Genomic DNA, 60948 nt, shown 5'->3' on the forward strand with positions numbered 1-60948 from the left:
AGGCAAATGAAAAAAAAAATATCTTTTAAGTAATGTTGTCAGGTAAAAAAATGTTTATAGAAATTGTCTGTAGAATAGAAGCTTACATGACTTCGATTGTCTAATTTAGTGCAAGTTAAGAATTTCATAAAAAAGATAATGTTAGTTATAATTACAAGGAAAACATAGTTCTTTATGAATGTTTTAAATTATAGTATTTCTTTATGAATGGATCCATGTGTGAGCAATCTTGATTTTCATATCTATGTATGGGATGAGAAGACAATGAATTTTCAATTTATTGTTGGATATAATAATATAGAACTCTAGCATATTTATATCTATTCGTTATTCACACAGTGACCTACTACGAATGTATAATGTACACGAGTCAACTTTATGCCTATTCCATATTGTATATTTGGGTTTGGAAATGTGTAAAAGCCACGACCTCTTCTGAATTCATTTAGTGTTTAGTTAACAAAGTTATTATATAATTTCTTTCTGAGTTTGATCACTTTTCTTTTAATCCTTACAATCTCACTTTATTAAATGTAATTTATTTTGAGGCATGTTAAAAATAAAAATTAATGTTATCAACAATTATTTTTAATCTTTTTAAAAGTTGAGTCCGAAATTAGTTTAGGATAAAGAAAATATCGTATTAATTTTTATTGGTTTGAAAAGAATATATATGTTATAAATAAAAAACTGAAATAAAGAAAATTAAAATTAAAAAATATAGCAAAAGGCATAAATGTATTTTGGTTTTTTAAATATTGTTACATTCTATGTTTTGGTTTTAAAATCTATTTGCTTAAATTTGGTCTCATTGTCTAGTTGTTTTAGTTTAAAAAATGTTTCATTTTTTTCAAATTTCTTATTTTGAAAATATGTGATATAGATTATAAAACAAATTATATAGATTATAAAAGAAAAAAAATACATATATATATATATATATATATATATATATATATATATATATATATTTCCAAAATTATTTTGACATATATAATAAATTTAAATACAATTATATTTTTAAATAAGGTAAGGTTAAACATTACCATTAACTTTCACATTTCAGTTATGTTGTTATTTCAAAGTTTATCAATCCTATATCATTCATGAAAAGTTATTAAAAAAATATGCACAATCATAAAAGATTTGAAACAAAATTAAATCTAAATTTTTGTTTAATGTTTCCTTAAAATTTATTTTTTATTATACATTTTCCCTCTATGATATTTTTAATTGTTATTTGTAACATCCCAAAAATATAACATAAAACTATATAAAGGAGTTATCATATAATAATATAGTAAAACAATTACTGGAAATAAAATTAACCTTGCAGTTATTACAAAATAACCATAAAATTTAAAACTTTAAAAAGTTTCTATACTACTACAAAACTATGGATATAACCAAACGGTTATTACAAAACTAAACACAAGACCGAGTGGTCTTTTACTAAGCCGAGGGGTCCTCTCCTTTCAAGGACTGCTCCACCGAGAACTCCTCTCCAACTGCTCACACCCACAGGGTAATCATTGCAACAGAAGAACTAAACAGGAAACATGGACAAAACAGGAAATAAGGGTAAGCTAATGTAATTTAATTGTATACACATACATACATTTCACACAAGTCCAAACAATGTAAGACCGGACACTACCACATACCAAAACCAAATACAAGCAAGCATCTACAAACCGAACACTCAAGTAGTTATAACCAAACATTATACTCATGCATAGACCGAACACCATAATTCATGCATAGACCGAACACCTGACTTGACCATCCAAATTGTATGAATATGTAGCTTGAGGTCGTTTGTGCACCCGGATGGTGTAGTAACTGGAAAACCATCAACTTTCACTCGAGGTTAGTCCATTATAACTCACCCAATAACCTATGGGCTAGGACCTCCTGTCATTCTCACACAATGCATTACCCATCTCTACTTGACAATTGGTAATCATCAGAATATCAGGATGAACTCCGTGGATTTCACTATCCATATTCATACCACTTCAATACACATTTCACTGAGACATTCCTCCTTGGAATTCTCTTCCACATTACTTGAACATATGCCTTATTTGAATATCAATATAATTTCTCATACATAATAGATGAATGTAGTTATAACAACTAATCAGAGTCAAACAGTGAAATCAACATTTAAATACCAAATAACCTTTCGTAGAAGAGGACCGAACGAGCAACAACACAACCCCTGAGTAAGACTGAACAGAAACTCACTAACTATAACGAAACCGAACACCATTACAAGATTGGTACACGTGACCGAATGCTAGTATTAAACAAAATAATAATACGAGACCGAGTGCTATAACCTAAGACGAACACCAATAGTTTAATCCGACCACTTAAGATTGAACTTGAAAATTATTCATAAAACCTAACACTCTTAAGAGATCGAGTGTTAACACTAGCATACTACTAGTATAAGACCGAACACTAACACTAACATAAATGCTAGTATAAGACCGAGCGCTAACACTAGCATATTATTAGTATAAGACCGAGCGCTAACACTAACATAAATGCTAGTATAAGACCGAGTGCTAACACTATCATACTGCTAGTATAAGACCGAGCGCTATCAAGAACGAGTGCTAGTACAAAATCGAGCACTACCCAAAACAAGCGCTAGTACAAAACTTAGCACTACCACCTAAGATCGAACGGTCATGAACGAGTAAGACTAAAGAGACCGAACCCAATTCATGACCAAATACCTGAACATGACCGAGCGGTCAACAACGAACGCTCAATTTTCTGCATAATTTTGCAGAGCTTCTACAGAATTATGAACAAGCTAGATTTTACCAAAATTAAACCATTTCCCTAACTTTTAACCCTCCAAACATGAATCATATACACCTTTACACCTATCCCAGGTTACCTAAATCGTTCTAACATCATCCCAAAGAAATTCGTATCAGATTAAACTCCAAATTATGCATAATCAACACTCGATGACCAAACATCCATTTTTTTTCACTTTGACACATTTTAGAGAGGCTTAACGGTTCTAACAGGTTTAAAGAAACCTGCCTAGACTTTCCCCATTGACCAAATTCTCTCCCGATCCCAAATTCTCATTTTCACCTCTCCACTTCCTTAAAACCAGAACCGAACAATGACAGAATACACATTAGAAGACTCCCAACCAGTTCACAGATTTCAGCAAGCATAAAATCAAATGCAGAACAATCAATCATGCAATTTCCCACACATGTAACCATCTCAAACAATAATCTCATATACAGAAATTCATAATTAAATTAACTAGCTTCCCTTACCTCTTAGCCGAACCAAACAGCTTAATAACTTCAGAAATTTTGCTCTTAACACCAGAAAATCCTAAAATACCTATAGTTCACCGATTGGTGATAAGAGACCACCCAAAGGACCAAAATGAAGTTAGAAAGGGGAAGAGAATACTGTTAAACTCATGCCAATAACAAAACTTTCTTGCATGTACCAGAAATCCCAGAAATTCACTAGAATTTAAGGAACAACACTTACCCGCTCTAAACACGAAATTGATCGGGGGAATAGAACGCTTGTGATGCCATAATCATTCAGGTGCCCCCTGATTGCTGAATAGATGAACTATGGGTGAAGAAATCTAGAGAGAAGGGAGAGGAAAATTAGGAAATAGTGGTTCTAGAGAGATAAACAGTTTTAAGATAATGAACTGAGTGTTTAAAAATTTCTATTTATACTGTTGATGTATTTTAACATGAAAAGCTCAATTCAGTTATTTTAATACCTCTATCTAGTCTATTATTCTATTTTGTAGGTGTTTACATTATTTATATTTAAGTGTCTATTTGATAAATTTCTTCGCATACATTTTCATGAAAGGAAAAAGTAATAATATATCTCTACATGAAATACATTTAGGAAGTTTCAAACTTTCCGAAATATATGAAATATGTTTTACAAAGGATTTTTAGAAAGAGTTTTTTTTTTCGGTCTTTTTCTTCTTCTGCGGAGTTTTTTATTTATTTATCTTTGTTACTGATGGTTAGTGTTGTCAAAATGAGTTGTAACTCGCGAGCCAACCCGACTCACCAGGGCTTTGAAAAAAATGTAATTTTTTTTATGTGGGTTAGTTTTCAACCCGGCTCACTTAGAACCCGGCTCACTTAGAACCCGGCTCACCAGGTTGAACCCGTGGTGAGCCGAGATGACTCACCAATCACCTAATTTAATTTAATTATTTATTATTTTGTGTTTCAATATTATTAGTTAACATTTTTTTTATTATATTGTAGATGAGATCAAAAAAATGTTTCAAGAGAGAAAACTATTATAGATGTATCTATTCAAGACTATAATATTACAAATGGACAAGTGATACAAAAATTATCAATATTAAAGACTTATTTGTTTGACTTTTGTGCTTGTTTTTGGATTACACTTGGATTATATCATATATTTTTTTTAATTTTGAATTGTCTTTGGATTTTAACATCATTTTAGAGCGAATTTTATTTAGATTTAAATTAAAAGAAATTATAATTTTTTTTTATTTAAAAAGAACTTATAACTAAATGAGTTAGTGAGTCAACCCGTTTAACCCATCAACCCATGGTGGGTTAAGCCGGGTTCAAATTTTTTCAGCTTGCTAATAAGTGAGCTGGGTTGTGTTAGCTCACTAAATGACAAACCTATGATGGATCGGATCCGATCGAACTGGGTCACCAGTTTTAACAGCTCTACTGGTGGTGATAAAAGTGGCGGCAAGATGATGGTGACGGTAGTGATAATAGTAAGGAGTTTTTAAGTCTTTTTATTTTATTGTTGGAGTGAAGTTAATAATTGTGGAATTGTAAGAAGCAATAACCAGCATAGTGTATAACGAAATAGGTTTGGATTTCAGGACGATTAGGCCTGAATATTGTCTTTCATCTTTAGTCCTTTGAATTTTAATCAAATTTAACTTCTCTTTTTCTTTCTTATGTAAACACAAAGTATGGTATAATCAATTAATGATTTAGATAAAAGTTTTAGAAAAATATTTAAATTATTATATATAATATAAATTATATAATACTAATAATATATGATATAAGGAATTAAAGTATAAATGAATTAAAAATGTATAACTCTATCTAGTACAGCCACTACAAGATTAATATTTTCATTGGACTTTTTTCTCTCACTTAAGGAACCATTTTGAAGTCTCCGAATATTTTTTTTGTGGAACTAACTTTTTCTTGTTGCGCACACCGGACTTTTTCTCTCGCTTGAGGAACCATATCCAAGTCTCGAATGTTTCTTGACATATGATTATTATAAAAACAGTTGTAATTAAAATTTATTTTAATATTTTAAATTGACAAACAAATAAATTTTCTTCTAAAATTATTAAATTCCCCGTTATATAAAAAAGAGGAAGAGACGATGAATAAATAAATATTTAAAATTTTAAAAGTAAAATTAAAAAACAATATAATTTATTTATATTTTTAAAAGGAAAAAAAAGATTTTTTTTCAATATTTTGATATTTTAAAAGCCAGCATTTACCTTCATTTATCTTTTGCAACGGTTTCTACTTAGGAAGCTTGATAAATATGATATAAATAATCTTGGAACAACTAAGCGAAGTTAACATAACACAATTAATTTGGCAATTATTTGCTTCCTTGGGAAGTTGTATTTCACGATGGTGTTTGGCTGAGTCCCTTGAGCTGCGTCAAACCGATAATAAATATGATATAAATTTATTTATAATAGGTATAGTTTATTTATGTTGGGTGAAATATAAATTTTATCTTATGTCTTATGTTTTATATTTTTTTATTTTATTTTATTTTTAATAAACTTTCATATGATGGTAAATAATTGATAAATTTTGAAATGGTATATAACTCAAATATCAAAATTTGGAGTGATGATAATATGAACTTGTTGGAAATATAATATCCATTTTTGTCTTTTACCAAAATAATATTTGGCTATACTTTATTAATCTTTTAATTGACCCATTGGTATGAGACAAATCCTTTAACCTTAGTGAAAAAGAAAATAATCATTCAAATATTAACGAGGCTTGAAGTGATATATTGAACGTGCAAATTTCACACAATTTAAATAACAATGATCATAAAATTCTTTGATTTCTGGCCTTTAATTTTTCGTACAGTTTCTTTTCGTTAGAACTCTAATTTATATATTTCAAAAAAAAATTGTTAAAAATAATAAATTAGTCAATAGATATTTTAAATTTATTCTTATTGCATTTAAAATTAAAGCTTGAGTGATATTTTGATATCATAAATACTTATATTCTCAAATTACACAAAAATAAAATTTTTATATTATTTATTTCAAATATTCATTAATTCGAAGTGCACTTAGAGTGTTTAAATATTAAACTAAGAGCTTTATGTGACTATCTTCTTCGAGCTTTCTGTGATTACTTTCTTCTCGTCCAATATCTACAACACTACCAACACGCAACACAACCACTACACTCTATAACTTCTTAACTCTCAACCCAAAAAAAATCAAACATTTCATGCAAGTGAAAAAACTGCAAGAGAGAAAGGAGGTGCATGCATATTAGGGTTTATACAATCACTGCATAAGTTGGTAGTTAAGAGGATGGTTGGTTGTTAGGACATCATTAAATTATTATTAATTTTATTTTGACTTTAATAAATAAAGGACATATACGTAAATTTGGGAGTGCACGGTGATATAGGTGAGGTACAGAGCATCACTCTCTTTTGGAACGATTTCTTCTTTTTGGAAACTTCAAGCGACGGATAGTAAATCTGATATAAATAATATCTTGGAACTAAGCAAAGATAATATGATGCATTTAAGCTAGAATTTATTTCCCTCCTCAGGCGGTTGTATTTCACGATGGTGTTTGGTTAAGTCCCTTGAGCTTCCTGCATCAAACTCGATGCATGAGATTGTTCTAGTGTGTTACAAAGGTGAACCCATTCTGTATCTCTATATATAGCCCTTACCTTTGTTTTGTGAATGAAGCCAGGATAGTCTTTAGCTAATAACACTCCGTTCCAACTTGTTTCGATGGATTCCGCGAATGAAATTGTTGTGAATGGAAATCGGATTACAACTTATGTATTAAGGAGTAAAGAGGGTATAAATGGTGCTCTAGACTTTGTTTTTCGTGACTGTTTATTTAAGGTTGTCGGTTTGGATATAGGCAAAAGTAACACATTATACCTTTGTGATGAATTTACATGTATTATTGTTCCTTTGCTTGATCTGAATTCGATTCCCGAATCACTGATGAATTTTCTTTGTTGGCCGCACCATACTTTTGTTGGCGTTGGCATTAAGGGAAAGATGGAAATGTTGGAGACGCAGTTTGGAATTAGATGCACAAATTCCGTGGAATTAGGGCCATTGGCTGCTGATGTATTGGGCATGCCTCATTTGAGAACTTGTGGTGTTGATAAACTCGCTCTTGAAGTTCTTGGGTTTGATCTTGGAAGGAGACTAGTGAGTGGGTTGTATGAGGATTCTGGTGCTAATTCACTTAGCATACAACAAGCTGAATTTGCAGCTGTCAATGTTTGTTCTTTCTACCAGATTGGGATGAGATTGTTCGAGAAAAGAGCTTTTAATTGTGCAAATAGAGGACGTGTGATTCGTAGCAAGAATTGGCTTTTGCGTTTTGGAATTTCTAAGTCAAGATTTGCAGTGTTTGTAATGATTTTTTTAGTGTTCGTCAGAGTTATGAACTCTGATGAGTTTAGAAAATCAAAATTTTGAAAGAAGAAAAGTTTATTATGTAAGAAGGACTGTGGAATCGATAGGTCTTGGTAAGAGAATTGTTTTTCCTTGTTTTGTTTGAGGTTTTGTGTAATCTGTCCTTCTTAGTTTTTATCCAATCTTATTTATCTGAATTTAATGTTTAATGTTTTCTATCTCAAGTTTTAGGAATAATTATGATAATTATGTTAATGCTGAAAATTTTTTACTAATATAATTTTTGCTGAAAATATTTTATCGTCCTATTGAATTTATTTCATATTTTCATCTAGAATATAAAATAAGTTATTTTCTTATTTTGTGTCCCAATTGAGTTCTTATTTTGTAAAAATTATAATGGTTAAATTATTATTGTAATATTGGACCCAATGACGTTAGTCTATGATTGACATAATAGAATGAAATATGTTTTAACTGAGGTGGACTCTATTACTTGATGTTTCTGATATGAATATTTTATTTTCTTTTTTGTAATAGAAATTGGAAAGAATGAATGAAATATTCGGAATGAATTAGAGATTTAAATTGTTCGAATTAAGAATTGGGATTGGAAAAACTTCATTATAAAATTGTAGGAGTTAATGAGAATCGCGAAACGTTAATACAATCACGAAGTATACATATCACGATTTCTATAAGTTGTGTTATGTGATTTCATTTTAAAGATGAGTATTTAATAGAGGTATGACTATATTTTATGATCGCTCGGTCACATGCTTGACAGAGGGGGGAGATATCTGCAAAAGATACTCCGACGCTCAAGTTAGACGTGTGATTTGAAGAGTCTCAACTCTTGGTTGAGTATTTAGTGAATGGTTATCACTGTTTCAATATTTGAGAATATGAGTTGAGTGTAAGTAGACCCTGAATGGAACATAAGTGGAACGTACCTGGCTTTTGGCTCTGTTATTGTATTTATAAGTGCTTCATAGACGAAATAATAACAAACTTACCTGAAGATATCTGCAAAAGATACTCCGACGCTCAAGTTAGACGTGTGATTTGAAGAGTCTCAACTCTTGGTTGAGTATTTAGTGAATGGTTATCACTGTTTCAATATTTGAGAATATGAGTTGAGTGTAAGTAGACCCTGAATGGAACATAAGTGGAACGTACCTGGCTTTTGGCTCTGTTATTGTATTTATAAGTGCTTCATAGACGAAATAATAACAAACTTACCTGAAGATTCGGTTGGTTGCTCATAAACAGCTTTATGAATATCTTTAATCAGATATCCTTGATTATTTTATCCTCTGCTGGATTATTAGTCCAATAACTTAAATGCTAGCCCAATTGTGGTCCAACACCTTTTAACCTGGTTTGACCTGGTTGACGAGCGCTGTGGCCCAACATCATTCAACTTGGTTTGTTGACGAGCACTGCTACAGTAGAGTTGACGAGCGCTACTACAGTAGATAGACCGATCGGTAATAAGTGGATGCACCGAACAACGGATAGATCGATCCGCCTTATTCCATGACCGCTCGGTCCACATTATATACGATACATTATGCCCCCCAAGTCCGAGTGTAATCGTTCGGCTTTAGCCTTGATTAACTATAGGACTTATGAGTTTGAGGGAGACAATATTTGTTGTACTGGAAAGCATGGCTTCAGTTGTTGTTCCTTCTTTAGGTCGGACGATTTAAGTAGTGGATGTCAAATGAACTTAGTACCCGAGGCCATGGAAGGTCGAGAAGTGTAGGCCAAGTGGCCGAATGGCCGAATACCTGAAGCCGAGTGGCCAAACACCTGTGGACGAGAGTGAGCGTTCATTGAGAACGTTCCCCACTGCTCGGTTTAGGACGAGCGTGAGCGTTCACTTAGAGCGTTCCCCACCGCTCGATTTAGGACGAGAGTGAGCGTTCACTTAGAACGTTCCCCACATCTCGGTTTAGGACGAGAGTAAGCGTTCACTTAGAACGTTCCCCACCGCTCGATATAGGACGAGAGTGAGCGTTCACTTATAACGTTCCCCACCGCTCGGTTTAGGACGAGAGTGACAGTTTGTTGAGAACTTCTATCACCGCTCGATTTGGACCAGATGTTTTTCAGATAACGTCCCTGGGTTTTCTTTACGAGTGTGATAGTTCGTTGAGAACTCTTATCACCGCTCGGTTTGGACTAGGTGTTTTTCAGATAACGTCCCTGGGTTTGTTTACAAGAGTGAATGTTCGTTGAGAACTTCTATCACTGCTCGGTTTGGACCAGGTGTTTTTCAGATAACATCCCTGGGTTTTGTTTACGAGAGTGACAGTTCGTTGAGAACTTTTATCACCGTTCGGTTTCGACCAGGTGTTTTTCGGATAACGTCCTTGGGTTTGTTTACAAGAGTGACAATTCGTTGAGAACTTCTATCACCGCTCGGTTTGGACCAGGTGTTTTTCAGATAACGTCCCTGGGTTTTGTTTACGAGAGTGACAGTTCGTTGAGAACTTTTATCACCGTTCGGTTTCGACCAGGTGTTTTTCGGATAACGTCCCTGGGTTTGTTTACAAGAGTGACAATTCGTTGAGAACTTCTATCACCGCTCGGTTTGGACCAGGTGTTTTTCAGATAACATCCCTGGGTTTTGTTTACGAGAGTAAAAGTTCGTTGAGAACTTTTATCACCGTTCGGTTTGGACCAGGTGTTTTTCAGATAACGTCCCTAGGTTTTGTTTACGAGAGTGAAAATTCGTTGACAACTTCTATCACCGCTCGATTTGGACCAAGTGTTTTTCAGATAACGTCCCTAGGTTTTGTTTACGAGAGTGATAGTTCGTTGATAACTTCTATCACTGCTCAGTTTGGACCAGGTGTTTTTCAGATAACGTCCCTGGGTTTTGTTTACGAGAGTGACAGTTCGTTGAGAACTTCTATCACCGGTCGGTTTGGACCAGGTGTTTTTCAGATAACGTCCCTGGGTTTTGTTTACGAGAGTGACAGTTCGTTGAGAACTTCTATCACCTCTCGGTTTGGACCATGTGTTTTTCAGATAACGTCTCTGGGTTTTGTTTATGAGAGTGCAGTTCGTTGAGAACATTTATCACCACTCGGTTTGGACCAGGTGTTTTTCAGATAACGTCCCTATGTTTTGTTTACGACAGTTGTTGAGACTTTGGCAAGTGTACCAAATCGTTCAAGTAATAAAACCGGTAAGACCGGATATCGTTTCCCAAGAGACTCGTGTCCTAGACAATCGTATAATATCTAACTAATTTAGACTAAAGAATGATTCCATGTTTTTGGGGTTTTCATGCATTTAAATTAAAGATAAAACATAAAGGGTAAAAGTGATCTTTGATAATGCAAACACTTGGAAATGGAAAGATTAGAAATGATATGAATGATATTGTTGGGGGTATGATTTCACCTACTTCACTCTTATGCATAGAAAAACACTTCCTCTTTATTAATATGCCAATGTCAATCTACTAAATTACTCAAACCCAATCCCTTGGTAGAGAGAGCCTAGACTTACTTCTTAAACTCCAATCCCTTGGAAAACCTAACAAGTTCATCCGCTTTAAGAATTGAGATTCAAGACAACCAAAGGTCCTAGTTCTATCCCTAGATACAATTTCCTTTAGGTGTTTAATCCAGTTCTAGATTCACCCAATATTTCCCAATATCAAGCAAACCCTAAAATCATGATATGGTTGAATCAATCATACAAGCTTTAAGCAAAGGAATTAAACACTAACAATCAATCAAAGAGGCATATAATCATTCAAAACAACTGTAATTTACATAAGAGATCTGTGGTTACATCAATCCCCCAACAAGAATGAAACTAGCTCTCCATGAATGGAGGGAGAGCTTGATCTTACAACAATGGTGGAAATGGATGAAGGAGGAAGACCCAAGGATGAAGAAGGGCTGTTCCCACAACTCCTAGATCGCCTCTGGACGCTCCAATTGAGAGATTTCGTGTCTGGGATGCCAAAGATGCCAACTCCTTCGCGTTCCAGAACTAAATAAGCCATTTCTGCCACATCAGCAAAAGTCGCACCCGGTGCCGCCTAGGTCAGTAGGCGCCCGGCGTGACTCTCTGCAGCAGCCTTGGTTCTTCATCTTTTCAGCTCCTCTTCTCTCTTTTCTTGGGTTTTGGAAATGTTCTTTGGTGAGTAGCTTCTTCCAGCTTCTTTGGTTGGGGATTAGCCATCAAATGGGCTAATTACAACTTATAATGTAATCACTTATAAATAACAAGAAATCGAGTCAAACAAGACCAAAAGTAAAGGAAGAGTTGACAATTTCCATCAATTTGATGTTGGATATTGCAGTAAAATTGGTCATTATCAACTCCCCCAAACTTAGAACCTTGCTTGTCCTCAAGCAAAAGGTAAACTATCCTAAAATACAATCATTCAAGTGTATTGGTTTCAAATTTGAGATATCCTTTAAGCTCATGAAGTAAAAATCCTGTGTTTGCATCTAATGGAAAGAACATAATGGATATATACAGCTTTCATCAATCAAGCACAACAGTGTTGTTCACCTATCAACAATTATGATCACAATGCAGAGGGTGTAAAAGAAGTCAACAAACATGACAGAGTGTTTCACATGATGTATGGAATCAATCCTCACCTGGAAAGTGTTTCACTCTAAAGCACTGGTGTATAAGGGTGTATAAAGCTCACTCTGCAATCATATTATCACACAATTTAACTTTGCCTTTCGTTTCAATCAATTCAAAACATATTACAAGCAAGTTGATATCACAAGGACTTTGATTGGCTTGTATTGTGGTTGGGCTAAGAAAGAATCATGGTTTTTCTGGAAATCAAAGGTTCTTGAGCTGAGAGATTACATAATTCACTTCATGCATATAAGCTTCTCCTTTGCTCCTCATGTATCATTACCAATTTCAAACTTACACCCAACTGTTTTTCATTCAGTAATTTTCTTTTTCTCTTTTTCTTACTTTTCCATCTTTGTCTTTTTCTCAATACACCATAGTTCCCCCCCCCCCCCCCAAACTTGGATTATTCTCCTGTAATGCAGATGCATGTTCTATTCAGCTCAAGGTACAAGGTTCAGGGAATTTTCAATAAGCTTAAGGTACAAAGAGGAAAGATCTTTTTACATTTATGGTTGAATGGCTAATGTGTATGTAAGGTGAGAAAAGAATGCCTTGATCAAATTCAATAAGCAAGTAGATAGTTCAAATCATAGAAACTCAGGCAAAGTCAATGGTGATCTAGCATGATAGCATTCGCACACAAAAAAAAAAAAAATCTGAGGCACAAATTCTCACCCTGTTAATCAAGATTCCATACTTTGCTAAACACAATGTCATGAATATTGACTGCAATTGACTCCCTAAGCATTAGCATAACTCAGTGAAAACATCCACAATAAATGCTCAATTAACTCAACTATTTCCACACATTCAATCACATAAAGAAAGCAAAACAACCAGATTTTCACACATCATTAACTCATACTGTCAAACCAAATGCATAGAAGATGTTTATGAAAAAGTTGTAAACAAAAAAAACTTCAAAAATTAAAAGGTCCTAAAAGTTAAATAAAGACTGAAAATGAAAGGAAAAAATAAAGAAAGTCGACTACTGCTGTGATGGCCATCAATCAGTCTGAGTCCTCCTCCTCATCTGCCTCATCATCGTCGTCCTCCTCATCCTCATCATCGTCCTCCTGCTCATCCTCATCCATAGCAGCAGCGCCATCCTGAGGTCTACCCCCCCAGAATGAAAGGACTGGTCACCAGGCCAAGCAACGAAGGTGCTGTACTGGTCAGACGTCATGAAACCTGGATGGGATGCTGCATAAACATGTCTCATCATCTCTGCATGGGCCTGGCCAATCCGGTTCACCGCCTCCAACTTGGATTCAATCAGTGCAAGTCTCCTGTCCATCATCTGGGAAGTATCGGATGGAGGTGCTGGTGGTGGTGGCTGAGGACGTCTGGGGATAGGGCGCTGTCTAGCATGTATCCTCGGCGATCTGGGTGGTGGACTGGCAACTCCATCATCTGCATCCAAACAAAATTGGGTATAATACCCCATATCAATCGGTTTCCTGGGATGCTCGAATGGTGGAATAGTAGTGTCCACTCCTTCTTGCTTGCAGAGATGTGTGATCAGAGATGGATGTCCAAGGGGAGCTTTTGTTGAATTCGCACAGTTGCGTATCTCATTAGCGATTAACTTCCCCAGGTTTACAGAGCGTCCAGTTAGAATGGCATATAAAATTATAGCTCTGTTAACTGTGACATCAGAGACATGCGTGCACGGTGAAATGTTGGAATGCACAAGAGGCATCCATAGACGGCTGAGAGAACTGAGATGTACCCTCTTTATATGAAGAGGTTGTTGCTGCCTATTTCTTTGAAATGTGCCTCCTGTAATACATAAGGCCTGCTCAATCTCCTCATAGTCTAGCTCCGTCACCATCAGCTCGGCGTAGCCACATAGCTCATCATCATCTTCCCACTCCGTGTTGAGGAACTCATTTATAGTGTCAGCATTGAATGAAATTCGCTGACCACGCACATAGCTCCAGAAGGGTTCTGTGTCCGGAGAGAAGGATTTGGCATTTGCATAGAACTCCTGGACAATGGCTATGTTGGCTGGTTCTGGGTATGTGGTCAAATGGCTCCATTGCCTCTCCATAATCTCATTGGAGAAGTCTGGCACATCTTGAGGTAAAAGGGTGACTTTCCTCTCCATCAAGAGTTTTCTGTTCTGGACATTGGAGAAGTGCTTCTTATGGTCCTTGGTTAAGAAGATATCAGAGTATATCTTCTCTTTCCTTCTGTTTTCCCTGAGACCGGTCTTAATCCTCTTGGGCCAAGATGAAGAAGCAATATCTGCAAAATAAGGTAGGATCAAAGAGGTGACATGTTATTAGATTCATGAATGAACTCATCAATAACTTTCATCTTTATGCACCCAAAACATGCAATGATATTCACACTAATTATACATTCAAAATTGAGCAAAGAAGGGCCCTGATTAGTGCAAATTTGAAGCCAAACCAGAAAAACAGCAAGGATCAATGAATCTGTTAGGACCAGTCACGCCAGGCGCCGCCTCAGTTAGTAGGCGCCGGGCGTGACAGCAGGTTATGCAGATTTTTGGTTAAAGCATCTCAGCTGCTAGCTCAGTTTCCAGACATTGAAATAAGCTTAAGCACTTTGAACATGCAGCCTTTAATAAACTAATCATCACAAGTCAAGGTACAAGCACAAATTCTCATGAATCAACACATGTTTTCAAACTTTAAATAGCTCAAACTCAGATTTAATCACAGTTCAGTCAAGAATTCATAACAATTAACATGGAAACAATACACACAAGCTGCAGGACACACCAAAACAAACATCAAAACTGGGCATGGACAGTCGCGCCGGGCGCCGCCTCAGTCAGTAGGCGCCGGGCGCGATTTGCAGTCTTGGGGTAAACCCAGATTCTGCATTCTAGCCACTGTGAATGTGTGTGTGTGTGTTCAAGCAGGTCAATGAAAGCACGAAATTAAAACAACATAGTAGCTATAACAAACAACACTCTAATTGAATTGAAATAAACTACCCTAGGCCAAAATCAAACCATGTAAATGATGAACAACCAAGGCTAAGCATTGTGAAAAGAGTGAAAAGCCTACTTGATGCGTAGAGAAAGTGATTAGCTTGGTGTGGAGATTTTTGAATTGGGAGAGTGCTTGGGTGGAGAAGGGCCGAGAGTGAGCAAAGAGAGAATGAAGAGGTCCAACAGTGGTGGCAGCAGCAATGAGGTGTGTGGGCTGAGAATTAGTGAGAAGGAAGTTGATTGTGGTGATTTGGAGTGGAGAAGAGTGGAAAACGTGAAATGGAGGTGCGTGAGGGTGTGTGTGAGAGGTTGTGAGGGTGTGCGTGAGAGGTTGGGTAGGTTTAGGTTTGGGTTATTTGAATTGGGCCTCTCCACTGTGCACTCAGAACCCAATTGCAGTTGAAGTAGCGCCCGACACCTAATGAATCATGCGGCGCCAGGCGTGGGATTGTGACCCAACCAGATGCAGAATCAGAGAAGGGGTGGTCAGACTGGACGAGCTGGCGCCGGGTGCCGTCTACTGCTTGAGGCGCCGGGCGAGAGTTTCTGCAGAATTATGCAGAAACTGGTTTTCTAGCTACCTAACTCGGGTTTTTGTGAAATTGAACTTCAAAACACTTGAGATGCTCCAGAATCTCATATTATCATTAAACAAACTTGTTCAAAACCCAAGGAATTGAATTGGAGCACTCAAGTTGCAAATTGAAGTCATTCTTTCAAAGTTTTAAAATTTCACAAGTTAGGCAACATTTTTGGCTATTGGCTTAAGTAAGGCACTTTGAAATCATGTTAAAACAGCCTAGAAAATAGCCAAAACAGTTTCACATCTCTAATTCACATCAATGCACTATATCCTTCAACAATCTAACAATCAACTCAAAAAATCACCTTGGTTGTTCTTCACACAAACATGCTTCAAAACAATGAAATCACACTACACATTACAACATACAATCCAACAATCAAACAACACTCAAAAATTAAAATCACACAAGAGAAAAGGTTAGAAAGTTGGGTTGCCTCCCAGTAAACGCTTGTTTAACGTCATTAGCTTGACACCATTAAGCTCAAGTTTGATTCTTGATGTTGGAGTGCTTCTTCTTGTCATGACACCAACATCCTCTCAACAATTTCCTAGTCACCAACTTGACTCTCCTAGAATATGGAGCCTCGATCTCAAGTACTCCATTTATCTTGATGTTCTTGATGACCCATAACCTATTCTTGAATTTCACTGGTTTGCCAGGTTTGGGCTCATCGCTTGCTATCACAGAATTTTGGTGAACTAGTTCTTCTTCTTTTTCTTCTTCCTCTCCCTTTACTCTTGGGGATAAACAATTGAGGCTCCTCTTGACCAACTTGGCAGCTTGCTCTGTTAGACTAGTAATTGATAAAATTTCATCAGTGGCTTCAATACTAGTCTCTTTTTCATGATTTTGCTGCTCAACTCCAAAGACGTTGAAAGTTACTTCCTCATCTTGGTCCTTTAATTTCACTGTTCCTTCTTCCACATGAATGACAACCTTTGCTGTCTTCATGAAAGGTCTTCCAAGTATGAGTGGTATCTCTGCATCTTCTTCCATGTCCATAACTACAAAATCCACCGGGAATTGGAGTTTATCTATTTTGACCACCACATCTTCCACGACACCATACGGATACTTGATGGATCTATCCGCCAGCTGCAGCATCATTTTTGTAAGCTTGATTTCAAGACCACCAATCTTCTTAATCATAGATAGGGGTATCAAATTGATACTAGCCCCCAAGTCAACGAGAGCCTTCCCTATATCATGGTCTCCAATGGTGCACGGGATGGTGAAACTCCCCGGATCTTTAAATTTTGGAGGGAGAGTCTTCTGCATGATGGCACTACAATTTCCCTGCACTTCAATTGTTTCCTCATCTAAATACCTCTTTTTCTTGTTGAGGAATTGCTTCATGTACTTTGCATAGGCGGGAATTTGTTGTAATGCTTCAGTAAAGGGTATGGTGATCTCAAGTTGGTTGAAGATATCCATAAACCGCCCAAATTGCTTCTCTTTCTCCTTTCTTGAGTAGATTTGTGGATAGGGAAGAGGCTTCTCAACTTCCTTTCCTTTTCTTCTCTCATCTCCCTCTTTTTTCTTTTTCTCTTCTCTAACATTCTCCTTTTCTTCTGACTCATCTTCTTTCAAATTATTATTCTCTCCACTAACTTGTTCCATCTCATAATCTTTCTTTGCTTTTTTCTCCATCTCTCTCTGAGCTAATACCTTTCCACTTCTAGTACTGATTACATTGCATTCTTCCTTCGGATTAGTTTCAGTATTGGCTCCAAAACTCTTATTAGACTTTTCCTCTAGCTTCTTGGCCAGTTGGCCAACTTGTATCTCCAAATTCCTGATGGAAGCTTTCGTGCTTTTATGGTTGGAGATGGACACTTGCATAAACTGCTGAAGAGTATCCTCCAACTTTGAGGTCCTGTCTAATAAAGAGGGATGTTGTTGATATTGTTGTTGTGGTGGTCTATTTGATGGCCCAGCTTGTTCTTGACCCATGCTTGGGTGAGGTCTCCACCCTTGGTTGTAGTTACCTTGTCGACCTTGATTACCCATATAGTTCACCCCTTCTTGGGACTTTGCTTGCATGGCGCATTGACCATTCACATGATCTCCACCACATAACTCACAACCTTGATGTTGAGCTTGAGAAACATTTTGGAGCTCTTTTGGCAACTGAGAGAGTTTGTTCATGAGAGCTTCAAGTTGTTGAGTCATTATCTTGTTTTGAGCTAACAAGGCGTCCTGAGATTGTAGTTGTAAAACACTTTTTTGTTGGAGTTGAGCCCTTTCATTCTGCAGTTCATTATCATTAGCAGCCATATTCTCTATCAGCTCATGTGCTTCTCCAGGTGTCTTCCATCTGATGTTTCCTCCAGCTGAGGCATCCAACATCAGTTTGGTTTGAGATTTAAGGCCTCCCAAAAACATATTCAGGACGGTAGGCTCATCAAACCCATGAGTGAGCGTCTTTCTTAGTAACCCCTTGAACCTATCCCATGCTTGGCTCAAAGTTTCACTACCATCTTGTTGAAAAGATGAGATTTCCTGCTTCCCTTTATTAACTTTTGACTGCGGGAAGTATTTGTTGAGGAACTTAGCAACCATGTCCTCCCATGCCGTGAAGCTATTCTCAGGAAAAGAATTCAACCACATCTTAGCGTTTCCTCCCAACGAGAATGGAAACAGGCTCAGCCTTATAGCTTCATCAGGAACATCATGAATCTTCACAGTATTACATATCTCAAGGAAGGTGGCCAAATGATTGTACGGATTCTCATGAGAAAGGCCATGGAACTGATTGTTCTACACCAAATGGATGAGAGCAGGCTTCATCTCCATGTTGGCAACATTAACTCCTGGCCTAGCAATGCTGTTGAAGTGAAGAGGCCCTGAGAATGTAGAATAGTCCTCCAAGGTGCGTCTAGCTTGGCCCTCACCATGACCATTTGGATTGGCAGCCATATCTTCTCCTTCCTGATCAAAAACAGGTAAGAATGGTTGCTCAGGAATCTCTTGAATGAGAGAAGTTTCTCTAGCAGCCCTGTTTTGCCTTCTCCTTCTACTGTTGTTTCTACGGGCAGTTTTCTCAACTTCAGGGTCTAAAAGGAGAGGTTCAGATGATGTTGTGCTCCTAGTACGGATTGTGCCCTGCATACACTAGATACAACAATACTAGAACACCAAGTTATCCAAAAATAAAAGAAAACAAAAAATTATTCAAAGTAAAAAGAATATAAGAATAAAGCCTAAGTTGGTTAGAAACACACAAAAGTATAGTATTAACACCGAGTCCCCGGCAACGGCGCCAAAAACTTGTTGAGACTTTGGCAAGTGTACCAAATTGTTCAAGTAATAAAACCGGTAAGACCGGATATCGTTTCCCAAGAGACTCGTGTCCTAGACAATCATATAATATCTAACTAATTTAGACTAAAGAATGATTCCATGTTTTTGGGGTTTTCATGCATTTAAATTAAAGATAAAACATAAAGGGTAAAAGTGATCTTTGATAATGCAAACACTTGGAAATGGAAAGATTAGAAATGATATGAATGATATTGTTGGGGGTATGATTTCACCTACTTCACTCTTATGCATAGAAAAACACTTCCTCTTTATTAATATGCCAATGTCAATCTACTAAATTACTCAAACCCAATCCCTTGGTAGAGAGAGCCTAGACTTACTTCTTAAACTCCAATCCCTTGGAAAACCTAACAAGTTCATCCGCTTTAAGAATTGAGATTCAAGACAACCAAAGGTCCTAGTTCTATCCCTAGATACAATTTCCTTTAGGTGTTTAATCCAGTTCTTGATTCACCCAATATTTCCCAATATCAAGCAAACCCTAAAATCATGATATGGTTGAATCAATCATACAAGCTTTAAGCAAAGGAATTAAACACTAACAATCAATCAAAGAGGCATATAATCATTCAAAACAACTGTAATTTACATAAGAGATCTGTGGTTACATCAATCCCCCAACAAGAATGAAACTAGCTCTCCATGAATGGAGAGCTTGATCTTACAACAATGGTGGAAATGGAAGAAGGAGGAAGACCCAAGGATGAAGAAGGGCTGTTCCCACAGCTCCTAGATCGCCTCTGGACGCTCCAATTGAGAGATTTTGTGTCTGGGATGCCAAAGATGCCAACCCCTTCGCGTTCCAGAACTAAATAAGCCGTTTCTGCCACATCAGCAAAAGTCGCGCCCGGCGGCCCGACAGACAGGCGCCCGACGCGCCCTCGGTCAACATTGTCACGCCCGGCGCCACCTAGGTCAGTAGGCGCCCGGCGTGACTCTCTGCAGCAACCTTGGTTCTTCATCTTTTCAGCTCCTCTTCTCTCTTTTCTTGGGTTTTGAAAATGTTCTTTGGTGAGTAGCTTCTTCCAGCTTCTTTGGTTAGGGATTAGCCATCAAATGGGCTAATTACAACTTATAATGTAATCACTAATAAATAACAAGAAATTGAGTCAAACAAGACCAAAAGTAAAGGAAGAGTTGACAATTTCCATCAATTTGATGTTGGATATTGCAGTAAAATTGGTCATTATCAACAGTGACAGTTCGTTGAGAACATTTATCATCGCTCGGTTTGGACCAGGTGTTTTTCAGATAACGTCCCTAGGTTTTTTTTACGACAATGAGAGTTCGTTGAGAACTTTTATCACCGCTCTGTTTGGACCAGGTGTTTTTCAGATAACGTCCCTAGGTTTTGTTTACGAGAGTCATAGTTCGTTAAGAACTTCTATCACCGCTCGGTTTGGACTAAGAGTTTTTCGGATAACGTCCATGGGTTTTGTTGACGCCACAATGATGGCTTACTTCTGAGAGGGATTTACCTCTTCGGTCTTCTTGCACTCCTCTTGGCCGAGTGGTCTGCATGGTCTTGTCACCTGTGGAGCCGAACGGCTGAATACCAGTGAGGTCGAATGGCCGAATTCCTGTGAGGCCGAACGACCAAATATCTGTGAGGCCGAATGACCGAATTCCTGTGAGGCCGAAGAGCCAAATACCTGTGAGGTCGAATGACCTAATAGTTGAGGCCGAAGGGTCGAATATCTTTGAGGCCGAATGACCTAATAGTTGAGGCCAAATTACCTAATTGTTGTGTGGCCGAACGACCTAATACTTGTGATGCCGAATGACCGAATTCCTATTAGGTCGAACGACTTAATACTTGTGAAGCCGAATGACCGAATTTCTATGACATGGTTGAACACATGATGCCAAATTTAGCTAAGTGGTGAGTGCATCATTGGACCCTTAATAAATCTTAAACAATATTATAATATTGAATTATGATATTTAAATTAAATTAGATAATAAAATAAATCTATATCAAAATAATTATCTGTAAAGTCGTAGAAGCTTGCTGACGTTGATGGTAAGACTACATCCTTGTCTGGAACCTTGTGGTTATAAGGGATGCCCCCCGGCCCCACGGTGGGCACCAAAATGTTTTAGTAGATTTTTACGGGACCGAGAGACTAACCTGTTCTGACGTGTCTTCCTCGCCTCCGAACGCTTGGATTGCCTAAGCCGCTCGCCTTTCTTCAGTTTGGACCGCTCGCTCCTTTATGACCGCTCGGTCTCCTGCTTGACAGAGGGGGGAGGTACCTGTAAAAGATACTCCGACGCTCAAGTTAGGCGTGTGATTTGAAGAGTCTCGGCTCTTGGTTCAGTATTTAGTGAATGATTATCACTGTTTGAATACTTGAGAATATGAGTTGAGTGTGAGTAGACCCTAAATGGAACGTAAGTGGAACGTACCTGGCTTTTGGCACTGTCATTGTATTTATAAGTGCTTCATAGACGAAATAATAACAAACTTACCTGAAGATCTGATTGGTTGCTCATAAACAACTTTATGAATATCTTTAATCAGATATCTTTGATTATTTTATCCTCTGCTGGATTATTAGTCCAATAACTTAAATGTTTGCCCAATTATGGTCCAACACTTTTTAACCTGGTTTGACCTGGTTGACGAGCGTTGTGGCCCAACATCATTTAACCTAGTTTGTTGACGAGCACTGCTACAGTAGAGTTGACGGGTGCTGCTACAATAGATAGGCCGATCGGTAATAAGTGGATGGACCGAACAGCGAATAGACCGATTAGCCTTATTCCATGACCGCTCGGTCCACATTATATACGATACAATTTGTTTTTTTTATGTAAGATAGTTTCTAAAGTATGGAATATGTGATATGTGGGCCGGGGTAAACAATATACAACATAATCTTGCAAGAACTAAACAATTTTATTTCATGGAACTAAACAAAAAGGAAAAAATGACTTGGATGAGAATGTGGATAGCCATCGTAGGAGTATATGGAACCAAAAAAAGTAACGTTTTGTTTAGAGAGGTTAAGGCTAATGGGACACACAAAAATTTTATGTATGGCCCAAATGATATTCTATACATGAATAAGGAGAAAAAGTAAAAAAAAAATGAACAACAACTTTTTCATACTTAAATTGGTATTTATGTCATGTGCATTACATTAAAACATTTTGTACTATGTGAAATTACTATGCATGACATACTAATGATATTTGAAAAATGTAGTCTATATTAAAATGGTCATATTTTTAAAATTATTGACAAAAAATAAATCACAATATATCCTTATATTCTCATTGTTCAATACGATGTTTGAATTGGACAATGAATATTTGTAACATGAGTTCAAAGTGCATATAATACATGCTTGAAAGCGAATATTGAAGGCATTGTAAAGAGATTTGTAGAGATAAAAATTTACTTCATCTTTTGATAGTTGGTAATCTACTTAAAATTAAATATTTATACCATAAGTTTTCGAATTCTATTCGAAGAAGGTGAGATTGAGTTGATTGGAGCTCAATAAAAGGCAAATTATTATATTTATTTGGAAAAAAGAGGAAAACATTTAATCAAGTACACACTGTGAATTTGAAATGTCATTCTTATTGAGTTTAAGATATTAAAATATCCAATTCTTTCATGATGACCATGCAAAGAGACTACTTTATCACATGTTTGGCTTTTCTACTTTAAACTAGAACAATAGAGTTCATACTTGTATAAAACCTACAATACTCTTTCATGATGACCATGCAAAGAGGTTACTTTATCAATCCTACACACTTATCACATGCAACTAACTTTTCTACTTTAAACTAAAATAATACAATTCATGCTTGTATAAGTATAAACATATGTAGTTAACTAAAGAATTATATCATACTTGATATTAACACACACAAATATACCATATATTATATACACTCACAAAATGTCTAAGCAAACTAAAACTATGTTTTATGCAATGGGAATGTCTGTGATAAATTTATATGCCTAAAACTAATTATGTTATGCATGTAGAATTGTCTAATCACTCAAAATCCAAAAAATCATAATATAAAGAGGGTTGACATCACTAGTTCTTATATTAGAACTTCTAATGAAAGAATGATACTTTACAAATTTTAGAGACTTATCCCATGCAAGGAGAACATTTTACCAATCTCAAGCACAACAAACAACAAAGGATATGGTAAACCATGGGTATCAATCTAAATAAGTGAGTTTTAAGTAGTTGATTTGTGTAAGTTTGGCCATTCAAATAGTGCAAAAATTTGGAGGAATATGTAAATGATATTTGGAATAAAAAACAAAGTCTAGAAATAAAAAGAAAACTCGCTGCCAAGAGTGCTTAAAGCTAGTTGCCACATAGGATTAATGATGTTGACAAACTGCTTTTATTTTGACAACTTCTTTGTAACTTTTGATCCACTTCTCTTAGCTTCACCTCTTCTTCAAAACTCCTATCAAGTTCACTGAAAAACACGATTATAGCTCAAGTTAGGCAAGTTAAGAGAGCTAGATCAAAGTTAGAGTCAAATTACATTAGTTCATATACAATCTAAAGCACCTCATTTAACACATTTTTATTACAACTAAGCTTCGTGGAAGAAAATATGAAAATGAACCAAAAATAGAAAATAAAGGTAAGAGAACTCCTAGATTTAGTGCTCTAAAACAAATAAAAAGTATATAATTTGACACTTAACTCACCACCACACTTAGAGTTTGTACTTATGGGAAAAGAAAGAAGAAAACAAAGTTTAAAACACCTTCACAACACTAAAAATCACTTTACTGCACTATTGAACATATAATTCATCACACATGTAATTTATCATGAAACACATTTTAAACGTTTAATAAAACCTAACAAAATTTGCTTAAAAAGATTAAATCTATAAATTTCTAAAGTTGGAAGACTAAATTAAACAAAAATTCCAAAAAAGGACTAATTTCAATGTTTACGAAAATTTAAGGTACCAATAACCTATTTAACTAATATAATAAAAATAAATACCAAATCAGACCGGTTCTCATAAAAAAAATATTCAAAAAAATAATTGTATAAGTGAAGAAGAATGAAGTGAATACATACGTCTCATTTTCAAACGAATGAAAATGAAACAAGAAAGACACAAAAACGTCATTAGAAAAAGAAGAAAACTAAAATTAAAGGAGATAGAAAACATCATTTGAGTTGTTTCTCAAGAATGTCTTGCAGGTGCTAGTAATAATAAATTTAACAACTTATGCAGGAAATATGTTTATATATATATATATATATATATATATATATATATATATAACAAATTTTATTTTAGGGGTGTATGAAAAAAATTAGAGGTATAGGAAGAAAGCCCTAGAAATATAACATGTGACCAAATAGGTTTGAATTTCGGGCTTTTCTTCTTGCACCATCATTTTTTCTTCCCGCACCTTCTAAAATTAAATTAAAATACCAAATTTACCACTTTGTCAAAGTCAAAATCCTAAACATCTCGCCCTTTCATTTTTCCCCTTGCATTGCATCTATCCCTTTCAATCATGCATTTTTGCACCTCAATTCCTCTCTCAGAGTTCTTACACCTCCCTCCAAAAGCCATGAGTGGTTGCACCTCCTTTCCCATCGGTGAGTTCTTCCACCTCCCTCCCCTTTGCATTCCTATGCATCTTCTCGCACCTCCATCTCCTACATATCTATACACCTCCTTCAATCTTGATTCTCGTTGCATCTCCTTTGAATATGGTGATGCATGACAAGGGTTATGGAAGAATTAGAGGGCTCGAAAGCCAATAATACGATTTCCTACAGTTCCCCAAGAAGGAGGATATCCTTTCAGATTGTATGTTGCAGAAGATATTTCTAAATTTGTAAATATACTTCAGGACACTTAATTCAAAAAATATTTTTATGGATCGCGATATGTTAACAACTAAAATTTGACAACAATTTAACAATGGTCACGTGTTAGCTTCTTATTGGACTCTAGGATTTTTTTTTTGCTGTCGCTGTGGTGAAAAAGGATGCAAATTTACCTTTTTGAGGATTCCAAAATTACCCCTCTGTGCATCTCCATTTTCAACTCAGATTTCATTCCTTCCAACCTCCATCAAAACTGTACTTTGCCCAACTCATTGTGGAGCAAAGACCGAGTGTTTCAGCAAGTTCAAGTCCCTTAGCATTTGAAGCCAAGACATGCTCTAGTAATTGATTACATGGTGCTTGTAATCGATTACTAGTGGCTTAATAGGTACACCAATTGGGAGAACGTGGCTCTCCATGGTGATTTTTCTGTGCTTAAGGATGCCTTTATCCATTGTTTTCAATGGATGACTCCTGTTGGTCATGGTTGATGGTTGCAAGTGCATCAAAACTCATCTTTGTCCAGCCCATTGTGGAGCAAAGACCCCATATGAGTGTTTCAGCAAGGTAGTTAAAGTCCCTTAGCACTTGAAGCCGATACATGACTTGGTAATCGATTACATGGTTTCTATAATCGATTACCAGTGGCTTAATGGCTATTTGTACAAAAACTTGCAAGTCACTCCCTAGTTGGGAGAACGTGACTCCCCATGGTGATTTTTCTATGTTTAAGGCTGTTTTTGTCCATTTTTTCAATAGATGAATCGTGTTGGTCATGGTTGATAGTTGCAAGTTTATAAAGAAATAAAATAAAATATAATAAAATAAGAAACATGAAACAATAACTTGGAAGTAAACTCATTTAGGAAACTTAAAACAAATGTTGTTATTGGGAAATTAACTGCATCTAGTATAATGGTCTAAAAATTATGAGTTAATAGTCATTTGAAAATATCTTTAAGTCTAGATTACAAGAAAACAAGAATCAACTCATTTTGAGTTTGGTGGAGAAAGTTATCAGCAAAACATTAACTTTAAGGAATTAACTGTATCTACTCAGATGTCCAAAAATTACAAATTAGTAGTCATTGGAAAGATTTTTTAGTCTAGATTCTAACAAAAAAAATCAACTCATTTGGAGTTCAGTGGAGAAAGTTAAGAGTAAAACAACTAACAAAGGTTAGAGTTGACAGGAATATGTAAAACGTTAACTTTAAGAAATTAACTGTACCTACTCAGATGTTTAAAAATTACAAATTAGTAGTCATTGGAAAGAGGTTTGAGTCTAGTTTCTAATAAACAAAGAATCACATCATTTGGAGTTTTGTGGGAAAAGTTATGATTAAAATAGTCGACAAAGGTAAAAATTGACAGCACATTATCTTATATGTATATCTTTCCCTCTTGTTTACAGATCTATTACTTATTGAAAATTCCTTTTAAATTTTGTGCACTGTAACAACATTAGATGGCATACCAGGACATGAATGGTGCAAAAATCGTCATGAACTTGAACAACGTTGGTTCAAACACCTATAGGAGTTTTTCCCTCCACAATTGAGTGGGACAAACTGTGTTTTGATATAGTTGACACCATCAATGATGAGCAACATGTGTTTCATCCACAATTGAGTGGGCTACACTGGGTTTTGATGCACTTGATACCATCAATGATGAGCAACGTGAGTCATCCATGCAAAAAAATAGAAAAAATCACTTATAGGGACATAAAAACGACTTTGGGGAGTCAAGTTCTCCCAACTGGGGAGTAACGTGTAACTTTTCATACAAATCAACAATCAACCCCTAGTAGTCGATTATAGGGTTTTTGTGTTCCTATGGGTGATTTTTTCCAATTTTTTCATGGATACCCCATGTTTCTTATCATTGATGGTGTAAAGTATATCAAAACACAGTTTGCCTTACTCAATTGGGGACGAAACAATCCATATAGGTGTTTGAACCAAGGTAGGTGAAGTCTATGACCATTTAGAAAGCTTACAAAAACGTTGTGTTTGGGAAATTAACTGCAGCTAGTACAGTGGTCTAAAAATTATGAGTTAGTAGTCATTTGAAAGCTCTTTGAGTCTAGATTCCAACAAAAAATGAATCAACTCATTTGGAGTTCGGTGGAGAAAGTTAAGATTAAAACAACCAACAAAGGTCATAGTTGACAGGAATATGTAAAACGTTAACTTTAAGGAATTAACTGTACCTACTCAGATGTCCAAAAATTACAAATTAGTAATTATTAGAAAGAGTTTTGAGTCTACTTTCTAATAAAAAAAGAATCACATCATTTGGAGGTCTGTGGGAAAAGTTATGATTAAAATAGTCGGCAAAGGTCAAAGTCGACAACACGTTATCTTATACGTATATCTTTCCCTCTTGTTTACAGATCTATTACTTATTGAAATTTCCTTTTAAAATTTGTGCACTGTGACAACAATAGATGACATGTTTCTTAATTAAAAAAATAAAAAAATTTCCTATGACACTCCGAGAAGGGATGTTACAACAATGGTCATGCACCTAACCTCAGTTTGAGAAAATCACCTAAATGAACATTTTTTTTTTTGAAGAAATAAATTGCCTAACATCATCATTGATGTTGGGAATATACCCAATAGTATTGAATTCACTCACCCATCTCAAAAAATGAAAAATTTTAACAAAAACAGAGCAAAAACTATCATGAGGAGTATTGTTGTTCCAACTAGGGAGTCACGTTGAACTTTATGTACAATTGTCCTATAAGTCTCTGGTAATCGATTACAATACCCCTGTAATCGATTACGGGGGCATGACATGGGCACCAATAGTCATGAACTTCATCTAACTTGGTGCAAACCACCTAAATGGACATTTTTTTCAACAATTGAATGACTTATGTTGTTCATTGGTTAAGTAAACACCACCCATGACTAATAAACTCAATCATCCATCCAAAAAAGTGGAAAAGGTCACCCAAAAACACAGACAAAATATATCAAAATTGAAATTTTATTCATATAATATCAGATAAGTACATATTATCCAACATCTATAATAATAATCTTTTGTATACTAAAACCTGTACAAGGCTCATACAATGAAAATCTCTACATGTAATTAACATAAATTGAAAACCTATAATAATCTTAAGTCGTGCAACACTTGTTCTTTTTGCACTTTCTCATGGTCTTACCAACCTTGGCACGTTGGGGGAGGTCAAAATCGCAAGAGGGAGAGAAGGGGAAAATGGCTCAAACGAAAACAGAGAGAGAGTAGGAAGGGGGGAAATGGCAAAAGAAAAAAGCGAGAACCGTGCTTATTGGACCAACTTCGCCGGAGATGGGGAGAGGAAGAACGAGACAGAGAGAGAACTTCAGTAGAGAGACCCATGAGAGCAATGGTGGAGAGAGAGTAAGAGCAACGATGATATTTGCGAGAGGAAAAAAGATGCAAAACACAAGATTTTCTCAAATGAAATCAGGAAACCCTTTTTTCCTTCCTAAAATGTCATCAACGACACATTATATCTTTTTAAAAAAAATTCAAAATGACCAAGCCACGTACCTAATGTTGTCAAAAAGTTGGCAAAAATTAGTTGTTAAAGAAATATTTTCCTATTTTTTATATTCAAAATTAAGTGTTTTAGAAATTATTTACAGATCAAAAATGTCTTTTGAAACACCACTTTCAAAAAATATAAAAAATCATTCTGGATTGGGAATTCCAAAAGATATTTAAAGATTTAGAAATACTTTCTAAATCTGAATTTTTATTTTATGATTCGGATTAGGGTGCTTCAAAATGTTTTTTTGAATTCAGAAAATGCCTTCAAAACCCCCAATCCGAAATATAGGAAATTGACTTGATTTAGTTATTGAAAGCATTCTCGAATACAAAAATATCTATCAAAACATTCAAATGTCTTTATTTTATATTTTATAGACTGGGTGTTCAAAAAGTTATTTTAGAATTCACTCCGAATTATAAAAGTACTTTTTTGAGTAATTGTTTAAAAAAAACATTTCCAAATTCAATTCAGAAATACCTTTAAGAGCATTCAATCCAAAAGGTCATCCTCTCACTGGGAAGTTGGAGGAGGGCCTATTTGTGCCCTTCGAGCCCTCCATTCTTCCTTAGTCCTCATCATTAATCACTAACTTAAAAGGAGGTGCAATGACAATCAAGATTAAAGGAAGTACAAAGAGACATAGGAAGACGTTGGAGATGGAAGGGGTAGAATGACGCAGGGGACCGAGGGAAAATGAAAGAAAAAGATATATAAGGTTTTGACTTTGACTTAGGACTAAAGTTGGTAATTTTAATAGGGTGCAAGAAGAAAAAGCAGAGTGTAAGAAGAAAAGCGCTTGGATTCAGGTCAATTAGGCCCGAATGTTTTTGTCTTTCATATATTTTTTTTTCTTTTTGTTTCAAATTTAACTTCACACTTTTCTTATATAAACACAAAAATATATGTCCTTTATATATATATATATATATATATATATATATATATATATATATATATATATATATATATATTTTCCTATGCTACGAATGACCGATATGTACTAGGTCTTTTTACATAAATGACCAAGATGTTTTCTTCCAATTTGAGTACTTCTAGGTCTAAAGTACGGGGATGTTTGCAATAACACTCCAATGACGTGCAAGTCTTGTATTTGCATGTAATATCAAATACGTAAATATTATATCGCAAACAATGATATTTATAATATTATCATAACATCTACCTAAATGGGCCTAGATTATCTAGGTCAAAAACTCTCCTAAGTAACCTTTGATTATTACTAACTTGACTTGTTTACTTAATCCTTCGTTAATAGTATTAATTTTATCATGAGAAATCGAAATGGTCTATATATACGATATTACTAGGGCCAAGATGTTATTTCTCACTTATTCTTTTATAGTCTGCTTCATTTGTTTTGCACTTAATCTAATCTTTGGAACTAAAAAAAACTTGTGATTAAGAATTTTATCGACATATGAGTATTATTAAAAAATTGTAATTAAAATTTTATTTTAATCTTTTAAGTTCACAGATAAATAAATTTTCTTCTAAAATTGTTAAATTGCGTTATGAAAGAGGAAGAGATGCTGAATAAATATTTAAAATTTAAAATGGAAAATAAAATACTGTATAATTTATATATATTTTTAAAAGTAAACAATTACTCTATTTTTTTCTTTCAATCCTCTGATATTTTAAAAGGGTGTACCTTTTTTATTTATCTTTTGGAACGATTTCTTCTTTGGAAACTTCAAAGCGACCGATAATAAATCTGATATAATTAATCTTGGAACTAAGCAAAGATAAGATGATGCATTTAATCTAGAATTTATTTCCCTCCTTATGCAGTTGTATTTCACGATGGTGTTTGGTTAAGTCCCTTGAGCTTCCTGCATCAAACTCGATGCATGAGATTGTTCTAGTGTGTTACAACGGTGAACGCATTCTGTATCTCATTGTATGCAGGGTTGTCGGTTTGGATATAGGACAAGTAGCACATTATATCCTTGGGGTGAATTTACATTATATCTTTGTGATAAATTTACATGTATTATTATGAGGATTCTTATGGTGATTTACTTCTTCCAACTGTCAATGTTTGTTGTTGCTATCATGGAGGAAATTGTTTGAGAAACCTGTTATTTCTTCGAAGATTGGGAGGAAATTGTTGAAGAAACCTGTTGTATCTTGATAAGTGTGAAAAAAGAGTTATTTTTATACTTATAAATGAGCTCAATCTTGTAATTATTCATGTTGTTCCTCGTTGAAAAGTTGTAATAGGTAGTAGATTGTTATGTAAAATATTGTACAGAAAATGGTGTATTATTTAGACTCTGCAGCCAATTTTCGCAAAGCGAAAGCCAAAATTCGCACTGCTAGAAGAAGAAAATTCGCATAGCGCCCCAGTACCTGTGCGCTGAGCGAATAACATCAGTTAAAGTGCAGCAGTTAAGAAAATTCGCATAGTGCACCAGTACATGTGCGCTGAGCGAATTAATGAATTTAAGTGGCTTTAAAAGACGTGACAGAGCGAAAAAAACATTCTTCTGACATAAGTTCCGGACAAAAGAAAGAAACGAAAACATTTCAAGAACTTCCGGAGACTACTTCAAGGCATCAAGACACCATTGTTACAAGAGATTGCTTCAAATAGCAGTAGTTAAATTTCTCTTTTGTTGGGATTGAATGTAATGAACTCGCTCTGATTTAATTTTCCTGCTCCTTCGTTCATATGCTCTTTCTTGAATTTATTATCATTATATGAAAATATAATGTTATTTGAATGTCTTTCATTACTGGAAAGTAACTTTGAACATGAACGTAGATAGAGCACTTAAGTGATTGGGATCTAAGATAGACTCAATAACTTGATCATTCTTAACATCAGACTTAATGCAAATTGTATGTTAAATTGACTAAGGGATTATCATTTTAATATATTAATTTAGAACTAGTTGCTAAGGGATTAGAACTAGTATGCCTTGATGTGAATGTTTGAATGAAGTAATGAGATATTGAACAGAGTTTTATATTCATATGATTCATGAAACTAAATTCCAACGAAGTGTCTTTTAAATATAAATTCTTTGCACACCAACTGTTTGATAAAATACCAAAAATAGTTTCTTGTGTTGTTTTGTGCATTTTGATGTCTAATTGAGTTATAAAAGGAAGAATTGTCATGTATTGCACAAGTCCCTTGGGAGACGATACTTTTACTTATTCACTGTATTACTTGGAACGATTTGGTATATTTGCCAAAAAAGTTAATATATCTGCGAAGATTGAGAGGGAATTCTTGGTGAAAAGAGTTGTTATTTCATCGAAGCGAGGACGTGTGATTCGTAGGACGAATTGGCTTGTGTGGTTTGGATTTTGCAAGTCAAGATTTGCAGTGTTTGTAATGATTTTTCTAGTGTTCGTAGGATGTATTGTGAACTTTGATGGGTTTAGAAAATCAAACTGGTGAAAGAAGAAAAGAAAGGCGGGGGAATAGATAAATTCTTGGTAGAAGTGTTTTTCTTTGTTTGGTTTGAGGTTTTGTGTAATCTGTCCTTCTTAGTTTTTATCCAATCTTATTTATCTAAAAACACTTTACTAGAATAATCTTCGTTGAAAACATTTTATTGCACTATACTTCAGAGAAACCGAAGGATAAGAAAATAAGTGAACAAAGAGGAGAGCAATTGTATATTCTTATTATTGACATTAAAAATGTACATAGCTTTGACTTAACAAACATTATATATATATATATATATATATGAGGATTATATATATACGAAGAGAAGAGGGAAAAAGTTAACGTGCTCTAAACAATATTCTAAGTAAAACACTAACCATAAAACTATTTTAACCAGGAGTTTTTTTGTGTACTTTTGAGTAGCTTATAAAATGTATTTGTGTTGTTCATGTTGCTTGTGCACAACATAATCTAGCTGGCTAAGTTTTTACAAATTGATTTGTGTCTCAGAAAAAGCTTAGTGTTAAAAGTTTCTCATGAGGCAGAAGTCGCCGTTGCCATATCTTGACTTGAAATTATTTTATTTTTCAATAGCAAAATCCATCCAAAATTCGGATAATAATCTAAAAGACAAAAGAATAACATAGGAAAGTCAAAAGAAATAACACAGACAAAAAGATTATTTAAGCATAAATCAAACAAGTGTTGGAGGTAATTTCGATTGTCTAATGACGAATGTTAGGTAAGTTCAATTCTGGTTGAATTGTGATGTTTGAAGTGCTAAAGTTACATTCTAAATATCAACTATAATTTTTATTTAGTGTCAAGTTAAAAATTTGTAAGAATATAATGTAAGTTATAATTATAAGTAAGGAAACCATATTTCTTTGTGAATGTTTTAACTACAATATTTATTTATGAATGGATCCATATATATGTGAGTAATATGTATTTACATATCTATGTATAGGATGAGAAGACAATGAATTTTCAATTTATTGTTGGATATAATATAGAACTTTAGCATATTTATATGGATTCGTTATTTAGATAGTGACCTACTACGTATGTATAATGTACACGAGTCAACTTTATGCATATTTCATATTGTATATTTGTATTTGGAAATGTGTAAAAGCCATGACATTTTCTTCTAAATTCATTTAGGCTGTTTATTTTAGTGGATAACATTGTTCAAGAGCAAATGCGAGAACTGATTTGTGAATAAATTCGTGTTCGCTTCAGTAGACACAAGGCGATAGAATTAAACAAATTTACGGGATTGCGGAGTTTCCAAATCTTCACTGAACTAAGGAGATTTGCACTGATTTCAGTCAAAATGGCATGTTTGCCCTCGTTTATTTGTGAAATACCATATATATTGTTGTATTTGATTTTCATTCGAGTATTAAGTTTAAATTATGTGAAGAAATTGAATTATGGCTATATTCGGTTCTAATATTTGAGTATTCAGTTCCAGCTATAAGAAGAAATATCTTCAGGGTTGTATTTGATCTTCGCTGAGTTTTATTCGGTTCCCTCACATGTATCCACTTCACGTATTCGGTTCCCCTCACATTTATTCGGTTCCTACTTCACTTATTTGTAGTTTTTTAGTTGTATAATCAAACAATTACTGAATTTACTAACTGAAGTTTTCCTATCATACTAATCAAAGTTCTCTTTTTGAGAAGCAAGCTTGTTACAAAACTTGTCATCCGAAATTGAAAAAAATCATGCCTTAGAAGCCTCCACAAAAATTGGCACACTCAAATACGTAAAAGGAACATGTCCGTGATTACAAGAAATAACCCTTTTGAGATGTTTACAAAAGAAACATAAGCATCAGCGTAGTAAAAATGACTTTTAGTAGGACTCGCCCGGTAACTTGAGAAAGTGTCATATTCATGCAAAAAAGATTTCAAATGTTGTAGGATACTAGTATCTCCTCTACATAAAACAAATATACCATCAACATAGAGAGTATGAGAAATAAATTGTATTCGTAGAGAGTTGACCATGAGAAGCATAAGCTTTTTAGAAATAAGCTTTAAGATGCCCCTCCTTAAAACCTCCTTAGCGAAAAAAGAAGAAGAAGAAAAAAGCAAAAGAGAGAGAGGACCCTCCTGTCTAACCCCTCTACCACAAGTAAGGTAACCAACCACATCACCGTTAGCCTAGATAGAAAGATAAGCAAATTGCAAGATGTGAAATCCACGGAAAAAATCATCATGAAAGCCAAAACAGTGCAACTCCTAAATTAAGAAATGTTAATTGGTGGTATTAAAAGCCTTAGTTATATCAATCTTGATGGCTACATTACCATCCTTAACCTTTTTAGAGAGAAGATAAATAACGTCAGAAGTAATACAAATACAATCTTTAATATTTCTCCCAAAACCATTTTGATTAAGGAAATTAATCCTTATAGCAATTATCGCAAGCCTATCGTCTAAAATTATTGTAATGATTTTGCAATGAAAATTAGTTATTAATTCTACCCCCATTAACTTTAGGAATAAAAGGAAAAATATTTGAATTCATACTAAAGAGGATCCAATCGAGTCGAAAGAATTGTTTAACAACTTTACAAACATCAACACCAACAATATCCCGAAAAGAGTAATAAAAATATCCACCAAAACCATGTGAATCAGGAGATATATCACCATCAAGAGAAAAAGCTACATGCTTCACTTCATCAAGATTAAGATATTTAATCAAAAAATTATTTTCATATCCGTAAGTAGGAAGGAGAACAAGAACCAACAACAGAAGTAGTAAGAGAAACATAAATTAATATAAAAATAAAAAAATATAATTTTCAATCATATTTGGATTACAAATAACTTGATCATCATAACATAACTTAAAGTACCCCCTGCATTATGCCTTTTGTGAACCCCAACATGAGAAAACAGTCTGACATGACAATCCAAAGAAAAATTTAAATCCTCTTTTATTTTGGCCTCACAAAATAACAAAGCATCCAAATCAAATAAAGAAGCATTTGAAATTTGTTATTGAATATTAAAAAGAAAGTCTTGATTATCCACCACCAATTTATATATCTTTCCAAAAACATTTTTATTCTACTATTTCAAACCAACCTTAAGACATTGCAATTTCCTTTGCAAGATCAACATAGGACAACAAGGAGTAGGAGCATTCCAAGAACTATGGACGAGAGAATGACAATCCTTATGACTTCAACATATTTAGAAACTGAAAAGAGGATGTGTTTCTGCTGAAATGGGACGAGGATGACGCCTGTGTAAGTTCATGTGTAAGCCCATCCAACTGAATAAGAAAGAAAAAGGAGTAAGGGATGATGATAGGAGCAATTTCGAGGTAAAACATTAACACGACAAGACCAATGCTTAAGACAAAGAAAATTACAAAAAGTTCTATCAAGTCTCTTATCAATACGATGTAAACCTCTTTAAAAGTTTAACCATGTGTAATAAGATCTAGAAGATTGAACCACGACAAACTCATTGGAATAGATCCAATTCAAAAATTCAACATAAAAAATAAACTAGGGGCAACACCACCCTTCACATCCTTAACACAACGAATAACATTAAAACCACTAATGATACACCAAAAATAATGAATTAACAAAAGAAGACCATAAAGAACAAAAAAGAATGTAAAAAGGTCTTGTACCATAAATCCCAATAACTTATAATTAAAATTTAAAATAAATAATTTAAACAAGAGAATTACATTTTATTATAAATTACTAGATTATAATAAAAAATATTTTAAATTTGAAAAGAATAGATAATCACGATATAGAAGAAACATAATTTAGATAATTTAGCTAGAGTGTTTTTCTTTTTAAATTGAGAAATTGTGTGGAACATACTTCGTCAAGAAATAAGACAGCTGGATTATTTTTATTTTTGATAAGTGGGGAGAATGAGTTTCTTTTCTAAAAATCTTCATAATTTCATATATATATATATATATATATATATATATATATATATATATATATATATATATATATATATATATATATATATATATATATATATATATATATATATATATATATATATATATAAAGTTAATGAATTATGTACTTAGTTTATAAAATATGTTACACTCTTAACTAGTTAAGAATTACTTTATATAACTTTTTCAATCATTATTATAAAAAATTGCAAACTTTGATTGTGATTTGCATTCGGGTGAAAGAGTAACTCTATCTTTTTTAACAGAAATGAACCTTAATTTTCTTGTAACGCGGATTTTCTTAGTTTTTCTAACATTCAATTGTCCTCAGAAGTATATTTCCTCAGTGAGTTTTTCGAATCGGAAGAGCCAAGCAAGCAAATAGTTTAATTTGCCCAGAGCATCACAATTTCAACTTTCAACGACAAAAAAGGGTTTGCTAATCATGCCTTGTCCTGGCCCGAATTCCAACTTCTACAGGTACAAGCGGTTCTAAACATTATCCAATTGTTTTTGCAATTTTGCCAGTGGAGAGAAGACACATGGTAAAATAATCATCATCGTAGCAGTTATAGGATTTTAATCCTTTTTTCTAATTAATCATATCTAACACTTTTCTTCTTCTTCTCGAGAAGAGTGGTTGGTAATCGATATGGAAGTAACTGCAATCAATCATCGTTTTGAATTGAATTTCTGATATGGAAGACGTGGAGTGACGTCGTTTAGCCGATACTCTTACTTATTCAACCCTTAAATGTGTGTTCATTCTCACTTTTAGTCACAATCCATAATAGCCTTCAATTTCTGCATATGGGTGACTTCGAGCTTTCCTAAACCCTTCAATTGATGCTTCAAGTTTAGTTTTTTTTTTTTTCATTATTTGATGGTGTTGCATAATTTAGGATCAGTTCCGACTACTTTAGAAATGTTTGAAGTGAATTATCTAATTTGACAATTTTCTAGTTTATTTCACCTTCTTTAATTTGCATCAGGATTAGTGTTTTTTCTGGTGACGTTTCTCGGTTCTCAGCCTGGAAGCAATTCTTGTAAGTACTGTTGCATCGGTGTAGCTTGTGGCAGCGGAGTAATGTTTTAACCCTTTTTGTTTGTGCTATGTTTCTGCAGCTTTAGTCTGCGATGATTATTACTCTTTTAAGTCTGTGCAGTGGGAGAAGCCTTGTATGACGGAAAGAGTGGCAGAAATAGCAGGAAGAACACAAGGGTCTTAGCTGGGCTCATTGCTCTCAACAAAAATGCTTATAGACAACAGGTACACTCTCAAATCAGTTCCATTAACACACTCAGCTATATATAAGAAATCAGCAAGCTTCTTATCCTCTTTAATCTCAGATTCTTCTTATCAAGGTTTTAAATTGCAGAAGCAATGTGTTCACGGTGAATCCAAAAACCTTAGGCTATAGACCGGTTTTGGAAACCATGTTTCTAATTGGTCGATTATCGTTTCAAAAGTGTAATGTAGTCCCATTGAATTTCGTGTTGCTTTATCTCTGATCATGAATAAACTTAGTTGTCTTTCAATGGCATAAGTTATGGTATCATTTTTTTTATTTTTGCACAAATATGGCAATCTTCCTGTGCATTCTGATGCCATATTCCTATTTCAATAATTCTACTTTACAGATCTTCTGCAGGAGTAGCCAAAACAGGGTTTATTCGGTCAACTTGGTGTATTGGTAGTATCGTACACTCAAAACCATTAGCGATTCCCCTCCTCTCTTTTCCCTCCCCCTCCCTGAGTAGATAATTATATTCTGGCTTCTTCCAATGAATTATTTTTGTTATTTTGTACTTTTGCAAGACATTGAGGATGGCTAGGCTCTTACTATTTTTCGCACTTGCACATGCCCAGTTTTTGCTTCTTGAAACTTGATCATATTGTGACAGCTAATATTTTTAAACTATAAATTAATTTACTCATGTTTATTTAACAGAGTGGCCTGTATTTGGTGCTAAACGTTATTTGTTCAGTCTGCTACTTTATTTAACTTGATGGAATTATGCAGGAACAGATCATGTTCATCGGCTGTCAGAAACAAGTCCTATTGTTCTGCAGGTTTAATTACATTATTCTTGGTTTCCTGAATTACCAGATTGTTGAAAGTTATTATCATTGAGAATTATATAATTGCTTCAAATTTTATCTTCTAATGTTTCTTATGGTTTTTTTTGTTTGATATCAAAACTGGTCACTAAGATTCTTTATACGGCTCAAAAGAAAACACCTAACATCTGCCTCTGTCTGACAGAAAAACTATTCAAATGTTATTCACTTTTAACTACACTGTTGCAGTGCTATGAGTCTTGATAATTGATTCAAACTAATAAAAAAAAAATTGGACGTTACATAACCAACTTGTACACTCGAGTATTCTACAAGCGCACCCTTTCTTGTATCATAAGCTATTGCTATTTGGTTATTTAGGATTTAACTCCTCAAGTAATTAAGTAGAGTTTAGAGCAAGAAAGAGAAAAACAACACATTGTTGATTTAAATTAAAGTATTTTGTAATCGTAATATACTCACTTTCTCAATTTACTTGCAGCAGCTAAATCTTGTAATTGAGAAACCTTTTTGCATTTTTGTTTTCATTCTTGGAAATGCACTTGAAAAGATATACTGTGAGTAATTTATTGAATTCATAGCTAGATAAGTAAAGGATCCACTCAAATGATGTTAATTAGAACTGTTTAAACCTGTGGAGGTAGCATAATTCAGGTGATTGTAAAACAGGCCCCTCCCACACGCACACCAAAAATTAACATGGAGATTTTATTTTTTCTGAATAAGGCGTGCTATTCGAATTTCATGATGCGGTGCCAGGCTTTTCCATTTTTTTGGTGGGGGCAGGTTATTGCTGCTGTTGATTCACGTTCATACTCGGCTTGTCAATCAAAGAAATCTTTAGATTTTTATTCGTACTTGGGATTGCTTGTGGGTGAGAGAGGAATAAGAAACTAAATTAAGCCTACGAGGCAAGATAAGAAGTGTGGCTCCACTACTACTGTAGGCACCACACGATTAAGATTCGTTGTCTGCTCGTTGCATTCCTAAAACTTTAACTCTAAAAATATTTTCTACATTGAAATTGGACATAAAAGGCGTACCATGTGATAAACGGAGCCAAAATATCCGTTTCATGAACTCGTGCTGCTTTTCATGTTGAAATTATGATTGATGGTGGAAGTTGTTGTGGATTCTAAAAGGATCGTGGGCTTATTCCCTTTGTAAACAAAGTTTAATATATATTATTTGTTTAATGAAGTCAACAAGGCCTAGGCCGAAATAATGGAAGAAATAGGGAAATGAAGAGACAATTTTGGCTTTAGAAGAAGAGAGCAGGGTAACCGATCATTCCCCACTTCGTGGTGAAGGATTTGAATTGGATGCAATGTATTTGGCATTTGCCGTTAAAGAGAAAGAAAACGAAAGCGTAGAAGAGAAAAAGAGAGAGCTGGTCCCAGTGGTTTGTTTGACGGTGGCGTGTCGTATGTAACATCTCACAATATGTTACCCTGTGCCTATCTATCCGTGAACGGCTATATATCAAAAACTTCAATTATTCTTCTTCACAATGAGAGCCTCACCTGCTCGATAAAACAAAACTTGTAAACAAGCACGAGACCTATCTTTGATACCTTCATAAATAAAGCTAACATGTGTCGTTATCAAGATCTATTCCATCATAGTGACCATATCACACTCCTTATGCTAAGCTTGTATAATTTTTTCTCCTTTTGCTTATGTTCTTCTTTAATTCCCCCCGTCTCCGCCACTCTTCAATCCGTGAATAGATTGCATCGCGTGCAGGATACAGAGAGCCATTAACTCACGCACCTCAAAATGGATCGGAGAGTAGTTGAATTACTCTTCCTATTTATAACCTCCTCTCCATATTGGGACAACGCTTTTACCACCATATCCTCCTAATTTCAAAACCCATTTATCTATAATTACTTTTCGATCGATTCCGGGAACAAAACAAGCCAAACCAAGTTTCTACACCACTTGTTCGTTCCCGTTTAAAAACCTTAACCTAACAATCTTCACTGCTGTACATCTGTGAAATCAATGCACATTCCTTCAACTAGAACAAACAAAAATACAAGACAAAACGAGGAGTCAGAATCAGAATATTAAAAAGAAGACAGAAGTCTATTTGCCTATTTCTTTTTTATCATTTCCACACACCCCAACCCGCCAATGAATGCTTTGTTCCCTTTTCTTTCTCTTCTTTTCTTGGGAGGAGGTTTGTTTTTTCTATACCATAATAAGAAAATTAACATCGAAGCAAAATAAACTACAACTAGGAGTAGTCCCTGCATTAGATCATAATCCATCTTGTTATACAGACATAGTAATGATCGATGGGCTATGTGCAAAAAGCTATAAACTGGGTTTTACAAGTATATATATCATCATGATCACTAATATTACCATCGGTCAGGAAGAAAAATTACATGTACCATTACTAGAGTTCTCACCTAACTCTCATAGGAAAAAGTCAGCAAAAAATAAACCACATAGAAGCATGAGTAATGGAGTTATCATCTCTACTCTTCTTTCAACATGTGTGAGGGAACAACATCTTGAAGAAGTCCATGGTCCCTTAGAAATGCATTCGTCCCCGGATTACAAAGCCGTCTCTCTTGAGTAAAACCCGCGTTCTTTGGAGTGGAAGAATCATTGTAAGGGAAACCCAAAGAGGACAATGTGTTGAAAATAAGTTGTTGCTGTTGGTGCTGCTGCTGATAGTGGGATAAGTAGTTTCCTGCTTGTGGAAAAACTGAAGTAAAGTTGGTAGCGTATCCAGCGGGGACGCCTGAGCGAGGCATAACTGGGCTTGGATGTGTGTGTTGGCCTTCGTAGGTTGTGACTACCACGCTTGGATCAGTGAAAGATCGTTCCACGCGTTTCTTCACATTACATGAAACACTGGTGCAACGATAGTAACTCCTACATGTGATCCACACATAGTATATTCCAAATGTTAAGGCTATTTAATTAATTAATTAATTAATTTGTTTGGTGTAACTTGTGAGTGAATTAAACGAATTAAGATAAAGTAGGGAAGGAAGGAAAAGTAGGTAGGTGCAGGCACTGTAAGACTTGAGATTAGAGTTTACCGGGAGAATTAAATCGGATGTTACCTGGGAAAAGGGCTGTTTTTCACGGCCTTTTGACCGTACTTCCTCCATCTGTACCCATCTTCCAGATGATCGACCTCGCTTTTCGTCATGAACGCGAATCTTGGTTCTCTCTGTCTCTTCTGATTTGTCTTCTTGGGCTTCAACCTAAACCCAATAAGAACCAGATCCCAGAAACCATCAAATCTTAGAACCTTCCTCACATCAACCACATCACATGTATTCTTATTTTATCTCAAAAGCAAAACATAACTTAACAAAACAAAATGTACCCCATGATCTCGTTACTTTATCTAATTGGATCGTCAAACACCTTCTCCCTTGCTATACATATTAAACCCAAACAACATATAAAAACACGTACTTTATACTAGAGAGACCATCCCAAATTGTGTGTTCTTCACATCCCATCAACCATTCATTTCTAAAATTAACTTTTTAAAGCCAAAGCTTCATCGCCCCGCCCCAACAACCACAAAAAATGAAAACAAAAGCTATACTAGACTAAGGTAGTCTTCCGTGAGAAGATACCGCAGTCTTAATAAAAAAAACACTGAATACTTGCACAAAACCAAAAAAAAAATCCACCATATATATCAGTAATCCTTTCACTAGAAAAAAAAAATTCCAGTAATCCCCGAGAAAAGAAAAAGTGATGAGATAAATAGGAAAAAACCCACTGTTTCTTAGTCTTTTGTTTTCCTTCTTCTTCTTCATCGTCATCTTCTTCAACTTGGTCTAGAGTCTTATTCTGTTCATCATTGACAGCATCACTGGATGCAGATGAAATAGAAGAAGAGTTCGGAGTGGCGGGTTGGTGGTTCAACACCTCGGAACACTCTTTTCCGTTATCAGGTGGAGCCTTAACTGTAGAGTGATGAGGCACAGAAACGGTTGAAAGTTGAGGCAACTCAAGCAGAGGACTGTAATCCTGCACACCCAGTAGCTCCATAAACCCTAAAGAGCTCTTTTCCACCTCAGAGAAATCAAAGGTGTTCGAGAATGGATAAACGTTTGAATTATAACAAGGGAAGGAAGAGGACCCAACCGCATCCTCAGTCTTCACAACCATCTCCTTCTTCTCCATATACCAAACGCGTTGATCTCTCAAATGCTCAAATCCTTCATCTCTCACACGCCACAAACTCGAACTTAACACTAGTGAGAAGTGGAGAGAGGTAGGGTTGATCTGGTTTATAGCTTAGGTGTGTGTGAAAGAGAGAGAGAAAGTTTGTGAGTACTTTTGGATTTAGAAGAAAGTGAAAACTGTGTGGAAGGAACAAAGATAGAAATGAAGGCGAGATTTGACCGGCAAGTGTAGGTCATGGACTGGTACGGACAACGCTGAGCCGGTGGCAATCAATGCATGCCATGGTCGACGCTTTCATACGTAGCATTTGACCCCTTAACCGGTTTAGGATGTGTGTGAAAGGGGTTCCGCCATCTCCTAGATTCTAACGGCGTTAAATGATTTTTTTTTTACTCTCCCTCGTTTCTAAAAATGCCAAATTGTAATAATAGTGTTCACTCGTGTGCAAGTGATCTACGAAATCTGATCAATCCTTCAAAGTTTATCGTCGTTTTCTTAATTCTTTAGTTTTCTTTTTCTCTTTTTCAACCTACCTTTTTCATTATTATTTTTTCTTTCACTTTGTGAAGCTTTTGCAGCGGGTTTTGATATTACGCCAACTTGTCTTACAAACCAACGTAGCACAGGGATTCGTGAATAGGTTAGGAAAAAAGTCATAAAAAAATAGATGGCGCGACATGGCTAAACAAAACTAATCTTAAATCCTTAAATAAATTGATTAAATCAGTGAGCCTAATTTCCTCCTCTTGACTCTTGTGAAATCAACATTTGAAATTCCCAAAAAAGCAAGTTCTCGTAAATGAAAAGGGCAACCCTATTTACTACATGTTGTATTTTGTTTGGTGTATAAAGACAATAGTTAAAAGAAGTAGAGTGAGGAAAACTAGCAAACAGGGGATTATTATTGTTCATCCATTCATATAGAGAGAGAAATATACTTATATGATTCGTTTATGGTTAAACAGGGAATTGTACCACAGTGAGTGTTCCAATGAGAATATACCTCATTGCTGATGGAAGCTTTGGGTTTGGTTTATTTGGATTTGGTGTATAAATTGGAAAGAAACTGATCCGGTTATAGTTGAGTGTAAGATAATAATATTCATAAAAACTTTTGTTGCTAAATCTCACATATCCGACCATATCTGACGGAGGAAGTCACACATAAAGGATTCGGAGCCACAAACCTTAAGTTGTGTGAATATCTCTAAGAAAGTCAGCACACCCATGTGTTGTCGGTGGATGTAATTTTTTTACAGGCAAAACTATAAAACCTCTTGCATCCTTTATTGTTGATTTTTTTTGTATGGGGATTAGAGTTTGAAAGCAAAAAAGAAGAGAGAAACTGCATAAGAAAAAAGAAAAAAAAAAAGTAGCATAAGAAGATGTGGAAGGGAGTGTTTTATTATGTGATGAGAAGAGAATGGAAAAAGGTTGCACGTGTGGTTTTAAGTGAGCCACGACCACGAGAAGCATGCTGACATATGGTTTCCGAGTGAAAGTACTTGACTGCTGTCCAGCATGCGTCTCAATAATTAGAATTTGTTCTTCTCTCATTTTGAAGATATGGGCATGAATGTATGTTTACAAATGAAGGAATAGAGAAAAACCATGATAAAGTTTTGAAGGCTGAGAGCTCCTTTATATTTTTCTCCATTATGTTTCTCATCACTCTGTTGAGACAGTACCATATACTTAGAGTGCGTTTTAGTAACAATAAATAAGTTGTTGGAGTTTTCTGGAATGAATAGCTTCTGTGAATGTTGAAGATCTGTTAGGGATGTACCCTGTTGTACGTCACCTATTCTTCTGGATGCATGCCCGCAGAAAAATCAACTTCCTTCATCCCTTATAAATTTAATTAACTTCACATGGTCCCTACTATACTATTCCCTATTTCCTATTCGTTCTATAATTATTGTATAGAATGATTTATGATGCGAAATTCAAATTTGACTTCTAATTTTGAAGGTTTCGGAAAGGAAATCTTGTCTTAATTTTTAATATACATTTCCTCATAGTTTGCTGAGCATGTAAAGATTTTCATTTTCTTTCTAAATTGCTGGCAGACATTGTTGTGAATTTATAACACCTTAGTTAGACCGAAAATTCAACGTTTAATCATTATAAATCACCACAAACAATTAATCCATTCAAATAAAAACTAAAAAAACAAAATATATGAAAACTAAAACCAAACTCATGAGGAAGAAAATACAAAACAAACTCCTTTTTAACAAAATCCAGCTATTATGGAAAAATTATAGATTAATAACTAGAAAAAGAAAATCAGACCATTGGAAGTTTTGTCTTTTATCGATCTCTAAATTTGCAAGGTTATCAATACGAGAATTCTCTTCGTGAAAGATATGGGTTACTTTTATACTTTGTAACATCAAAACTTTCCAAGCCTTTTTGTCCTCTCGGTAAAAACCATCACAAATAAATTTGAGGAGAATTTCATTTAAGTTTGATTATCTTCACAATAAAAAAAATTACTTTTTCATTCTATCCTTATAATACATTTGATTCCAAGCTTGATTATTTACGAATGAATTTTATTAAAAAAAATATGTCAATAGTTATTGACAAATATTTATCGATATATTTATTTTTTATCGGTATTATTGACAAATTTTAAAAAAAATTCAATCTATTGGTAAAATTTAATTATGAATTTTTTATTGTCAATAAAATGTTGGTATTTTTAGTTTAACGATGAATTTTAAACATTAATGATCATTTTTATCGAGATCCGAAGTGTGAACTTTTGAACATGTGACAAAATTTGAGTAAATTTGAAAATTCATATAAATACTCCTGAAGGTTGAAACAAAATGAAAGATTTATTTACAAAAGACTCTCTCAAATAAAAAAGTTTGAATCTTTTGAATAAAAAAGAGTAAATTTGAAAAGGTGTATTTCATGATAAAATATTGTGTATTTATAAAGTTTTTGGACCTATGACTTATGTGATAAAAACATACAAGGTTTAGATGATATCAACTAATATCAAAATAACATATGCTATATATATGAAAATTAGCATCATAATAATAATAATAATAATAATAATAATAATAATAATAATAATAATAATAATGTGATACCTACCCAATATACAATATATTCTATAAATATATATGATATTAAAGAATATCATGACCTAATCAAACAATTACAATTTGGTCACATATGTTGTTAATACATGAATGTTTACACCAACAAATATATCTTAGAATATCTTCAGACTATTTTAGACTAGTAAAGCTGAATGAGCTTTATTTAGCATTCTTGCTAGATTGGGTATGTACATCATTAATTTGTAATATAATTTTTTTTTGTGTTTTATTCTTCTAAAATTGACACATTAAACAAAAGCTAATAATTATCATACTTTGTATAAAAAAATAAAATTATAAATAATTTAAAGAAAAATAAAGAACAAAGTTAAGGAAAAAATGGAGTACAGATTTGTTATCATGAATAAAACCTAAATTTAAGTTGCTCATGTTAGCAACAAAACAAATTAATTAGCAATATTATTTTATGTTAATTTTGTTGTAAAAAAATTACTTTTACTCGTTGGTATCTCTATCCGTTCGAAGTTTGTCTTTATAAATTATTTTATCTTTTGTTCCAATTTGTTATTTCTAAATTTTCTTTTCCAATACTTGTAAATGGTAAGGAAACACTTGTTTATAAATATTTATAGAATGTGAGAGAATGATTTAACTTTTCTATAAGTCAAAATAAGTTTTTTATATAGGACAAATATTTGTGTATAGCTTAAATTGATTTTAAAGAAACTAAATAAAAAAATTCTACAAATTTTCTTATTTATTAAATTTTAAGGATTTTTTTATTCTATTTTTTTTAATTACAAGTACTTATTATTAAAATATTATCCAAATAAAACCTATTTATTATAATCATACAAGTCTCTATCATAAAATATATTAATAAATCTTTCACCACATCATTCCTACGTTAGCAGAGAAGTATTCGGAATGTATGACTTTTGAAGAAAGAAAATAGTTTTTTCTACCCACCGAAAAAACTTCAGCCAAGGAAATAGTACAAAATTTTTATTTTTCTACTTTTAAAATGAAATTAAATTACAAAAACTTCCTTATTAATTCATTTATTTGTGTACAGTACAGTTGGGTAGTTTTGGTCTAAATATCGTAGTGTATATTATTTACTTGGACATACAAATTTTTTATATAAAGAAGTATGATGGAAGAAACTTTTTCATAGATTTTAGGAGAAAAAATTTTAAAAATGGAATCAATTATACTCCTTAAACTTTTTCAGAAAAAAAAAGGGAGACATGAATTGATTTTAAGTAACAATTAAGTTTTTTTAATTTTTTCTTCAAATAGACTGTTAAAAGTAATTCCATATCCTAACATAATAAGATAGTGTTGTGTAAGTTTTAGTAAAAGAGTAAAGTTTTCGTTATGTCCGTATAAATTGAAAATAACAATTTATATTATTTTTGTAAAATTATCACAAAATCATTTTTCAAATCTAAAACAAACACACACTATACATTGTTTTAAATTTTTTAAAATAATGTGCTACTTTAGGGAATCAATAGCACATTAGTATGCTGTTTAGGTCAGTTTGTTGTTTATGTTAATATAATTCATTTCCAGCTAAAAATTCTCCATTTCTGCTCTTTTCTTTTGGTGAGCTATTTTAAAATAATTAACGTCTTCGGGACATTAGTCAAGATTTCAACAAAAATTGAAAATTCTTGGTATATTTCCATATTTAGTTATTTTTCACAAACTTTTTTCCTAAATAAAAAGCCTTAGTTAGTTCCAGAATTTCCAACGATTATTGTCCTTCTAAAACACAATATACATGATATTTTTCATAATTTAGTAAATAAAAAAATACCTTTTATATACAAATGAAATTAATAATTTTAAAAGCCTGTCTGAACAAATCTATCTAAGTAAAAGAATATTTTAGTTTAATCAATCACAGCTAACTAATTAGTAAAGTAATCAAAATTTTACATCATGCCTAACACATACGTACGTCATCCAATTGTTCTTAGATTTTTTACCTCAGTCTCTTTACAACCTTTCTAAATCTTTTTTATCATTTGGTTTCTTCTTTCTCTCCTCCTTTTCTCTTTTATTATTTTGTACTGAAGAGACAGTTTTGCAGAAGGGATATATTTTGGTAGTTCTTCCATAAATTCAGTGTCCTTTTCATCATCTTTAAAAAAACAAAAAAATTAATTTTGAACACATAAATATAGCACCCACGTGATTAATTAATGTACGTATGCAGTACACAAATTTTGACTGCCAAAAAATACATAAAAAGGAATACCTTAACTTAAGGTTCAATCCACAGACTGGTTTAAAATAATAAGCTCTAGGGTTAAGTGAGATTCTATTTATTATATATTTCTCATAGAAATAAGTACTGAAAATTTGAAAAGGTAAGAAAAATGAAAGGGATTGGATAGACGCAAAAGGGTTTGTTTACGTAGAAAACTGAAAAATTGGGATAAAAGCAACACAAAGCAAGATACACGGTGGCCGGTCTTTAAGGGGTGATGGGTCCTACTTTGTCGATAGGCAAGTTGGAGGGAATATTTTTATTATATTAGGACCAAATAATTTCTTTTAGTTAGAAAACTGTTTTAGATTTTTGTATTTGTGAGATGAAGTGAGAAAATAAAGATATTAAAAGTTTTGAAATGATTAAAGAATTATAAAAATTAATTAAGGATTACAACATATATAATTTAAACTTTTAGTAGATATTAAAATCAAATAATGGAGATTTTACCATGACTAACGACTGAATTTAAAAAATTACTAAAGATTTGTGTCACATAGGTCAACCTAAAAGTTTCATATATGATATTCTTAATTTTTGTTCCGAAGAATTATTTTTGTTCTTAAATATTTGGAGATTTTGATTTAGGTTGTTTGTTCCGATTGATAAAAACAACTTATATAATTATAAATTATTTTCTTTAATAACAAGATGTTAAGATAAATGTCTTTATTTTTATTGACTCGATCATTAGGTGGTATGTTAAAGACACATAATCATTTGGTCTCAAATCAAAAAGATAATAAGACTAATATTTTTTATAATTCAATATTACAAATTGAATTATTATCTAGTGGCACTATTTCTAGTTAACTTCAATGTAACTTAAGAGAAAATCATGTAATTATATGTTAATTATGCTTAACTTAATATGTGTTATATGTATTCTCACTTTTCCCATATGCATATCAATATAAAAATCACGAAGTTAATATTATAAAAAAAAATAGACTAACTATGTGTTCTGTGTTGGGATGAAGATATTTTATTAGCAAAATTGTAAAATTTTACAATAATATATATGGTAATTAACAACTAAGATAAATACGCATTAAAAAGAGAAGAAAATTGTTCAACATCCACGAAAAGGTAAAACCTTCGATAGAAGAAGACGAGAGATGTGAAAAATGGTACGCTAGATACAAAAATATGGTTGCTGATGTCCATGAAGCCAAAAATTGTGAAAATGTATCTTTGCTTGCCCACTGTCTTAAGCTACAAGTGTTTGTTCTAAATCAAAGGATATTCACTACAAAACAAAATAATAGAATCTTAATGGAATATTTTGGAGAGCTGGTTGAAAATTGTAGGGATTTAGACCATCGTGACAAAATATTTGTTAAGGACTTTAATAATATGAAGTCATATTAGAAGTCATGAATTGAAAGATTGAGGATGCAAGCAGAGTAATCAAGAGGTTCTAAAAAAGGTAACTATAAGTGTACTCAGTGTAATAAGAGTGACCACATAAATGAATGATGCTATGAAATCTTAGAATATCCAGAGTGGCAGAATCATAATCTCACACAAAGAAGAATTCAAAAGGAAATTCAATTGCTACAGTAATTAATTTTTGATAAATTTATCACTATTCTTCTTCAACAATGTTATCAGCTAATGCAAACACAACATTAGTGATTTTTGAACAAAAACTTTTGTTCTTTTTTCAAGAAATCATTTGATGTGACTTTTTGAATAAAATAAACATTTATATGTTTTTATTTGATACCAAATTAATTTATTTGTATGTACCTATTGACTAAACATATTTATATTATATTAAATATAAAATAAGACAGTACAATATTGTATCTTCTATTTGACAAAATACTTACATCGATCATTTTTTTATATTTAAATTATTTTAACATTCAATCAAAATGATAAAGTGATACATGCATGTCATAAAGTAAAACTTGAGATTATACATGTCCTATAAGATTGACAATTAGACTTATGACAACTCTTAACGCACTCTGATTAATTAAAAGAAGACATTAGTAGACTTAAGACAACTCTATATAAAATGTACTAATTAAATACATAAAAGGAATATCATGTTTGTAGAAAATCATAATTTATTGGAACAGATTATATTGATTAATCATAATAAAAGAGGAATTATTATTACCTATGAGTTTACTTGTAGAAGAAATAATAAATCGGTCATGCAAGTTAGAAATAATAAACTGGTGAAGATAATGTAGTTTTTTCTTCGAACACTCCCTGTATAATATAGAAAAAACAGGGTACATTACTGTTTAAAAATTATGATTAGTTTGGAATTTGATGGAGCTTGTTTCTGGGGCGGGGTTTTTCATTTCCAAATTTTGAGTGTTACGGTGATTGAGGGATGTTTAGATAAAATAATAGGTAAATCATTGGTTTTGCACATACAAGTATCAATCTGGGACTGTGTTTGATTGGGGTTGGTTGCTCGTGGGATACGTTTTGGGGAGCTCAATGTAGGGACAAAACATAGAAATAAAATAATAAAAACTAATTTTGTCTTGTCGCCATACGTCACCGTCTTCTCTTACAAGCCCAATATGCAGCAGCAACAGTAGCAGTAGCAGGTCCCCCAACCCTAGAATTGACCACTGTCACTGGTCCACGCTACTTATCCCATTTTCAAGCCTAAATTTCTATTTTTCTATAAATATTTCCCACTTTTTTATTTTATTCTTCATTATTCTCTTGCCAATGCAACGCTGTTATTGCATGCCACATCCACCTCGCATCGTAAAACCTAATCCTTCTTCTTTAAGGTGCCTCTTTTTTATATATCGTTTCTTCTTCTCAGTTGCATGTGAGGTTTAATGTGTTTTTTATTAAGGTATATATTAAAAGGAAAAATATTTGAGAATAGGGGTGAGAAGAGGTTTTGTTGTTGGTGTTGGGTAGGTAGTACTTTATAAAAAATTTCTTTATAAAAAGAAATGAAAAGAAATAGAATATTAGAAAAAAGGATAGGGTGTGGAAGCCGTACCTTTGGTTGGTGTGGTGATAAGTTAGAAGAGGTCCATTATTGAGCTGAAAAATAAAAATGGTTAATTGATGGTATTAGTGGTTGCTGAAAGGGTGATGATTGATGTATATTTGATATAAGATTTCTTACCCCACCTAACCGTTACTTTTCCTCACAAATCACCCTCTGAGTGCTCAACTTATCCTTTTTCATCACCCAATTTAAAAACTAATCAACCAAATCTTTATTCTTTTCCCTCTCAATCTGTGGGAACAACACTTTCTAGAAGATTGACATAATTTAAGGCAAGAGAAGCTCCGGCATTTAGCTAAATCCTACTCCTCACTGCCCATGAAGCTTCCCCTTCCAATTTCTTTCCTTTTTCTTTACTAACAAACAAACATTTTAAACAGCTTTCAGACCCTCAACGTGCTCCCTCCACATGGAGTCAAGTCAAAATTAAAATTAAATAAAAAAGTTTATTAGCACTGCCTTTCATCTCAGCATTCAAATTCAACCCCCTCTCAAGGATATATATATATATATATAATATGTTTTGCTTGCCAAAGAGTAACACCTTGCTCAGTCAAAGTATAAGAGACAAACATCCATAACACTTTAAAACTATTATCACTAATTATCTTCTTTTTCTTCATTACACGTCTTCAATATCCTATCAACACGTTCACACCCTTCAGTTTCTTCTTTCGGCTAGGTCTTGTGTTTCTATCGGTTTAATAATTTTATTAAAAAATATCATCCATTAAGATTTATTCAATATTTTTATCAGGAAACAATCCAAACTTGTTATTAGTATAATATTTATATATTATAACTAATATCAAGAGTTTGTTAGTATGAATATTATTTATGATAAGTTATTATTCTGTCATTATTATTTACACTGTTATTATATATAATTATTTTGAGATAAATACTATTTCAATGTCAACATAAGTTCATGTTCGTGATCTTTTAAAATCTTAAGAAATCTTTTACAAATAGATTTCGTAAACAACAAAAAAATTCATTCCAATTAACAAACATTTTAAAGTCATTATTAAGATCCTATCATTTTTTTTTTCAAATCTATACTCACAATTTCGGATCATAAAACAAATTTTTATTTTATAGAATTAACTATCTTCAACAACAACAAAAAATCTAAATGCGTTTTACCTCTCGTTAAAGAATCGAACTTTGTGAAGACTACCTACTTGATATTTTGTATTTGTGTTTTTTTCTTGATCTTGTTGGTATCTTTTTTATTTGTATTTATGTATTTTATATATGCGAAACAGTGACATTGGAATAATTTCGTCGGTCAAAGGTGCCTACCGACACCTCTGTTAATCTGGGAATATTTTTTAGCAGAAATTTCTAATTCAAAACGGTATGTTCCATTTCTTACAGTGGCTCTGGTTCAAAGTTTAAAAAGTATGGAAATTAAGGTCCGAGTATTCCTTCATCATCCACGACAATTAATGAACTCGCATCGCACGTCATTTCATTTTCTGTTGATTAATGTTTTGTTGGGAAAATTAATGATAAATAATAGTAATAATGACAGTATTAATATAAGCAGACATAGTAATATTAATATAAGTTGTACTGTAAATGATATGGGTGTGGGGAATATTTCCCTTTTTTCCTTGGTGATGAAATGACCTTGCAATTTGATTGGTTTGATACATTATATTATTATTATTATTATCTTTATTATTATTATTATCTATGGGCATTAAAGTTGTCATAATGGTTTTGTGAGTCCCACTTGAGATGCATAGTGGCTTGGAAATGTTCCAAATCCATGGCTTTTAGTGATAAAGATTAGATAAAAGAAACAGGGATCATGAGAAAGAGTGATCATGTGATCTTGTCAACACCTAAATTTGTTAAGTCAATACATTCAGTTTTATTCACCTCACCACCCAACACTTCTCACTTCAAAAATAATAATTAACAATTTAATTATATTTTACATTTCCCTTTTGGAAAAATCACTTTTAGGTGGGCCTATGGACCTACCAATTCTTACCACAAATGCCCATGCTTTGAAAATACAAATCTTAACATATATAATCTAATATCAATCACAAATCACAACTACCACCTATAAGTGAGCTCCTACCTGCTAAATCAATACTTCCTGCTCCATTTCTTAACCCTCTCTCTCCCTCTATCTCCATCATTTTCTCTCCTTCAATATCAAACAATCATCTTTTTCTTCCACCTCTTTCCCTTTATTCTTTTTTTCCATAACAAAGGTATCACCAGGCCCAAGCCCATCCACACTTTGTACACACTCCATCGAAGGCCCATCGACCAATACCATTATTTTTAAATATTTTCTTTAATAAAATTTGGAAGGTTACTCCTTACACCATTTTACATTTCTTCCTAAATCTCATATTTTTTAAAAATTTTAAAACTGTCTTTCAAAAAATCCTACACTCACATTTTTTTTTTCAACAAATTTTGAAATCCGTTAAAAAAAAATCTTTCAATATATTTCAATATTTGTTGAAGAATTTTTCAAGATTTTAACGAATTTCGAAATTTGTTAAAATTTTCAGAAAATCCTTTAATAGATTCTGAAATTCTTTTGAATTTTTTTAAGACTTTAATCGATTTCAAAATTCGTTGAAAAATGATATTTTTGGAATGCGACTGATAAAAAAATAAAGGTGGAGAGGTGCACGAGTAGCCCTCTAAAATTCGTTACAAGAACATTTATTGAAAAATTTCGGTTTCCTCTTTCCACACCTCATTATTATTAACTGCACCCTATACAAATATTAAAAGATTAAAATACCCTCTTTACTGAGTCAAGCCACTGCTGCTGCATCATTGCTGTTGTGCTTCCATTGAACTCTTGAGAGGAACAAAAGAAAAAGAGAGCTTGTTCTGAAAATAAAAAATACTTGACTCTCTAGAAAGCTCGTTTTAGAAATCCGGTTCTAGAAGATAGTATATAGGAAAAGCCTGTTCAAGACATTTTACTATGCAAAGCTAATTTCAGAATGCATTTCACGTATTTCGAAAGCCTCTTCCAGAAATTTTGGAAAGTTTGTTCCAAGAGATTTTGGAAACGGACAAAATCACTTTTACAAGGGAGGGCAGTTAGAAATTATGGATCTGCAAGAAATAAAGCCAATATTTATACAGTAATACAATAGAGGCCCAAGAAGAAAACTCTAAACCTAATTACACCTGCTAAATCTCACAAACAAAGTGAATTAAAGGCACTACTTTTCCTAAACCTCCATAAACTATAAACTTCCTGCATCCCCATAAATTCTTTTATTTTTCATTGTGTAATTTGGAATACTTTTTTATATTATATTCCAGAATACATAATCAAAATACATTCATTTGAATTTTGGATAAAAAAATATATTTACAAGAATACAATTCAAAATATATTATGCAATTTAAAATATATTTTTTATTTTGTATTTTAGAATATATAATTCAAAATATAAAAAATTATAAATAATATATTCTGAAATATAAAAAATTATAAAATTATATATATTGAAATTTTGAAAGTGCAGGAAAAAATGGCCTCAATTAAATTAAGATTAGTTTTGGAATTATTTTGGTTAAGGCGGAAAAGAAACCAACCCGACTACCCAGAACTGCCTAAGCTTAACGTTTTCGTTTTCAACTACGATACATCTGGGCATATTTGGTTCTCTTTTTATTTTTATTTTTTAAAAACTGTTTTTCAAAACAGTTTTATTTTACCTTTTTCTTTTAAGAACAAGTTAATCTCACGCTTAAGTTTTGTAAATTAAATTTAAAGATAATAATACTTTAATAATAATTTTTTGACAACATTTTAACACGTGTCATTCTGTGTGATTGGTTTTATGTTAATGTTATTATTATTATTAATTATAAAATAATTTTGAATCAATCACAAACAACATAAATGATATTTGAGATATTATTAAGATGTTATTAAAAAATATTTTCAAAATATCATTATCTAAATTTAAAATAGGTATTCTTCAACAAAGTCTGTCTAATACATTGGAAATTATTGAATAAAACAGAATCCTAAGGCTGTGTTCGCATGAATAGATTTTACTGGTCATGCGGATTTGCGAGCGAAGATTGAATTAACCTGTGCTGTTCGCTTGAGCTGATAACAAGGGATGAGGCAGGATGGATTTGCGAGATGGAGTCCAATTTCGTCACTCGCATGAATGAAGAGATTTGCGCGGATTGTTACGGAAAAGTCAAATGTGCCCTTCAGTTATTACCTAAATTCCAATCCTGGTTTGTTCATGGCATGAAGAAGCACTGGAATGAAGACACAGCTGATTCCATGAATTCAGAGCCGAAGAAGACAATGCACGGGAGGATGGCGTAACCGATTACAAGAAATTTGTAATCGGTTACGAAGGACTGAAGTTGTCCTCACACATGTGTAATCGGTTACGCAAAGGTGTAACCGGTTACACGGCATGCTGCTTTGGTTGAATAAAGATCACAGGAGCAACTGGAAGTCATGGACGGTGGTTGTTGTTTAGATGGCACCGTGGAGTAGCTTCTCTTTTCTTCCCTTGCTTCTTCAAACTTCTAAAACTATTATCTTTTCTTATAAAATAAATAATTATAGATTTAAATAAATCATTTTGGTATTGTAATGTTAATTTAATTTTAAAAGAAATATAAAATAAAACATGTGATTTCAAATTATCTATTGAAACAAAATCACAAGAAATGTTTTTTTTAACACGTCTCTTTAAAACAAAAGGAATAGCATCCACAATAATCAAATGAAATCAATTCATTTAAATACTTTTCTATATAATTAAAACTAATTATTATAATTGATGAACAGTTCCAAAAATTGAAAATTGATGTTATAATTAAAACTAATTATTATAATTGATAAGCAGTTCCAAAAATTGAAAATTGATGTTTTAATAGATGTTGTTTGCAAATTACTTCTAAGTATTATAATTTTTTTATTAAATTCATTTTACTTCTAAAAATTATAATTTTTTAATAAATTCATTTTACTAAATTATAATTTTTTTACTTTTAAAAAATTAATTTTAATTATTATTTTTAACTTTTTACTCTTTATAAACATTTTTACAATTAAATATAACATTAACAAATAACATTTTATATTACTAGAGACATTTTAGTAATCTTTAATTTCTATCAATTAAACCAATTTTTTAAATCTGTCACATCAATCAAATCGTACACTAATCCTCACAAACTTTACTTCTAAATCCACTTTCAATTATCCACAAATCCATTCAAAAAAATAACAAAAAAATTACCCTCAAATCTACTCAAATTCATTCAAATCATCTTCTCCATATCATCTCCCTCAAATCATTTCAAAAGAACAAACCCGTAAAATATTTTACTATTTTGCGAGATATTATCTAAGTATTTTTATTCAAAATATTCGTAAAGGCGTGATAAAAAAAAAAGTAATTAATACTTAATTGGACTGCACCCGCGCAGTAGCAACATGGCCCATCATCAGTGTTCTGTCCCGTCAATGTAGAGCAGTCCAGCTTTAAGTTACCGTTAACAACACATGCGTTCCATCATGACAGTAAATTTCTTTAACAATTTTTTTCCTTTTTTGAATGACAAATTTTAACACTTGGTAAATTATTTATCGTAATTTTAAAAAGAATTATTTATAGATAAAATGAAAAATACAAATAAAAAAAGGTAATAAGTTTATTTATTACGAAGCGGTCTTGGTGTGCAAAATATATATCCGTGTAATTTCATTTTGCAGAACGGTTTAAAAAAATTGAGGATTTGATAAGATCCAACGGCCCTAATTATTTGTGGCGTGAGAGCCGCTAGAAGCTTCTAGGTGTAAGTGGCTCCTTCTCACTCCCATTCAAATACAGATACTATTTCTGCCTTTTCATGTCTATATGAGATAAGAGAGAGTGCAGAGGCAAATTACACGTTTGTGCGTGAATCTAACGGAATTTCTTCATAACCTCGTTCCTCTCTTCTGCGTTAGATTCACGCACAAACTTGCCATTTCCCTTTTCTTTATTATCTTTCATTTCGTAAGCAGAACTTGCTTTCTTGCATTCCACTTCCGATTCGGATTTCTCTCTTTACCGCTCCTCAAACGATGATGTCGAAGCTGGGTTTCTAGTTGCGCTGAGGTATGTCATCTTTCATTTTGCCGCTGTTTATTTTGCTGGATTTAAAAATGCTTTTGATAATTAATTTCGATTTTACATTCTAATTAGTGAACATCTAACTAATTGCATGTTAATTTTAAAAAAATTGTAATGATTATGAAGAGCTTTTGTTGTGTATGAAACTCGCGTGGTATACAACAGGTAAGTCTTCAGGAATGGTGGCGTCCAAAGAAAATCTATTTTGTTAAATTTTAATATAATCTTTTTATTGCATTGGGAGTTTATTTATTTTATTGATGATTCTTTTTAAAAGGTTTAACTCTCTTGTTCTACATGGTTTAATAAATTCAAAGCAATTTTATTTTTCCAAGTATTCGTTGTTAATCCAGATTCAGATACCTTTATAATAAGGTTAAGAATGAGATTTTTAATATCATGGGAGTAATTAATACAAAAGAAGTATCATAACAAACTTTATTTTTACATTAGATAACTTTGTATATGCATTTTTGATCGTTTGCACTAGTTATTTTTTCTACCGTATTTTCATAGTATTGTGTTGGAATTAATCCTTCTTGAATACTGTTCACATATGCTTCTGAATTCATTAAAGCTATTGTTTTAAATATTTCTTCTTTTACAACTAATTTACTTCAACATGCCATTTATGAGTGATTATCAAATTTAATAGATTAATATAACTATTATTAGATGTGCTTTCAATTTCTTTTTTTCTCTTTTTTTATCATTTTGATTTCTTATAATATCTTTTCCTTCTCATTCTAATAATCTATATTCTAAAGATATATAATTTTCTTCTAATATTTGTATATTTTGTTTAAGATTTTGTATCTCTTCTTATAAATCTTTTATTATTTACCTTTACTTGACCCTTAAATCTATTGTAAATTTCTTTCATGCTTATTGGTTTTATATATTGTTAATACCCAATTTTTTTCTCGGTGAATAAAATTTATTTTTTACATGTAAAACAAAAAAAAAATATTATTTGTTCTACTATTTACATCCCTAATTTAACTATTTCAAAACTCTATTATTTCCAATGGTTTGTTTGGAAGAACATAGTGTGTCAGTATGTGTCGCATACTATCATCATCGATAATGGAAAGTAGTTTATTGATAAAAGTTTGGCTGAGTTCTATACCAACCTTGACATCAAATATGTCACAAGATCTCTAGAGTATCTCTAGTCCAATGGGCAAGTTGAAGCCACAAAAGAGGTTATCTTAATGCAATTGAGGAAGAGGCTAGACTTGGCTAAAGATAGATGACCACAACATCTTTTGGAAATGTTATGGGCTTATTAGTGTACTTTATAATCTTCTACTAAGGAAATGCTCTTAAGCTTGGTATATAGCACGAATGTTGTAATACCTATGGGGATAGATGAACCATCATCTCGGTAACAAGAATACAATGAAGACCATAATGATGATTGTCTTTCATATTGATCTCGACTTGCTCACTAAAATGAGGGAAAAACCTCAAATATGAGAAAGCTGAGAGAATCTAGGAAATACAACTCTAACTTGAAGTCGAGATTTTTCCAAAAGGGAGACTTGTTATGGTGCATGGGTAGCAACGCTAAGAAGTTCTTTGTGAACTGGGAAGGACCATTCAGAATAGTTGAAGATGCCAACAAGGAATACTTGTTGAGACATCCTATACCTGATACTTGGAATGTAATCCATTTGAAATTATATTTTAACTAATGCTTGTAATCTATAATGTACTATTTTTAATTGGTCTTTTTTTCTTAAAAGAGAGTTTTCTATCAAGAATGTTTTAACGAAACACTTGTTCCTTGTTAGCAACCTAATCAGTCTTGGTTGAACTTAATCTTTAGTTTCCTACCAACAACCTAATCGGTGTAGGATGAAAAACACTTCAATAATTTTTTGTTGACTACCATTCCAGTATTTTAGAAAAATCTCAAAGTCCTTTGTCGACGTATATGTTGACCTTGATTGAATAAAGAATAATACAAATCTAAATTACTTAAAGTTACTACCATGTTCATTGTGATTAAAATCACTCCAATTACATTATACTTAGTCCTAGATATGTTAATCTCGACATTTGCACAAAGTTTGGAATAATGTACAAGTTATAAAAAGCAACAAATAGATGATTATTGAAGGCAAAAAGTTTCCATGAACTAGCTCATAATTATACAAGTCTTGGCCTAAATGTATTTTGGCCTTTACAAAAAAAAATACAAAACAATATATAACAACAAATATTGTCATCTTATCCTATAGTCTTCGGTTCTTTTCTTCATTGACTTAAGTTTTGGCACTAGCACCATGATGTTTAACAGTAGGAAAAGATTCTTGTATAGTAGAAGGTGAGGGCATTTTGGTCGCTGTAGGGGAATGCACTTGAGTATCCCTACGAGTCCGTTGTCGGCATCCTCAAGGGTGACATTTGCATCTGCTTCGATAATCTCATTGACATCCATAAGTGCACATCTAATCTTATGTCTTTATTCACTTCACTTCAAAACACTCATCCCTTATCGATATCTTGAAGAGAAACTCCTTAAAGCCCTACTAAAATCATTATTATGTTCAGAAAGAACAAGCTTCCAGTAATTGAAAAATTCAACCTCAACATTTTCTCGTTCCCTCTTTTCCTTAGCCAATGTCACATTCAATTCCTTCTCCTTGTCCTTACCCTTCTTCTTTGATTCAAGGCAACAATTTTTCTAACTCTAATAATTTTTTTCCAGTTCAACCTTTTTTGCCTTCATAACCTCGTACTCCTTTTCTAGGCCCTCCTTGTCAACGACACATTTTTCTTCAAGACCACAAATTCATTGACCATTTTTGTCTTCCCTTCATCCTTAATCTCCTTCTTTAACAACTTGGTGATCATGTGGTCATGAGAGATCGACTATGAAGTTCGAGATATGCCTTTATCAAGACCTTTGTATCACTATCTTCGACCAATCGCATTGGTCATCATTAAAATTGAACTGAAGGCATTGTTTCATACTCAATTAAGGACCAATTAATGCCCTATAGTTATCAGCATTATAACTAGAACTTCCCTCAGGCAGGTTCAGTTTAGTCTGTAACTTCTTCTTGTCCTCCTCCTTCGGATCTTTGAAGGCTAAATCTTCTTATAAGCAATAACACGAGGAGGGAGGATATCCACAATCAACCCATTTATCATAGGAACGAATGACCTTCTCCTTGCTTGTCGCCAGTAATATCTTATTCGTCAAGTTATAAAAGAAATCACCCATCCAAACCTTTTGTGTGTGATAAGCCATCACTCTTGCAAAGGATGAAACATAGTTAGATTAGTTGAATACCAATCTATCATGAACTTGAAAATGTTTACTTACCATACATATCATTCAAGGGTTGGAAGATAAGTATATCTTAACAATCTCGCTAATAGGAAGCCGAAGGGGAAGTTCATTCAGTAGTTTGAAAATTTTTTTATTCTAATTAGTCATGTCTTTTCTCAGCCATTCCTAATACCTAGTTAGATTTTCAGTCTAATAAAAAGGAAAGTTAGTCTAATAAAAAGGAAATCTAGAATTATTATTCTCATAGTAAAAATGAGATAGACCATTGTCAATCACCGTGACCTAGAAGAAACCATTTTTAAAAGTTCTTGAATGATTCAAATTAAGAACCTAGTAAGCTTGTCCCATACTAACTGACTAAAGAAGGTCATGTAACTGGATGTCGAGGTTGTGTGCTATAAAAATGCAAAAAACATTGAGATGTAGAGTTTAGAGCTAAGGTTTCACAAATAGGCATAGGAAAATGATTAACACATCTGAATTTTTTACATTCATTTGGCACTACCCTTATTTACTTTTTACTCTCTTCTTTCCTGAAAAAATACAAAACTCTACACTTTTATGACCATTTTACGCTCATACTTTGTGTCAAATGAATGTAAAAGTATGTCATGATACCATTATTTATACGCATAAATGCTTCGAGATAACTTTAACTATTCAGATGAAGTTTGATGGGTACATTCAAAATGTGCTGCACACCCATAGTAAACTCATCAAACAGTAATTGGACATATACTTAGATAAAAAAAGACATATACACATAAAAAAATTCCTTTGAATAACCCTCTTGGTCATGAAAAACATTATCTACGGTATTCGCTCTTTTG

At 33.2% G+C, this 60948-nt stretch overlaps 2 protein-coding genes and 2 long non-coding RNA genes across 5 annotated transcripts; 3 read left to right on the plus strand and 1 right to left on the minus strand.

The window, feature by feature from the left end:
* The first annotated feature begins 6791 nt into the window (after positions 1–6791).
* LOC108324673 (uncharacterized) lies at positions 6792–7862 on the plus strand. Its single transcript, XM_017557614.2, has one exon. It carries the CDS (start codon positions 7073–7075, stop codon positions 7778–7780), a length of 708 nt encoding a protein of 235 aa, XP_017413103.1. The 5' UTR covers positions 6792–7072; the 3' UTR covers positions 7781–7862.
* A 28392-nt stretch (positions 7863–36254) lies between these two features.
* LOC128195982 (uncharacterized) lies at positions 36255–37984 on the plus strand. 2 transcript variants are annotated; one of them, XR_008247998.1, is made up of 2 exons: positions 36255–36580; positions 36671–37984. It is a non-coding gene; the product is annotated as an uncharacterized LOC128195982 (long non-coding RNA). The 2 variants fall into 2 exon arrangements; XR_008247999.1 differs by having other exon boundaries at positions 37028–37984.
* Positions 37985–40350: 2366 nt separating this feature from the next.
* Positions 40351–42468, minus strand: LOC108324045 (WRKY transcription factor 23). Its single transcript, XM_017556843.2, has 3 exons — positions 41882–42468; positions 41205–41348; positions 40351–41010 (listed from the first exon to the last, which is right to left on the minus strand). The coding sequence occupies exons 1-3, from the start codon at positions 42286–42288 to the stop codon at positions 40608–40610; spliced, it is 954 nt and encodes a 317-aa protein (XP_017412332.1). The 5' UTR covers positions 42289–42468; the 3' UTR covers positions 40351–40607.
* A 13975-nt stretch (positions 42469–56443) lies between these two features.
* LOC128195983 (uncharacterized) lies at positions 56444–58806 on the plus strand. Its single transcript, XR_008248000.1, has 2 exons — positions 56444–56799; positions 57971–58806. It is a non-coding gene; the product is annotated as an uncharacterized LOC128195983 (long non-coding RNA).
* Positions 58807–60948: the final 2142 nt, after the last annotated feature.

Source organism: Vigna angularis, chromosome 3 (assembly GCF_016808095.1).
Source record: "Vigna angularis cultivar LongXiaoDou No.4 chromosome 3, ASM1680809v1, whole genome shotgun sequence".
Lineage (NCBI taxonomy): Eukaryota > Viridiplantae > Streptophyta > Magnoliopsida > Fabales > Fabaceae > Vigna > Vigna angularis.

Coding starts and splice junctions, on each gene's coding strand:
- LOC108324673 (XM_017557614.2), top strand. CDS start 7,073: ATGGATTCCGCGAATGAAATTGTTGTGAATGGAAATCGGATTACAACT.
- LOC108324045 (XM_017556843.2), bottom strand. CDS start 42,288: ATGGAGAAGAAGGAGATGGTTGTGAAGACTGAGGATGCGGTTGGGTCC. Junction 41,349..41,881: donor AAACAAAAGACTAAGAAACA/GTGGGTTTTTTC, acceptor TATTGGGTTTAG/GTTGAAGCCCAAGAAGACAA. Junction 41,011..41,204: donor AAAAACAGCCCTTTTCCCAG/GTAACATCCGAT, acceptor GATCACATGTAG/GAGTTACTATCGTTGCACCA.